The sequence below is a fragment of the Chiroxiphia lanceolata genome, chromosome 1 (genome assembly GCF_009829145.1).
Source record: "Chiroxiphia lanceolata isolate bChiLan1 chromosome 1, bChiLan1.pri, whole genome shotgun sequence".
In the NCBI taxonomy this organism is placed as follows: Eukaryota; Metazoa; Chordata; class Aves; order Passeriformes; family Pipridae; genus Chiroxiphia; species Chiroxiphia lanceolata.
The window spans coordinates 70,208,998-70,281,086 of record NC_045637.1 but is presented as its reverse complement, the minus strand read 5'-3'; the positions used below and the strand labels follow the sequence as shown (position 1 = coordinate 70,281,086).

At 36.3% G+C, this 72,089-nt stretch overlaps 1 protein-coding gene across 4 annotated transcripts; it reads left to right on the top strand.

Annotated features, from left to right (window-relative positions):
- Window positions 1-22,862: 22,862 nt before the first annotated feature.
- Window positions 22,863-50,054, top strand: VSTM2A (V-set and transmembrane domain containing 2A). Of its 4 annotated transcripts, none has more exons than XM_032694256.1 (5): window positions 22,863-23,514; window positions 25,821-25,987; window positions 26,890-26,940; window positions 30,318-30,654; window positions 47,206-50,054. In XM_032694256.1, the coding sequence occupies exons 1-5, from the start codon at window positions 23,436-23,438 to the stop codon at window positions 47,280-47,282; spliced, it is 711 nt and encodes a 236-aa protein (XP_032550147.1). In that variant the 5' UTR covers window positions 22,863-23,435; the 3' UTR covers window positions 47,283-50,054. The 4 variants fall into 4 exon arrangements, with proteins under 4 accessions (XP_032550147.1, XP_032550136.1, XP_032550157.1 ...); XM_032694245.1 differs by having other exon boundaries at window positions 22,867-23,514; window positions 47,328-50,054; XM_032694266.1 differs by lacking the exon at window positions 47,206-50,054 and adding an exon at window positions 47,068-47,199 and having other exon boundaries at window positions 22,871-23,514.
- The last annotated feature ends 22,035 nt before the right edge of the window (window positions 50,055-72,089 follow it).

Genomic DNA, 72,089 nt, shown 5'->3' with positions numbered 1-72,089 from the left:
TATTAGCAACAGCAAAATCATATTTACTGCACTGCAAGTTTATAAATTCTTCTAACACAAAACCAAAATTTAGTTATAGGGAGATCATTTCAACAAATTTTCTTGGGCATTATTCAGGTCATGTTAGAAAGAAACACTATTGATAGAGTTATAAAGTCTAACTTTCCAGTAACAAAAAGAAGATCTGTGCATGAATAAGAAAGAGCACAAGGACAGGTCAATAGTCTAAGTAAACTCCCACTGATTAAATAGTTGGGCTTGTATTAGACAGGATGGAAAAACATGAAGTCATAGACATAGGAACTGTCACTTTCTGCTGATGAAGAGGATGGGGTAAATGCTTTCTTCATGCCACCAGGCACAGAACAAAATATAACAGGGCTCATTCAAAGAAAGGAAGTTAGATTAGAATATATATATGTATGTTATCACATACAATTTTTAATGAAAGATGGAAAGCAGAATAAATTGCCTGAGAGGGTTGCACAATCCAACCATTCTGGATACAGAAGCAGTCCAGCGTAAGCTGGAGAAACATAATTAGATACAACACATCACTATATTCCTTGGAGATAATTGCTGGAGTTAGCAGTCTTTATGAATCTTTCTAGTTTTTCTCTCAATAATTCCTTGGTGAGATGGACCCAAAAAATCAAGTACAACGACATAATAAAGAATTCTGGACATTAAAAAAAAAGAAAGAAAAAAAAAGTATGTAGGAAGCTGTAGTACAGTCTAAGTGCCTTGGATTCAGGAAAGAAAATGATAATTTGCTGGTGTCTATGAACACTCAGTGTTCCACTGTAAAAGACTACAAAGACTTTGGTTAGTATTGCACATTTTCCTTGGATATATTGACCTAAAAGAGTGATGATTGTTGCTGTATTCAGAGTCATGAAGGGTTTCAGTAGTGACAACACAAAAGTACTGTACTCTTTGTATACTATATATACACTGTAGCTCTGCATAATCACCATATGCCCAGTTCTTATTTCACCAGTGCATCAGTGCTAGTAAGAGGATTGATTCCAATGTATATATTCTTGGCAGTCTGTAAGCAGATCCTATGATTTTGAGTTTACATAAAGATTCAGTCACCTCTGAAATAAAACTCACACTGTTTTTTTATTATTAAAATACGCTGTTGCAAATTTTACAAAGATGAGAGCTTCATCCATAAACATGTATGAACTGAACGTTTAGTGGACAGACACCTAAAGGGCTTGTGCTCTTGATGAATTCTTGAAAATAGGTTGAGTGGAATGACATTTTTCAGAGGATTATTACATTAGGAACATCATGGCTAGGCTTCACGAATGAAGATTTGGGAAGGGCTCTACCCACTTTTGCTACAGGTGCACTGGCGGCTAAAGAGGCCAATGAGAGATAGATGAGTCTGGTTGCAAACGGCACAGCAGAAAGACTACTTGAACGGTATCAGCAGGGTACGATTCTTTCTGCGTTTTCTCTTCAATGGTGATCCTGCATGAGTTCTCAAAGGAAGCAGCAGCATTGTGGATTGTGTGTCTCCAGACCTCCCGATTGGAGGCCAGGGTAGACCAGCAATGAAGATCATCAATATGACCAAGGCTGAGATGTTGTTTCAAGGAGTCCTTATATCTCCTCTTCGGGGCTCCTCTCTTGCGGCACCCAGTGGTAAGTTCACCATAGAGTACGATCTTGGGGAGGCAGTGGTCCTTCATCCTGGAGATGTGCCCGCCCAACACAGCTGTGTGCTCAGCAACATGGCCTCAATACTCGTAACTGCTACCTGTTCTAGAACAGATGTGTTAGTCACATAATCTGACCAGTGGATGTTTAGGATTGTGCGGAGACAGCGTTGATGGAAGTGTTCTAGGAGTCGCAGGTGGTGGTGGTAGATGACCCATGATTTGGACCCATATAAGAGACTAGACAGCACTATGGCTCCGTAAACACTGATCTTTGTACTTCAGGTGTTTATTTCGCCGGACTCTTTTATGGAGTCTTCCTAAAACACTATATGCCTTTGCTAACCTGTTGTCTATCTTTCTGTCAATCTTACCATCTGAGGAGATGAGGCTACCTAGGTAATTTAACTGCTGGACTGATTTAAGCTCTGATTGGCCAATGGTGATATGGGGATGATGGAAGACTTCCTGAGGTGCAGGCTGATAGAAAACTTCTGTCTTCTTCAAGCTGACTTCCAGCCCAAAGAGCTCAGCAGCGTCTCCAAAGCAGGATATTAAACGCTGCAGAGCTACTTCTGTGTGAGTGACAAGTGTGGCATCAGCAGCGTAAAGCAGCTCATGGCCAAGATGATTTAAGGTCTCAGTATGGACCTTCAGTCGCCTAAAGTTGAATAGGCTTCCAACGGTATGATATCGAATGTAGATATCATCTTCTTCATCGAGATCTGTCATGGTACTTTGGAGCATCATGCTGAAAAAGACTGTGAATAGGGTTGGTGCAAGAACGCAGCCTTGTTTCACACCATTGGTTATTAGAAAGGGCTCAGAAAGTGCATTGCCATATCTGACTTGGTCGTGCTAATCCTCATGGAGTGAGATGATCATTTTGAGGAACTTGGGGGGACAACCTAAACGTTCCAAAATCTGCCAGAGACCTTTTCTGCTCACAGTATCAAAAGCCTTGGTGAGATCAGCAAAGGTTACATAGAGACCTTTATTCTGTTCCCTACACTTCTCTTGCAGTTGTCTGAGAAAAATACTGTGTCTGTGGTACTCCTGTTGGCTCTGAAACCACATTGACTTCCAGGTAGAAGTTCTTCTGTTATAGCGGGTATCAGTCTATTCAAAAGTATTCTTGCCAGGATCTTGCCAGCAATGGAGAGCAGAGTAACACCGTGGTAGTTTGAGTAGTCTGATTGATCTCCCTTCTTCTCATACAAGGTGATGATGACTGCATCACGAAGGTCTGAATGTAGTTCGCCTAGTTCCCAATAGCGCACCACAAACTCGTGAAATTTAGCATGGAATGCTTGGCCCCCGTGCTTCCAGACTTCGGGTGGAATTCCATCAACCCCAGCTGTCTTGCTGATTTTCACCTACTGTGTTAAGAGTTTCTTTCATAGTAGGGGCAGTATCCAATTCATTCTTCAGCAGTTGTTGTGTAATGTAGCGTGGTCCAGCATGCCCGGTGTCCAGCGCAGCACGGTCAGCGGCAGCGATTAGAAACATAATTAAGATACAAATGCATACAAGGCTCATTTTTTTTCTAAGCAAATTGATACTAACATAACTATCACACATAAATACACACATGAACATCTGCTTATGCCAGGAAGAAACAAATATTTACTCTTCACTTTGAAAAATCAATGTAGAAAATCTAAGGCTCAAAATAATGAGTTAAAGCATGTCAAGTTACGTATAGTGTTATGGTAAAACATGCTAAATCTTGGTATGCTTCTGAAATTTCAGAGTGCTTTTCTTTTTATGTATGTCACAAAATTACAGTGTCAAATTTATACTCTAAATATAATTACAAGAGCACTATTAATATGCAAAACTGTCCTTTTGTAACCAATTTCTTTCTTAAGAAGATAAGCTGAAATTCAGTGGCTAGAAATGCTTACCCTAGGTGGAGGGTGGGTCAGTGGTTATCTGCTGACGATGTTTGTTGGAGCACTTACTTTATTACTTCAGGGTTTGAGTGTGATCCTTTCCTTGATGGCAAGGCTGGGTGTGTTAATACACCCTGTAGCGATGTTAAAAGGTTTAAAGTGGATGCTGTCAAACTAGCTGTGTCACCACATTCAAAGCTTTAAAGTGCAGTTACAGCTTGAAAAATTATTATAAAAATTCTGTATCCTTACCCAGCCAGTCTATTCCCCATATGCACTTGATGTGTATCTGCTTACTTTACTGAATAAAACAAAGGTTTTGTAATGTTAACACTGCAAAACCAAGACAGATCTGAAAGATTGCACAAGATTTCACTCTAGCTCATATATCACCATCAAACTTGACAGATGAATTCCAGCTGCAGAATATTTATTACTGATGATGATGTAACAGAAAAGAAGAGTAGACTCCTGGTTGAATTTGCAGAGTAGGCAGTTAAAAAAAATTAATCTTTTGACTCACACACATACACCACACACACACAAACACACAAACACTCCAAACAAATCAAAACAAACAAGAACCCTAAAGAAACCAAAAAAGCAATAAGGCAATCACTACAAGACAATGCAGAAAATTCACCCCAGTAATTTTTGTCTTGAATGTCAGAGTTATTCGGAAGACTAAAAGTGGGGACATAAAATCCTCTGTCAGTCAATGACAAAAGCTGTTTCTCTCTGAGAAACAAGGAATGTGTATGTTTTATAACTGTGAGATTTCAAGTTTAGATATTCATAACAACCTAAAATGAATTATGTCAATTTATAGCAACATCACTCTCCATCACTTCAACAGCCTTTTTCTGAAGGATCCACACCATTATGAACGTACACAGGTGAAATTTCTTAAGCATACCTTCTTTACCAGGAAGATTGACACTTTTCCTGTGTACTTAATGACATCAGTTTCTGAAGCTTTTTTTTAGCAGTAGCACACGTTATTTCAATAACTAGCTATCTACTTACCTACCCAACTGCAATTTGCAATTCCTTCTTGGAACATCCATCAGGCAAAAATACATTGCCATAATAATTTTATTGGTGTTAAGACTGTTTACAACTGTTCCCTGCTTATTCCTTCATGGTTAACACAATGACCAGCTAAAGGGGGATAAAGGATATGGATGCTGTGTATACCAGTTGCAACTCTTTCTGGAACTTCTTTCACTGTTTGTGCAATGCAAGTCTCCATACATGTTTGTGTGTGTTCCTCAATCTGTGGCTTCAGTGTACTGCACACTGGCTTTTGTTTGTTTTGAATTGAAAGCCCAGACTTGATAGTTCTATGCCCTAAAAGAACCTCAACGTACTTCATTATCAGGAATTATGGCAAATCAGTAGCTCACTGCAGAAAAAATCCTGAGATATCTGTATAAGTCTGCTTCCAAACTGTTCCTAATGTGAAAAAGTGCACCATTTTTTTCTTGGATTGATGCAATCCACAGCTGAGATCTGAGGACTTTGTTCTTCCAGTACTGCTCACTAAATGTAATATGAAATGAGATTAGATAAGAAAGCTACATAAGGCAATGACTCTTTTTAGTCAGAAAAGAGATGCACTTGCTCAATGTAAGTATGAGCTTCAGTCTTAAGAACTTACATGTCAAATTTCAAGCACAGAAGAAATAAAGAACACAAAAAAAAAGGGCATAGGCAGCTGAAAAGAAACCTTAGGAAGAAATGAATCTGCATCCTTAATCAGCATCAGTTACACTACTTTTGTGAATGTGTAATTCCAGCATCTGGAATTCAGACTGTTTTCAGTTGAAGACAAATCTACTGGTCTTGAGAGGACTCTATGAGATCATATCTAACTCCCAGACATCAGTTCTCACAGTGACCACAAGATCTCACCAATAATGTCTTCTCAGTAGAACCAAAAAATTTGCTGTCCTGCAGGAGGAAGTTGTGAATATGGAACAAAAAATTTTCGCAGGTGCTTGGTTGAGAAATGACCCTCTATTGCTTTCAGCACTAAATACAAAATTCATTTCATTCTACTGAGCTTTCTTCTATCAATTCTTCACACATGTAAATCAAATAACTCCTACCCCTTATCTCCAAAAAAATCAATCTGTTGCTCCCAAAGGATGTAAAATAAAATGGATTGTTCATTTCTGTTTTAAAATATTAGGAAGCTTTTACAGGGATCAGGACTTAAAAAGCATGAAGACTAAAAAAAAAAAAAAAAAGGCACAGAAGCTAAAATCACCCCCAAAATTTAGATGAAACTATACGTTTCACCATGTATAGCAGAAACAAACACATGGCTGATGACTATTCAATGATTTTTAGTCCTTCCTTTCCTTCTTCTTTTTTTAGCGGAGATCTTACTTTGTTACTCCCATTTTTTAGATAAACATGATACACAAGGGAAATTGAGTGATATATCTGTGGAAACCTGTTAGCTCATACTAGACCAAAAGTCCAATAAAATTTTAAATATAATTTTAAAAACCAACTTCCAAAAAAGATTTTCTTGCTCTTCTAATTGGCTCTCTATTTCAGGGCAACACAGAAGCGTCTATGTTCAAATACGTGCTAGACACATGAAAAAAAATCACGAATAGTGTTCATACAATTCAACTTGGGAAGAAAATGTTCTCAGCAAGCTGACATACCTGACAAAATTGTTCTAAACCCTGTCTACAAACTACATCACACCTTTCTCTCTGAGGTCTCTTTCCCTGTTTCTGATTCATCTGCCTGAAGTATCCATTTTTGCATGGCACCATTCTTTTGATGCCAAGGTATAATTGTTTTTCTATGAGTATCCTACTTTCTCTTTTGAAATACATCCTGAGGCTACAGAAGAGCTTATCTAAAAACATCAGGCAATCTATAGAAAATATCAGGAGAACGTTCCCCTATCTTTGTTAGTGGCTCTGAAACTAATGGAATGTATCCCTCAAAAATCTTTGACAGATGTTGGGTGACACCAAGTGAGTCTGGGGTTCTGACTCTGGCAGCCACCATATAACTTGTTGCAGCTAAAAACAGTTATTAGGAGCTTGTTCCTCAAATTAAAAATTATCCTGTCTTTGGATGGAACCAGTAAAAAAAAAAAAAAAAAGTAAGGTCAGTGATTTTTTCTTAAGTTATTGTGAATTTTATGAACACAGTTAACCTCATTTTCATAATAGCTTGTATGCATGTTGCAGACACATGCCACCTTAAAAAATACCGTCAGTGCCAGAAAATAAAAGCAAATGACAGACATGCAGAAAAAGTCACCTCTGCAGTGTTAATTTAGTCTTGTGTTTTTATTACTTGGTCAGTACTTACACATGACCCCTGTCTTTCTCAGTACAAGAATGGATTACATTCAGGAAAGTAATGAGGTGTTAAAAAAATTTTTATCTTTTTTTTTTTTTTTTTTTTGTAAAGTATGGCCTTAAGTCTTGTTTGCACAGCATTATTCAAGCACTCCTTTGAAGCCATTTGTTTAGACTTCTCTGTGGTGCCCATGACTATATTTCATGAACAGCAATGCCTTGCTTTTACAACTGCCTATAAAGTATGACTGCAATATTATCCTCATTTTACACAGGGTAGCTAAAGCACCAAGATTAAGAACCATTGATTTGGAGAACTCATTTTCTGCGATGACTCAGACTTGAGTGCTCTGCCTGCTCACCCTGTTCGAATCACACCTGCCAGTAACTAGAGTCTCCACACTAGTCCATCAGTACCAGCTGCCTTTCCATTTGGGGACTTCCTACTACCAAGTATCAAAAGAAGGTCTTAGAGAAATGGGAAAGGTCATTAGACAGCATTCCGACAAATGTATTTTAAGCAGTTTGCCTAACATCAGGCAAAAACTCTGCAGCAGTATCAGGGACAGAAATAGAAATCAGCTTTTCAATGCCCTCACCATGAAGTAACCTTTGTAGCCTTGCCTCGTGCATGGTAGGAGTTCTAGCTTCTGTAAGAGGGAGGCAGGGGGCCCTGAGGAAGCAGCCTCCCTCATGCTCCAAAGCACTTCATTCCCACAGCCCAGTCAGCCTTCTCTGAGGCTGAAGTTGGGTCCTGTGGTATAAAAGAGCACAGAGATGTGTCATTAAGTACACAATGGGATTTATGCTGGAACAGAACAAAGGTCACTCAGTTTCATGTCTAACAATGGTTAGCAGAGGTTACTTAAAGGAAGAGTGTAAGAAACAGCTGAAATATGGACAGACATAACTTTCCACCTTGCAAATACAAGAAGCTTTAGGTTTCTCTCACACACAATTTTTTTTTTTTAAGGCAGAAGTTGCATCCAAGCTAGTGCATTTAACTGTCACCAGTGGACAGTCATGAAATAAAGCTTCCTAATTAATTTCTAAACATTTTTGTTTCCTGCAAAATATCTTACAGCAAGAAGCTTCATAAGTGAGAACTACAACAAATATATTTATCCGAAATAGCTTACAATCCTGTTTAGCACAATATCCTTGCAAGATAGAACTGTGCATTTGAAACCCTTGGGTTTGGAAGAGATATTATCCCGAATCCTGCACGTTCAATGACGAGTGCTTTAACCCAAATGTACCAACCAAGGTGTTGATTGCTGTATGTAACCTAAGACAGTGACTATGTCAGACAAGCTTTTTGAATGTATAGACTCTTCTGGCACTCCAACTCACATCCATCTCCCATTACATGTAGCAGTTCCTCTGATATAAGATGTCTACAATAATAACCCTTGAATAATATCTTTTACAGTTCCTAGCTAACACAAACACAAGGTATTCACATATAGTCAAGGGGAAGTTTATACTTGGAAGTACATGGTATTGAGAAAGCTTTGCTGACATTGCTCAATACACCTGAATGTCCACTACAAATGATGTTACCTACTTTCTCTCCATGTGTAAATATACACATCTACACACAGAAATTATGTGGTCATTTTAATCTCTGAAAGAAAACTTGAAGAAAATTCTTTAAAAATAATATATATATTTTTTTAAAATCTCCTCTGGACGTACACCAGCTATCATTCCACCATATGATGAAATGTTGAGCATTTCACCCTAAATTCCTTTCATGAATTCCACAGAGGTTGCTAAAATACTAAACTCTAAATGGCTTAGGAATATAGAGCTCATATGATTAGAGAGGTTCTGCTATGTAACCTTGAAACAATTATGTCTTGCCAGTAGATCAGACTAGCAGCCATGCACCAAAACCATACAGGTAGATATCAGTTAAATGAACCACAATTCAAGGAAATTATAAAAATTATAAATGACTGACCCTTATCAGGTCATCGTAAAAAGAAAGAGCAACTATACATCACCCCCAAAAGCTTTCTTTTAAAATCTCAGACACTATTGAACCCACTATAATTATCCTAACTTATAAGTAGTAAAATGTTTAGTGGGACAACTTATGGAAACAGGATCTATGAGAGAAACTATGCAGTCAATGGGGAATTGCTCAAGTTGTAATCTACTAGATACTGTTGCAGATTCCTTGTGTCAGTTTGCAATAAATGGAAGTGTTACTAAATTAATTTATGCTGGTCAATTAACTCCTAGATAATAACTAATTATACTTTTATGCAACACAAAGCTAATATTTTAAGCCAAACATCTGAGGTTAGACACCCAAAATCTCACAACTGCTATACCAATCCTTAGCCTGAGCATGGACTTACATGGCTGAAAGCTGGCAACCACATTTGAATATTGCTTTATCACAATGCTGTGGTGTTGATTCAACAATTATTACAATTTGTTACTTCTTTCTGATTGGCCCCTGCATATCTGAGACATTCGCTAAAATATTTGCTCCCTGAAAAATGAAAGTAAGGATGAAAAAATGAAAACTGGCCTTTATGCAAGTTATTATAAACACTGCCCAAGAGTACAGAGGACTACAGTGTGCAGCTATTTATTTGAGTGGCACGTATTTACTTAGGAACGCTGGACTTTCTTCAATAATGCATATCACCTCAAGCTAGAAAAATGTGACTAGCTAAAGGCAGGGATGCAAATATTGCTGTGTAAGCCTTTTCTTCCTTTCTTCAGTCCTTTTTTAGCAGTGGAGAGGGAGACAGAGGGAGATGAAGGGAAGGAATTCATAAGAAAAGACTTGCTGTCTGAACTTGCTCCTGCTCTTTACTTTTAAAGAGGTCTTACATGGCTGTTGCTCTAAGAATAAACAAATAAAAATAAGTGAAAAAAGACACATTTTCAAAGAATTTGTTTTGTGAAAAGCCTTGACATATTTTTATAACTAACTATGGAGAAGTAGCAGGAGAAAAAGTCACACCTGCACACTAGATTTAAAAAGAATCCAAACGAAGGTATACTTAAGATTATCTTTGCCTTTTTTTTTTTTTTAGTCCATTTTCCTGTTCATTATCCTTCCAAAGTATGGAAGAGAAAAAGCCCAGATAAAATAATTTTTTTAAAAAATCCTGCAGATAATTGTCTGTCTCTGCATTTTTAATACTAAGAATCTACAAGATACAAAATATAGCAACTCACTGAAGCTATCAAGACTAAGGATTTGACTTAAGGGTTTTTTACGTTCCTCTGGCATATACCACTCCCAGGAAGGGCAGTACTATGCCAGAAAAGCTCAGTCAGGCCCAGACATTTCAATATCACCCTCAGACCAACTGGGTATACAAAGTAATGACACTGTGCTACAGCAAGTGGGCAGTTTTAGCGAGTTATCACTGACAAGTTAAACTTAGGACCAACACATTAGCTTTCATCTGTGAATTGCAGAGCTCTTCGGACAAAGTTATCATCCTTAATTTAAACCTGAATGAAGGACTTCTAATTATATGCAGTTTTCCCAAGGAAGCAGAGGACGTTGATGCCAGAATAAGGATCAGAGCTGAGCTCCTCTAAATGCATGCCTAATTGGCTGAACTTTGATTTTTTTATCCAAACATTATAAAACTGCATTTTGACATGTAGATAGCTCACTGAGGGGAAGAAATTCATACTGTGGTTTGCTGTTTTACAATATCTCATGGGTGTTTCAGGTCAGTTTCTGTATCACACTGGAGGGGAGGCTGGCCTTTTGTTTGTTGGCCAGAGCTAATGAGCATAACCAGAGTATGGTTTGGGACAGTGAGAGACAGAGAAATCAACACGATTTCAAAAAAGCCCTCAGTAGTTATGGTATGAAAGTCACCCTGCTCTCTACCCTGCACCCTTCCTGTTGTCTGCTGGTGGAAGGCATTTCTCTGCAAGCATCACTTTGTGGTTTTCCAGGCCAAGGATGGAGACAGCCTTTTTTACTAAGTGCAAGGGTAGTTGCTGCTGCTGGACAACTTTTAATTTCCTTATTGCTCTTCACAGAACCTGCAGGAATGAGACCAATGTGTTCAGAAGAAAAGTCCATCTTTCTCTACTTTGTGCTTTCACAGACCTTTGAAATTTACTAAATGCTTCCCAGGAGTCAACTTGTGTAGCAGTGCTGTGCATTATGTGGTAACTACCATCACAGTACTTACATCAGCACTGAAGAGAATTGCACCTGAAACACTCACTTTGGTTTTATAGTGCAGAGCAGTGCCCTCTGCAATGCTACAGTACAAAGAACTAGAATGACTGACTGTCCTACTTCAGATTCAAGACAAGACAGACTTTTGCCTTGCTATTTGGGAAAAAAAATAATTAAACCAAAAGCTTTCAAGCATCTCCTGTTCCAGCTGTAAAGATGTGGCAGGCAATGTAAATTGAACATTCTTGGCAGGTAGCTTCTTCCTAATGTTTATGGGTCAGGTTGTCAGACATGAACAGCAGGGTCAGCCAACTTCTTTTCTACAATAAGTGACATACATTTTTTCTTGTAGACATCTAAGTGATTTTGTGCTCTGTTCACCTTATCCCTGTCTTTGTCTTCCAAGCAAAATTTTAAAGGAACTTTTGAATTGTATTTTATATTATCTTCAATCAACTAGGTGTCTAGATGAAAAAGACATTTTGGGTTATTTCTTTGTCCTTCAGGTACTGTGCTAATAATTCAGATTTTCTTAGCATTATTTTGAAATAGCACAAACCAGACACCATTGAATGCATTTATGGTTTGTGTATATAATTGAAAACAATTAAAACAATTAAAAGCCTTCTGCTTTTAATGGGAGTTTCCAGTTGTTGAAGGAGCTTGTACAGAAGTGTGAAATCAAAGTACAATTTTTTTTTTTCCCTGACTCGAAATTGTTTCTTCAACTGTTTAGAGAATACTGATTTGAAATCATAGAATAAGATTATTAGGAGTGCAAGAAACCACTGGAATTTATGGTGCAACACCAACGATTTGCCATCTCTCCTGGCACCAAGAGGTGAAGTTTTATAAAGTTTAAAGAGATAACTTTTTCTACCAAAACCTTACAAAATTTTCCTGAGGAAAATATTTAACTTTTTTTAATCTAAAAGAAACAGAAAGAATTCCTTGATCTCAGTAACAGAAGAATCATTTTCCCAAAGCTTTCTTCTATTACTAGAGCTTGATATCACCATTTTCTGAAAATGTTATTACCACCAGGATTTATTTTGATTTTTCATAGATTTCTATATCTATATTCCATCTTATGATTTTTCATTCCATTATGTGATTATATGAGTATGGATAAATGTTAATGTCTTTCTCTCGGTCTCTTATTTTATGGAAGAATAGATAGAACCATGGAAATCTTATGAGAGCATCGACTGATTAAGCGTAGGAACCTCGTGCCTAAATGGCACCTTAGGATATCCTGACTCATCTCTAGCTGCACTCTCAAACAGATGTAGGATCACTCTAAGCTCTGTTGTTTATCTGCCAACCCCATGCCTGAGATACTCTAGGAAACCTAATAATACCAGTAGACAGCTTTAGCATTAGCAGTTGAATTGCTCCCTGTTATGACCCGTCCCAGAAGGAGAGGGTAACCCAAGTTCTTATTATAAATACCTTGGGGTTGATTAGAGTGAAATGACACTGAATAATTGGTGTTTGTAAACATATATATGTAGGCTTTATTTTAGAACAATTTTGTTTCAAAGGTAAACAGGTATGTTGCCATTTTGAGTGTTATCATCAATAGCAATACAGCAATATTAAAGTATCTATAGCAATATAGCAACATTAAAGCATAACAATATTAAAGTGTAAAGATAAGACTTAAGGAAGTGCATAAGTGAGAAAAAGGGGAAGAAAGGATAAAGGTGGAAAGATGTATATAGTCACTGCATACTGGATCCAGTGATGAAACTTGGAAGTTGCAGCTTCCATGCCTATTAGTGGAAGTGGTGGTCTTGCTCTGTTGGGGCTGGGGGAAGCCCCCCACAAAACTCAAAGATGTCATGAGTAATTATACAGTCTAGACTCAGGTGGGAGAGCCTTGAACCTCCCCAGGGCAGGGAGTTTAACCATGGATCATGTCATGGGACGCTTCATAAGCCTCTGACATCCCCTAAGACAGTTGCAGCTGCCTATTGTGTCAGCATCAATCACAGTCCATCACGGTCCGACATTTGAGATGCATAGCCCAGGCTGGATGCGCAGATTTATCATGTATAGGGAGGACATTGGCATAATAAGAGGGATTCCCCCACCTTGAAGGATTTGCCTCTTCTTAGTCTTTTCCCTTATCTTGAAATTCAGATGTAGCTTCAGGTACGAATCTGCACCCAGGATAGTTGGACAATGGCTCCCACTTATATAATCTGAAGGTCCTTTGGCAGTATTCAGGGAGGAGTGGGCCTTGCTGGGTGAGTAGCTGCCTCTTTTCAGTTTGCAAAAGTCTTTTAGTGATCTTAAAATGCGTGAGTCATTAACTTTTTCAGTTTCTGACACTCTCCTATTTTGGAAAAATGTTAAACATCCAACTCCTGCCAGCAAAACGTGGCTTAGAGTTGTTACTTTCATGACCTTTATCTACAGTGCAATGGTAGCAACAAGAATGAAGTTCAAGACACCTTCTGGTTCTCCTTTTAAAATACATCTCACGTAGTCAGAGGAAAGCCCACTGTAACTCAAGCTAGGTCCCACAATTAGAGAATTATCTTGGACAGACACTTTTCACTCTTCTAAATGTTGTATTAATTAAATTCTCTTGTAATCTTCTGGAGTGGCAGCAAAAAGCTGCTGTTGTGGTAGCCCTAGAGCTGTCCCTCATGAACAGGTTCATGGAAAAATATTGAGTTTACAATAGCTTCTTCTGAATAGCTCCGAAAAACTTGGCCTTAACTGCTATTGCACTTTTCAGAATAATTGTAATGTTTTATTTGTATGACTAAAGAGAAAAATATAAATATTTCAACAGAGGGATGGAGGTAGTTTCCATTTAGAGAAAATGGATATTCTCAGGTTTTTCTTCTGAAATTATATCAAGCCTTTAATAAATAAAATTTTATTTTACTTAAATAAAATATGGAATGGTACTATTCTATAGAATGCAAAAATAGTCTTTTTTTGTTGAAATGACTGCATCTGCAGGTTTCTTCTGTTTCCAACAGACATATTAGCGTCACATTTCAATTTTGTACTTAATGTCAAAATAGGATATTAAAACCCCCATCCCTGGTTCCTCATTATACTGAGCTGTACTTGCATAATTATTCTTTAGGCTTCACTTAATTATATGCCCCACCATGTGTTACTTTTCAACATCATAAGTGGTACCACCTTACTGCTAGGAATATTAAACAATGAAAGGCAACATTCTTTTGTTTGGTTATACAGCATGCTGTGTCTGAATTCAGTCTCCTCTCATAGATCTCCCCTTCCAGCTTCTGAATTATATCCTTTACAAGTGTTTCAAAGAACGGCACTTACAATCATGCATGCTCTACAATGTTAGGGTTGGTGTGTGGCTTTTTGTATTTCCTGTATCCCACATATTACCCTGTTATTCAGAAAGAAATTTAAAAAGAAAAAATAATGAAAGAAAAGAATGAAGGGAAAAGCTGAACGAAACTACAAAGATTCAGAAGTTTTATTTCAGGTCATTTTTTTCTCACCCTGTCAAAATCACAAACTAGTAATCAAGATGACAAATGAAGCATTGGAAAACCTACCCATCTAAAAATAGTATTTCTTAGATATCTAACATTGTGTAAACCTAAAAGGACAGGAATGCTTAAGTGAAGAAAAACAGATAGTGATTAAAAAGATACTGAAGTTGTTGATCCAGTTCAATGGAATAACAGAATCACAGAATCGACTAGGTTGGAAAAGACCTCTGAGATCATTGAATCCAACCTTTGAACTAACATCAGCTTGTCAACTAGACCATGGCACTAAGGGCTACATCCAACCTTTTCTTAAACACCTCCAGGGATGGTGACTCCACCACCTCCCTGGGTAGTTCATTCCAGTCCATTCAATGTTGGATATGAGTTCTGATCAAGCCTTAAACATCCCAAAAGCTTTTTCATTATAATCCAAAAATACGAGACCTCCTGACCACACAGGTGTTAAACATTGGCAGTTTGACTAACCAACTCAGAAATGCTATTTTTAAATAAGAATGTTTTTTCTAAGAATAATTCTAAAGAGTTTAACTTTAAGAAACACACTGACAATGTCCAAGTGAGTGAGACAGATGGAATTATTATAGTCAACACTATTCTATATTATCCAGAGAAATTGTGAACTCTAGGCCACCGAAGTCAAATAAAAGACTCCCATTAGCTAAAACAGCTTTTACATCAAACTGAAAATGAGGAGGTATTAGGAACGTCCCAAATAGAGGAAGATGTTTTAATAGTTTAGCCCAATTAAAGTTCATTTTACTTTATTTTATGGTTTACTTTGTTTAACAATATTCCAAATCATAGTCATAAAAAAACTCTCAAAAAAACCCAAACCAAAGCAAAAAAACCCAGACTAAAACAAAAAGAAAAAAACCAAAACAATCCCAAGCAAACAGAGAAAAAAAAAAAAAGTCAAATTAAATCTTCCTGATAAATCATCCTGAAAAACAAAGTAACCTATCAATCATTTCCAATCAAAAAATCCTAACATTTAATCACAAGCATATTCACACTTCAACATGGATCCACTTCTGTCTTTAAGCTTCCAATTAATAATTGTGTTGTCAAAATGCAGAATCATGAATAGTCCTTAAGGTTTTTCCTGTACAGAAGATGATGAATACTTGTACTTAGACAATCAAAAGTTTATTTAGTTGTTAAAGAATATGCCTCCTTAAAGTAGAATCATTGAATTACAGAATAATTTAGGTTGGAAAAAACCCTTCAAGATCATTGAGTCCAACCTTTAACCCAACACTGCCAAGTCCACCACTAAACCATGTCCCCAAGTAAGTTCAAAGAATCAAAATTACAGGCTTTTTGCCACTTTTAATCCAATTTTAAATGTTAAAGAAAGTGAATATCTAATAAATGATTACTGAAAAAGGCACTTCTCTCTAGGCTGTGGACTGCTGGTCTATGGATGTTATCTACTATGATGGATTTATTATACCAAAGTAGGTACTATGGAGTAAATTATATCATCCTTACTCATACATCATATCAAGGATGTAATTTTCTTTACAGAATGTGGATGTATGAAAAATCAGTAGAACGCATTCTTGCTGATTCATTGGATAAGGAAGATTTAATAAAATGCAAAAAAAAAAAAAAGGAAAGGTGAGATAAAAATCAGATTTTTTCTAAGGTAAGTATGTCAAAGATTGGATAGTTTCTTTCTGACAAAATTCAGATGAAAACTAGTCTCTGATGAGTTTCTGCTTACCAGCTACTTTTGTAATAAAAACTTTCCTATTTGCAATGATCTCTGAGGCCTCCTGTCCCTCTTGGCTTCATGGTCCTGCATCGTGAAGATAACCTCACAGTTATTGCGCTTACTTGAAAGCTATTGTCTCATAGGCAGGCAAATGCAGTAAAATAGTGCCCAAAGACAAATGCTGACAATTTTGCTTTTTTCTCTCTGAAGAAAATAATTCCTTTCTCAGGCTGAATCTGCTATGGTAGTTGTTTCCCTGAACTACATAAAAACTAAACCAAAAGAAATACTTGTAGTTAAAATGATGAAGGTTGATTTATTTACAGAAAAAAAATGAATAACTTTATATGCAAAGAGCTGAAGTTATGCCAATGTTTTTCATCATATCCTCCATGAAGCTTTCCAATATGTTGAAAGGGCATTATAGTAGGCATTTTGCAATGTCACTGGCTTACCTCAAAGGGATATGCAATATCCATTGTTGACACAAACAGCCTACTATATTTTGAAATTTATATTTGCTCCCATCAGAAGCATAATGAAAGATTCTAGTTTTATGAAATCATAGAGCTCTTCCTTTGCAAACTAGGTGTACTTCACTGCATGGGTTTATGAAGTATGCTTTTCTTTGGTTCCTTCATTGTTTTTAAAATTACAAAAAAACCCAAACCAAACCAAAACAAACTAACAAACAAAAAACCTATAAATGCATTTTGGGAATAGCTGAAAGGAATTGAATTCTTCAACCGAAAAGCTTTGCAAGTGCCTCATGCTTTTCTGGATAAATAATCACAAGTAGTGATCTTGTCCTAGCTAACCACAGACAGACAATGACCGAATGGTACTTTCCACAGTCTATCTTGTTTGCAAATTGCACAGACTCTTCCAGCTTCCAGTTCTCCAGCTTGCTGGAAAAGGTTGCAAACAACTGTTCTTATCCTCAGCTGTCTCCTTCCCTAAAGAACTGTCCACAAGAGGGCTAGGCTTAGCATAGATTAAAAACAAACCAAAAATCTTTAAAAATTTAATGTAGTCAGCAATGTCATAATTTAATTTTGATACGGACTGGGATTTTTCTGAAATGCAACTGTTAAAGTAGGTAGAAATTCATAAGACTGTAATACAGTTAAATTTGTACAACTTGTTGACATTTGTAAGGCTTAACTGACAAATTTAACTGCAAATTACAACATAACAAAAATTACCACAGAGCAATGTTGTGTATAAAGACTTATTTGAATAAGATTTTGCTTCAAAAACAAACTAACAAATAACATCTACCATGAAACAACAGAAAAAAGTATTTTTAAGTGCTAAATAAAAAACTTGTCTTGCAAGAAAATAGTTTTTCCCTAAAGCTACTCTCTACCTTCAGGATTCATTGTAAAACTACAAACTAAAAAAAAAACAAACAAACAAAAAACCCCCATGTAACACATATTCTGCTTTCTTTGCTGCTATTTCAGTGTGCAGTTACTCCCAAAACGCCTGTTCTACTGAAGACAGGGAAAAAGGAGAAACTAACTAAGTGAAAAAATACTAATTCACCAGGAAGTATCCTGTTGTCACTCCTTTAAGATAATTAAGTCTGCTTTTTTATCACTGTGAGAACACTTTTCCTTCACCAAACTGACAAATCTTAAGGAATCAAGCAAATTTTGGGGCCAACTCCACATTAAAAAAAAAAGTATTTCTTTCACAGACAGTATTATTTGCCTTCAAAGAAAGGAATGAAGTTTTCTGTCTGACCAGCTTGACAGTTGTCTCCAGTCTTCCCCATTCTTTTGAACATGGTGAGCACGCCCCTCAGTAACAGCACACTGAATAACATGGAGAAAACAGTCCAGTCACTATGTGACCTTCAGTATGCCTTTCTTCCAAGAAACCACCTCAGCTATTGTTGTATTTGGGCGTAACACTCTCAAGGATACCAAGAGGAAAAAAGGGGAAATCAAACTGGGATTTCAGTGAAGACTGAATTCAGAAAAGCTGCAGTCAATACCCATAATTCAGGCAGTATAAAATCCTACAATAGCATTTCTACATCTATTTTTTTTGTTTGATCTGCTAAAAAGATCTGACCACATGATACTAAGGAACTAAGGAACTCCAGTTTTTAAAAACTTGCTTAAATCAGAATGAATTTATCATACTATAAAGATACTTCTACATTATTCTGGTTATGAACCAACTGGGAAAAAAAAAAGGACAAGAAAAAGGAGGAGGTTCGTAAGAAAAGTAATGCACTATCAAGGTTTTCTGCATAGTATGTTTAACTTTGCCTGTTTTCCATAAACCTAGGGTACAGACTGTGCTTAAAACAGCTTTTTTTTTTCTTTTCTCTATTTAAAGTAAAGAGAAAACTAGGAAAAAGCATTTGGATTGATGCCTAAAGTCTCATTTTAAGGTTCTGTGGCCTTTTCTCCCAGCTACCTAATGGTAGAGAGAGACAATGGTAGAGCCATAAAATGTTCTGCTGTAAGTAAAAAGAACTGAATGTACTGAAAGAACATTTTTAAAGTTGCAAAATCAAGTACTCAAAAGACAGCAAAGCAAGTCTTAAACTACCTCCCTTCATATGTAAAATCATGTAGTCTTTAAACATACCATGACATAGGGATTTTTTCTAGATCTTAGCCCACCTCATTAAGAGTATGTAAAGAATGGAATTCAATTAATGAACATTTTGTTTATTTTTATTGTCCAGTGTGTGTCCTAGGCCTCACCCATGCACACCACTCAAATCTTGAGCTGAAGGCAGAATTATGCGTTTTCCTCTGGGCGTCCCTATGATGCTCATCATGCAAATCTTTGAGAGCTTTCTGAAAGTTAATTTGTCTTAACAAGACCTCTCTGAAATGACACAGTAATATATTCCACTTTACAGACAGACAACAGAGACACATAGACAACGATCAATGCTAAGGTACCCAGGGTCCAGATTGTGGGGTTTTGTCACGTTTTACAATAATCTGCACCTTCAATCACAGCACCCGTTCACTTTAATTGCAGCTGTGACTGCTCAGTGCTTCTTCTTCTCAACCATCAGGATTCTGAGGCAGGCATTCAGAAATGAGAAGCACACTTTTATAGAGCCTCTGTGATGTAAGGGACTGTGAAGCATCCCCCAGGACCTCTGGCAGTCAGAGAGAGGTTCTGCTTCTCCAAACCAGAACTTAGCTGCCCTGAGATGAAGACATCCATTCTCTTTCAATACTTGTAAAGCATAAGTACTATATATTACAGTATCCTTTATTTTCTGGGCCTGAGTAAGAAGCCATTCTTATACCAGGAGAATTTTGACTGCTGAGTGAAGCATGAACCAAAGTCAAGATTAAGAGAGATTCACCTAAAATGCATCATAATTGCTTGTAAATGAAAAGAATGAATTAAGCTGATGGACAAACTTCATTTTGACATTTTCTAACTTTCAACCCCTTAGCTGGTGCCTCATCTCCTTGTCAAATCTTTCTTTTTTTCTTGCTTTTCTTCTGTTTCCCCAGATTCTAATTGCAGGGGGAGTTGCAAGAGGCAACAGTGACATCCTGAGAGAGGCTCAAATGAGCACTTGGGTTAACAAAACCAAAGAGCAACCCTCAATAAAGAGAATCAACCTCCTTTTTAACTCCTAAAAATTACAAATTTCATCAGACAATACAAATTTTCCCTTTTAATAGTAAAGAAATATTTGAAATAATCACCAAAAAGAAAGCTGAAAATATCAGTCAAAATATTAAAGTAACTTTTTTTGTTTTAATTTTTAACTGAGCTTGTTGGATGGCAACACTCAGCCATTGTTTCAGTCATCAGCTGATCAGCTTCTTGCAGTGCTAGGCAGCCCATACTGGTCCATGGCTTTATGGGACCAAAGCACTCCAACCTTATTGCTGACTAGCAGCACAATAGCTTTCATTTCTAAACTTTATTGAGCTTGGAATCATAATCTCCATAACCATTTTTTCCTTAATAGTTAAAACAGATGCATAGATCCAGGATCTGCAAGCTGGGCAGAATGGTGAGCATGCATGGGCATTTAAGATTTTGAAGGAGTATATAATCTGAAACACGTACTGAAGTAGTAGTAAGATACAAGGAGATCTACATAATTCAGCTCCACAGCATCATAAATGAGTCTTCTATTATTATTACATTTCATTGGCATATTTGAAAATATTCCCCCATGCATGAATCTTCTGGCTATGACCTGAGAGAATGTCCAGTGATGACTCATCTATTAGAGTCATTGAGAGTGAGAAAAAATGCATCAGAAAACTCACATATACCATATCACTCCTCTCATAAAGCATGCTTAAGTTAGGCTACATCAAAACTTTCTACAGCACAAAAGGCAGAGATTTCACACTAAGTAACTAGACTCATTCACTGCCTAGATTAATACAGAATGGTTGATTGTGGAGGATTCACATCCATCAGGGTGAAATTTAACATTGACAGCATGAGGTGGGTTATTTCTGCTTTCTACTTAAAGTATTTGACAGAATCATATGGCTTGCTGCAGCACATAAATAAAATAAAAATAATAACTATGTAAGCAAGTTTTAAGATTCTTTCCATTAAATTTATTTTCTAATACATTCTCAATTCTGATATATTAATAACCACATACATAATCTTGTATGTCCCTGTGACAGCAATATAATTTTAATTAGTTCCATTGACTACAGGGTATTTGGGAGAAATATTCTTCTTTCTAAATTACAAACTGATAAAATTAAATTTACCTATCAAGTGTCTTGAATTGAAATAGGTAAATAAAAGAGAAAAAAGTGATCTACTTTTATTTTCTGCTTTCCCTCTAAAACAGGAGATACTGCTTAGATTCTTTTTCCTTCTGTCTAATTTACATTTAACTTGACTGGTGATATTATGTCTCTAATTTGTAATTTCAACTGATTACTGATGACGTACATGGGTTTGAAGTGAATCCTATAATCAGCCTTCATTTTCAGGAGTGACTTAGGATTTTGGCTACCAGTCTGAAAAGGAACTGATTTCTTTTATAGAAATTATTGGAACATTCACCATCTGAACCTGTAAAGACCTTTGCAGTGTATGTTTAATCCCTGAATCACTGACAATTCTTGGCTATTTCAGATAATTCAGGTCCACCACCTTTAAAGACTAGTGCTTTTCTTTTGTTTTACAGGCTTTCTTTGGTTTTGAACATATCCATCATGACCTCCTTTAAAGTAATTAAAACTCCGTGGTAATAAGAAATTTTTCAGGTAACATAATTGTTTTCCTATTTGATTTATGATAGTTGATTTATTTTACTAGTTTTTGACTCAGAATTATTGCTATGCTTTATATATGACAACAGTGGAATAGGCTATTACCATGGGGAAATGGTTCCCTTATTTTCATAAATAAAGATGGAAACTCATGCAATTATTAGAAAAAAAAATTAAAATGTAGACAAAAAGGTTGTTTTCCAGTCAGTTAGAATTAGTCCTGTGAAGGAGATCTCTGCAGCTATGTCAGATGTCTTGTATGCATACAATAATTTGGCTGGTGCAGTGAGTAAGGTGAAAGTTGCATCTTGTACCATTGTGGAACTGCTGCACTTCTATTGCCACGAATGATAGAACTTGTTCTTTTGCAGAAAAGCATATTGCCCATGCAGACAAAATTCTCTTAATTCGGTATGGTTTGTAGCTTTTTTCAGTTTGTGATTAGTTACATGCAGCTATTTGGCAGTCTGAGAGATTATCAGGTGCTCTTTTCAGTTTCTATTTAGTCTTTGTCTCAGCCTTAAGAAGGTATTTGGTGATTGCTTCGTGCAACAAGCACTTTCTAGATGTCTTCTTACTACAAGCAGCAGGACGACTTCAGTCAGAGAACTTCTCTCAGTGCAGATGTGTTTCAAGGTGTTTTGATCACCTAATACAGTCAAGGTTACCCTCTTGTCTAAACAGTATTAATATACATAGGCAGAAAACAGGAAACAGGGAAGAAAACATTCACTGCAGGAGGAAACAGTCTTTAATATGCTGTAAACACCTTCTCTGGTATACATAAATATATATACATATTACTGTGAATAATCTGTAACATATCAAAATCCATTTTTATCTAGTTAAATATTTTTTCTGCAGAAATCTGTATAATGCCACCTAAACACACTCTAAGTATCCTCCTCTTTATCTGTCTTTGAAGACAAAATGAAGAACATTTTAGTGTAATTTGCTAGAAGCATAGTTATTTGGAGCAGGCAGTAGTGAGTGCGACAGGATTACTGAGTAACTATTTTCCCCTCAGACCCTGTAAAAGGGAGAGGAAAAGGAGAAAACAGAAACAGCTTAACTCACCAAATATCAACCCACTGCATTGCCCTCTTAGCCACTGAGTGTTTTGGGATGTAAGACCGAAGATTACATCAGTACAGTAAAGGTTCCCTTCTCTCTCTACGATCATAAACTGTACGCTATTGGGAAAAAAAAAAAAAAAAAAAAAAAAAAAAAAAAAAAAGGCGACAAAAACCCCGCAGCTTTACCCCAGCATCAGAGCCAGCAGAAGTCAGAACAGGTAGAGAGGTGTAGAGACTGGGGAGGGAGAGGGAAGGGTTAAAGACATTATCGCAGCCATTAGAGGGAAAAGTTGAAGCAATGCAAGCACGGTAGACTTCTCTTTCCTCCCCTCCCCCCCCCCCCCTTTCTTTCCCCTACTCCTCTCTTCCCAAACTGGATCAGTGTGTAGGGAGGGCAGTCATCACGACATCCTGAGCAGCAAGAGCTGACGCTGGGCGAAGCTGCCAGGTAGCTGAAAAAAGGCGCAGAAAGCAGCTGATACCCACTTTTCAACGGTTTGTGTTTTTTTAGTCTGAGTCTGGACTTCAAGCAACACAGCGCCTGAGACAGCTCATCTGAACCACACTGTGTTGCAATACTCGCTCTTCTCAAGGAAAAAGACTCCATCGAGTAGCAGAATGCTGCCAGTGTCGCAGCTAGGGCTACAATACAGAGTCTTTTTGTAACATTAGAAATTTCTTTTTGTTCATACATTTAGAGATACGTACATACACTCATACATCAGTTCTTTCTTTTTTTTTGAGGGCACCTTTGGCTTTTTTTTTTTTACCCTGATGTGACTTCTTCATCTTGGAATGATGGGGATCTTTCTAGCTTATGTTGGATTCATTTTCTTTTCAGTTATGTATATTCAACAAGGACTTTCTACCCAAGGTAAGATCCCTTATTGTCAAATACGTGTGTGTGGTTTTCTGTGCTAAAATAGACTGAGAACTGGATTGGGGGGGGGGGGGGGGGGGGGGGGGAAGAGAAAAGAAAGGAAGAAAGGTGAAAGAAGAAAAAAAAACTAAAGTGGATAAGAGATGAGGACAACAAGAATCAGGTTTACATTTAGTTCAAAAACTTGTCTGTAAATAGGAAAAGAAGGGAGAAGTTTCCCCAAAGTAGAAGTATAACAGGCTTCCTTTACTTGACTGCAAAGAGGGAAATAACAGGCATCTTGCAGAAGAGTAAAGGGGTTTTGGGGAATGGACATGCATGTGTTTGAGTTCTGACCGCTTGTATATAGGCATGCATGCGTACAAGAAACACCTCCCAGTGCATGCATAATTATTGCATTTAGACCAAATACTGGATGGCTAAATCTACTGCTTCCCTTAAGATGTTGCAGTCTCCTTTCGTGCTGCGTTCCCTTTCCTCTCTTATTATCCTGCAACCCTCAGAGTCAGACCTTCATTTCGATTCTGTGACTGTGTATTTCTACCATTCCCCACCCCCATCAAAAATGGGAGAAAAAGACAAAATCGACTTCTTTGAATACCTCCCCCCACCCCCGCCGCCTTCCTCCCCCCCTCTCCACCGAAATGCGCGCCTTGCATTTCAAGCAGCCCCGGCGCTGCAGGAGCCGGTTGTTCGGGACCCCGAGGCTGCGGCGACGCTGTCAGCACCATGGACAGATCGCTCCTGGCCGCCCCCTGCGCCCGCTGCCCGCTGACTCGCCCTGTGCCTCAGTCTCATGCCCGCTCCTACCGCCCCCAGCCCGCCGTCCCTTGCTCCCTGTCCGCCTTTCCCTGCCGGCAGCTCCCCGCCGGCTTTGCGCTTGGCGGTGCGACTGGGAAGGATGGCGTCTGTATTCCCCTCCGTGTGCCCCCACACCGCTCACGCGCACTGAGCAGGAGGGGGACAGAACAAACAAACAAACAAGAAAAAATCCCCCCCAAACAAACTTACTAGCCCCGGACACGCATAATGCACAGTCCATTTGGCAGCTTAACTCGGTGACTAGCAATCGCTGACTGGTGGGGGTGGGAGTCAGAAGAGGGGACACTGTGAAATATGAAGACAGCAGCTTTGAAAGTATGTGTTCCCAGGCACAAATAAAAGGGGAAGGAGAAATAACACTGGTTACCAAATTATCCCACCAATTCCAGGTTGGCTAGGAAGATTGGATAGAGAGGAAGAGGGGAGGAGACAAAGAGCAATATTTCCTTCACATCGCATTTCCTTCGCATCATAATATGCTCTAGTCAATCTGTTAACAATGCATAACAGAAAGCGACATTGCAGTGTCTTTCCAAATTTCCTCTTCTTGAAACACAGCATGTATTTATTACATTGTTTGTCTGTAGTCCCCCTCACTTGACTATCACGACTCATTGTGTTGCACAATTTTAAAGTGAGTTATAGGAAAGGATGAGAAGGAAGTAAAGACTGAGACTTAAACAATTAATGATGCCCTGGACTACTTCTATCAGGATTAGCTTTTAAACCTAGTAGTGGTACACTGAAATGGGCAGATTCGGTTTGCTAAAGGGCTGGGATACAAATGTGAAGGTTAATTCTAGAAAGCGTCTGCTAAGGACAGAGAAACAGAAGATGAATTGATTTTTGGCTTATTTATACATAACCTTGCAAGCAGAGGTTCTCAGAAACAGAAACTAATTCAGACAAAGCCTTTAAAATGGACATTTGATGAGTGATTGTAACACGCACTCAGAAGAGTGTCCAGAGTTGCCCCTGCCAACAGCTGCTTCAGCTGGCTGCGGAAGGTTTAACAACTTACAGGTTTCCAGTTCAGCTCTCCAAAATACAAAAAATCAGTCCGAATTTTTGTTTCTCTCTTAAATTGGTCTTGCACAAAATCCCTCAGTGAATCTGGTGAAATACTGCATTCTGCCCAAGGGTATTTGGACCTAATTATGTGAAACTTCACTAGCCCATGGGTGCAAGCAGGGGGGTCTAGAGCATTTCCTGTGAGCAGAACTGAGAGTGTAAAGAGAACGGATTTGTGCCTAAGGGAGTAAAAACCTATCTAGGTGTGAGAGAAACCAGGAAAGATAATGTGTGGGAAACTGGAAAAAAAATAAATGAAGTAGAAAAGAGGGAGAACGAGAAAAATAAACAGTGACATTAAAAAGAGAAGGGGAAGGAGAAACAATAAAAAAGGCAACACAAAAAGCAGAGCATAAACAATCAGTAGGTAGCAAGAGATCCCAACATATTATGCATTTGTTTTGCAGCAAAATTCACAGAGTTTCCCCGAAATGTCACAGCCACAGAAGGGCAGAACGTGGAGATGTCTTGTGCTTTCCAAAGTGGCTCCACTTCGGTGTACCTCGAAATCCAGTGGTGGTTTCTGCGGGCAGCTGAGGACCAAGAGGCTGGAGCTGAGGTGACAGGCACTCAGGTACTAATCCTCTGCCATGGATTCCTCAAACCACCTGGAGAATACCACAGAAGAGAGGAAAGGGGGGAAGGAAAGAAAGGGAGGCCAGAAGGAAGGACCAAAAAGAGGTTCTGTATCTCTCCAGGGACTTAGTTTTGGCCATGAAATAACGATGCAGGAACCTGCAGACAAAAATATCTACCTCAAGGGATGGTGTCTTTGGTGCCTGTCGCTCCCAGAATGCAGCTAGGGATGCTCACAAAACCACACAGATTTTTCAAAGTCTAATTTTTTTATTATTTTCCCCTCTGTTTCTTTTTTTTTTTTTTCCTCTCTCAGATTTTCCCTTTGGAAAGCAGTTGTTCAAAGACTGCTCCTTGTGGGAATTTTTTATTTCCCAAGTGGCAAGATCCTACACATGCCCTCCAATTTACAGCTAACACAGTCGAGTTGGCAGCCGTAGATAGCTGCCACAGGAGGGCACACGCTTGGCAGGGGTGGGGAATGCAGGAGGGAACAAATGCCCCAGAAGAAGCAAAAACCCCAAAATAACACAACTGTGCAATTTCATCCTTCCGAGCGGGACAGGAGGGGTCATGTCCACTTACACTGCCATCTGGGGCGCTCTTCCCCGCTTTCACCTTCGCTGCCCGCTCCTCACCGGTCTCGGCGTTCAGCTGCCCCGGAAAGACTCCCACGCCAGCCGGGATGGAGGTGGGTCCGCGGGGCAGCACCCCTCGGCCACGCATCCCGGCTGTCCCGGCTGTCCCCGCTGTCCCGGGCTGTGCCCGGCGCGGCCCGCAGGTGGCAGGCGCGGCGCGCCGCTGCACGGGCTCCGCGGCGGGTTGGGAGAGGGGCGCGGAGTGGGGTGCGGAGCGGGGCGGGGGCCGGAGAGACCCACGGAGGCGCTCCTTTCCCTGCAGGTGGAGCTCCTGCCCGAGCGGGACCTGGACAGCGACGGCACGAAGATCAGCGTAAGTGTCGCCGCAGGGTGCGGGCAGCCCCCCGCGCCGCCGACCGAGGTCCCTTCCCCAGTCAGAGCCCATCCTTCGGAGGGCCGAGTCTGTTCCTGCCCCGCATCTCCTCCCCGTTCGCACCGCAGGCTGCAGGAGGCTGGCAGTCTGCAGCTCAGCGATTGACTCGGCGATCTTAGAGGTCTTTTCCAACCTAAATAATTGATTCTGTGATTCTATGACTTCCTTGCCGGCCCAGGCAAGGTGCCAGGGCATCCCTGCCCCATGCGGCCCCCCACACTCCTGGGCATGGAGGCATTGGCCAGAATGGCACAGTCAGTAGACCATTGACAGACTCTGTACTCTGTGAAGCAACGCACCAATCCTTCCTTGTACCTCTTGTTTTCATTTACCCTGGGTAACTGCTGAGCCTGCCTTAGCACTCCAAAGCTGGTTCTAAGGCTGAAATTTGTCTGTGAAGCTCCACTTCCTTTAGTGGGCTGTACAGCTGTTTAAACGGGTGCTTTCCCAGGGCCATGCCCTCTGGCAGAAAGAAAGCTCAGAAAGACTTTGGTCAAGACCTCCCTCTTGGGAGTAATTTCCACTCTTGGTCCCTGGGACTCTGAGAAAGTAAGATTCTGGCACCAGAGTTACCAGTCTGCTGTTTGGAGATTAAACCAGAATGTTATCTCAACAGAATTATGAGTAGCGTTGCTCCAGCCCTTGTCCAGGGAAAGGATCTCTTCCTCAGCAGCCCCATGTCCTGAGTCAGGCACAGCCACAGGGTTGTTTCTGACCTCAGAATAGTTCAGACCCTCCTTCCTTAGCATCCCAAGAAATGTATAGTGGTGGGGTCATGGTGTGGTGCTCACTGCAGTGGAAAAACACAGATACTTAGCAGATACTGCAGCATGAGTGTTCTCTATGAGCCCAGAGGGGTTTTCCCTTTCTCTGGCAAAATCCCTTCGGAAGTGCCTTATAGCTACAACCAAGGTTGTAAGTACCAGCAAAACTTAAACCAGCAACAAATAGAGGTAAATAATTTCTGTTAAATCTTTTACTCTGCTGCTTTTTACGCCTACAAATAACTAACCAAATAATTACATCAGGTCAAAGTGCAGCAAGGTATAGCTGAAGGGCATTTATAAATGAGAATTGAGATACACTATGTTCAAAACAATACTTATTCTAGCCATACTTACGTTTCCTATGATACTTCTCACCATACACTACAAAAAATTTGTGTCATGGACTGTATATTCAGTTACATTTGCAGACTATCTTACAAATGAGGTCCACATGTAGTCTTTGGATACTATTCCACTAGACATGGGCCTAGCAGACAATTCATTACCTATCAATACTCTCTCCTTTAAAATCTCTGTAGTAATCCGTAAGAACTGAAACACAATATAGGCTTTGAAGCTTGTCTCATCTCTGAAGTAACAAATCTCTTTCATTGTTTATGATAATAATTCATAATGGGGTATTTATAGTGTTTCTATAAGCTTGCATAAAACATTTATTTTACATTTGTAATAAAAAGAAAGTCAATGTTTCATAGATGTCTAAAATCACTTTTTACAAATGTAGCTGTTTTTTCTTTTTTTTTCTGAAGACATACTCAGTCTCCATGAGTATTACTGTAAATTATCATCATGAAAAGAACAAAAAAAGTTTTAAGTGCATTTAATAATCCTTAAAGAAATGCTAAAATATACTGAATGTTTGCTAAAATACACCTCTTTATCAGTTTTAAATGATAATCAGGGACAAATTGAAAACATACATACGTGCTGCCGGCAACAATTTCTAAATTTCAAATGCAAAAGCCAAAACTAATCCTGTTTTTCACCAGCGTTATGCAACACTGTTAACTTTGTGGCTATTGTATGGAAGCAAATGAAGGCAAAATATGACCTATGCATCCTCTTTCCATTCATATGAAACTTCTTTAATGCTTTTGCTGAACATGAACTGTTCAGTAGAGATTTATTATTATTGAATATGGTTTAAATAACTATCCAGTACTTTCTGTGTAATTAATATTGCACATATTATGTTTGTAAGTGTGCAATCCATACTTTCAACTCAGTTTGCCAAGTATAAATTCAGAGCTGGGTACAACACAACAGACTATAAAGTCCATCCAGCACCTTAAAGCAATAACATATTCACAAGTGTTGCTCTTCAATTTATCAAGCAGGCAGAATAGGTACTTTGCCAACACTGGTAACTACAGTATGCCAAGCTATTAGAAACAATGTTTTCTACAATCACCAATACCATGTGCTAATTTCAATCTAACAGTTCTCCACTTTTGTTAACTACCATGAATTCATCATCCTGATGTTTCCTTATCACCTGTTATTGATATGACACAAAGCAACCTTTACGTCCATGTTTATGTAACAGTGAAAGTAGACCAGGTTCAGAAGTTCTTCAAAGCTGAAGTTTTAAAGGCCACTGAACATGTTTTACCTGGCTTCTGGTAGGGAAACAGATATTAATTCAGATAGAGAGTAAGAGAACATTAATGAAATATAAATTCTCTAAAGTGATGAATATACAGAAAGGAACCTGTGTTAACTTTTCCCAATGCATTTTAATACCTATCACATATTTCTGAATGTATAACTTATTCATGTGTTTTAATTATCTGAAACAAAAATATGCTATGTTGCCTTCAAATATTAAAACCAGTTAAAAATAAAACAGAAGTCTTTTTTCAGCTGACAACACTTAAATCGATCTTGAATATGTACTGATATATAACTTTCAATAAGTAGGTACTTATATAAACGAGACGAAAGGGACTACCTGACACAAAATGTCTTGTTACCATTAACAGACAAAAAATACCAAGGCTTTGGATACACTTTAAGGAGATAAACTGAATGTCAAATATACAGTTTCAATGTAGTAAAGAGTACAAACTAATCTAATAATTAGTTATTAATGTAGTTTAAATCTTGGAAAACATCTCCAGCAAAATTGTTAATGCACTAGTTCAAAAACTGAATTATTCAATTAAGTCAACTAACTGGAAAGGTTTAACCAAGGAAGTGCACAGGCACCAGGTTTACATGAGAAAGCTCATTAAGAATATTCATAATCTTAAGTAATTAATTGAAATGAGCATGGTAGTTTTGGTTATTTGTCTGAGGCTAATTATATTTCAGAGGAAACCATCTAAGCAGATTTGGAAAGAAAATGTCAGGCATCCTCATAGACACAATTAGCCATACTCATCCTTGATGTAACCTCCCTGCAGAAAGCACAATCACACCATTGATTAATTTGGCACTATGACAGTAGAGTCAGTAGAGTTTGCAGAGAAAGAAAAATTCCTGACAACATATTTGTTTCTTTGTTTTCTTTTCCTGGCAAATTTGCAGACAGTGAAAGTACAAGGGAATGACATCTCCCACAAGCTGCAGATTTCAAAAGTGAGGAAAAAGGATGAAGGCTTGTATGAGTGCAGGGTGACCGATGCCAACTATGGAGACCTTCAGGAATACAAGGCCCAGGCATTTCTCAAGGTCAATGCTAACAGCCACTCTCGACGAATGCAAGCCTTTGAGGCATCCCCAATGTGGTTGCAAGACATGAAACCTCGTAAAAACATCTCAGCAGCTGTTCCAAGTAGCATCCACAATTCTGCCAATCAGCGTGTGCGTGCCACCTCCAGCCCCGAAGCAGCAGCCAAAATCCCCAAACAAAGTCCACAATCAGGTATGGTAAAGCATTTTGAGCTTTCATTTGATTGCTTACCAGCATGCAAAAGGAGGCTAAATCAACAAGGTAACCAGGAATTGTGACTAGGAAGAGTGTGGTGCTCAGTTATTCCTCCTTCTTTCTGGTTCTATTCTTCTTGATATCTGCTTACTTCCTAAAATCTGAAGAATGAATTTCTGAGCAGAAGAAGAAGTAAAAAACCTTAAGCTTCTGTATGTGGATTTTATCTCTACTGGTTTTATCCACCTAGGGCTAATCGAAGCTTAGCTTTCCCTGTAGTGTGTGTGGAGAGAGAGGGCCATGTCAGTGAATGACTCATTTCATTTTAAGATGGCTGTGCATGATAAATTAAATAAAACACTCACCCAGATGTGTTTCTTCCAAAGTTATTTTGCACCAGTCACCTAATTTTTGTATTTCCAACATTTGGTGAAATTAATTTACTTTTAGTATCAATCCTATTTTCATAAGGAACTTGTCTTTCAAATCTAAGCAAACCTTAGATACACCACATAGTTTCTCTGTTGTGTAGGATTTAGAAAGACCATGGGTTTGTTAGAAAATATGTTGTTGTCATCTGCAAGTGCTTGACCATCAGCTTTAAAACAAGGGTTAAAATGGAAATGCCACCATTCTCTGTCATGTAGAAATGAACATACTACACATTTTGTTTGGAGGATTTTGTTCAGCACTGTATAAATAACCTATTTTCAATATCAGTCTGCATTTTCTACATTGATACAGTAAAATGCACAGTTATGCAAAGGCTTATGAATATACAGGAGGTGCAGCACTATATGATGGCAATAGAGAGATGGACAGGATAAAAAATTGAGACATTGAAAATTATCAAATATCCTCTGGAAAACAAACTGTGTAAGTTGAAGGGTTTTTGGGTTACTTCTATTTACACTGAGGGCCCAATGTAAGGCAGGAAATCACAACATACCTTAAAATATATAATGGAAAATAATTAGCTCTGATACATCATTTTTCTGCTAGTGTGTTATTAAATAAAAAACTGTGAATACCAGAAATTTAATAGCACATCTACTGTGAAATCACTTTCATCTTACAGGCATACTATTAGAAAAACTTTTTTATAGGGAAAATACATTTCATTACAGATTGGAACAATATGATTATTCATATGAAAATTCTTATATTTGTATTGCTCCTAGAAAAGCTGGTGTATGTACTACCACTATTTTATCTCTGTATACATTTTTTAAGCTTTTTTAAAAGTTACATTCAGTTCTCCTTCCCTGAAATTGAGCCACTTTTATTCTTTAGCTCTTCCAAAAAACATCTAAGCTGTTAAAAGAAAACAAATATTTCAGTTTATATTAAACCATCATTTTATCATTGCTTTGCTCTCAGATAAATGTATATACTGCTTATTTTCCATTGGACTCATACATTTCAAAGCAGCAGACTTTTCTATAAATGGAAAACTCTGGTTTCTATTCAGTCTAGGTGAAATTAATTAAAAGAGTTAGAGGTTTATGAAATATGTAGCAACAGACTACACTGCATTGCAGCCAAAGTATGTAAAAAAACAGCTAATCCACTAAATCATTTTTGATATATAATTGAATCTATAGTATTGTTTATGTCTTTAGTCCAAGCAATATCTTGACTGATTACTGGACATTGGCAATTTGAGAGCAGTAGATTATTACATGGAAAGGTCCCTGTAAAAAGAAAAAAACAATACAAAAAAATTAACCCGTTATTTTTTGCTTGAGCAAAGATTACTGCAGATCAAGTGCAGACAATCACAATCATAAATAATTTAAAAATTAAACTGATAAAAATATAATTTATGTTATAAATTCATTTTTTAATGAAAAAACGCAGGCAAACTCTGCATTCATCAGAGGTGTAGTTTATGTACTGAAGAAACAGAGTGTACCAAAAATCACTATTAGGTCTAATTTCAATTTAATAGTCACTTGCTACACTAATTATTTGTGATATTTTTGATGAACATCAGTTTAACTCAGGAGAACCAAGATTTACTTTCTTTTGCTTCAGAAAATCTTGACCTCACTTTTCCAGCTATGGTGAGATTTAGATTTTCACTTCATTTTACAGTCATTCTACACTAACAGAAATACCCATGGGAACAAAAGGCAGGGAGGGGGTTTAACTTTGAGGAACAACTTCAGCTGAGGAAAGGGAGATGTCAGTTGTGAGACCTCAAAAAAGCAAAAAGAAGTTGTCGTAGACATTAATAGTCTTCTTTTTATGATGCAGAATCAACACAGTCGCCTTGTTTAATGAAATGAGAAACTCTTCCCTTCTTCATCATCATACTAACTATACATATGCATGCACAGACAGCTGTGTGATTGCGCTATATGTAAGCAGTGTATCCATCCAGCCTAGAACACACAATCATGTTTGAATACAAACGTATCATTATTAACTACATGTTTTGAAAGACATACAGGTTGATTATGATGTGTTTGTTAATGTTGAGTCATACTGCTTGAAGGGAGAAATATTAGTAACCATAGGCAATTGTATCAAATATTCTCCAATATCAGGGAGCTGGTGCATAGTTATTGGCAAGCAATAACTTTTACTGCCATGATCACAGATTATTGTAAAATACATTTACAGCAATGGGAAACATGACACTCTGAAATTATTGGGAATTCTCTATTCAGCCATTTCTGAAAAGGTCAGCTACTAATATATGAAAAATTTATTCTGATTTTATTAATATTTTGTCCCCAAAATTTATTTTTGAAAGGTAGATAGCACTCTACTAGACTTCTTCTATCCTGAAGCACACTGCAGAATTTCATTTATTTCTTAACAATAGATATTTAATATGTAGCTCCAGAAAAGCAGTTTACAGTCACCACCATTTTAAAACATCATAATTTCCCAACTGAATAGATATTTCTGCTATTCTCCTTTACGCAAAAGTAAAAATATCTGTGATAACTGTGAGGGAGCTCACTAGCCAGGGCTGACAAATTAAAGTGGTATGAGGTCCATTCAGTATTTTGCACTGCTCTGAAAGCACTATGCAAGTGTAAAAAAAAGATATTTATTATTGTTAGTGTAATGGAGATTCAGCATAGGATGAAATAGCTAATGAGAACAGACACTCCCACAGAGTCTTCATACAATATACTAAGAAGCCCTAAACGACTAACTCAAAAGTCAAAATAGTCAGGAAAGAAAAAAGTCAAAGCTAACATATCTTGACCCTTTCATTTCATAATTATGGACTGCAGTAAATGAAGTAACCCATCACAGCGTAGCAGGAATCTGAGTAATTTGACAGGGTAATCTGCGTATATCCAGAAATTGTCCTATGTAGGTGGAGTGACAGACTTTTTTTCCTGCATAACTCATAACAACCTATCTTATTCCAAAGGCAAGAGCACAGAGTTATGACAAATCCTTGTAACTCTAAACAATGCTGCAATTAAATGGAGTCCAAGAGCTAAAATGACTTCAGGTGAAAGGAAGCTAAATAGTCTCCAGGCTGCACCAAATGTCACTGTTTCATGGATACAAATCTAGACAAACTTTGCTGCCTGAATTCAAGTGATTCAACATTTATGACAACAAAAAGAGTTGAAGAATTTGTTGTACTGGCAATGTGTCTATCCCATTTGTTGTGCTGGAAATGTGTATATTCTCCAAACTCTTCCTGTTCTGCCAATGCTCTGTTAAAGCACTCAAAACCATTAGTTGCTTTTCAGACTCTAGAAGATCAGTCTCAGAGAACTCAAAAGGGAACAACTACAAATGAAGAAGTGACAATAAGGTTCATTTTCTGACTGCTTACATATGGATTCTTCACATTTCTAGCAACTTTTTGTTATTTCATGAAGTAACAAATTCAACTATTAACCTAACTACATGCCAAAACTTCCTGTTGATGATAGCAGTTGCAATGAGTGACTTGAAAAGGAGAAGGTGGTCCTTACCTAAGACAGAATGGTCTGGATTCTTGGCATCATAAATCACACTGAGAAGCTGATCATCATGAATGCAAAAGAAGAGGATTAAAACGTTTCATCTGTCTGTTGATACTCATAAACCGATGACATACCTTCCTGTCTCCGTTTTTATCTATGGAATCTAGGAATCTTTTATTATTAATCTATTTTAAGCAAAAAAATTATGTCCAATTTGAAATCTTCTGAGATATAAACCAACTTCTGTGTTGTTGTTTTTTTTTTCTTTTTTATTTATGTTCCATCTCCTCTTAAAGCAAAGGAACAAATGTCTGCTCTAGCCTCCATCAAGGTGATGGCCAAGATTACTGTTTTCTTCACTAAGAGAGTCTTTAGGTTACTCTTTTAGAAACTATGAATATCCATAAGGTTGGGAGGCACCAACCATTATTGTGATTGTGGCACAACAAAAAGTCAAGTCTCTGTTTTCTTAAGACTTCATTAAAGCAAAAGCCAAGTGACAGTTCTATTGTTATTCAGCTGTTCTCAGAAATTCTTGCAAGATGATGATGCAATGACTACCCCATTTTAAACCTGTATACTCTGCTTCTACTTGAAATTTACACTTTCATTCCCTCTTCCTGAAAAGAAGCTGCTCCACCTTTTTTAGATTCTCTGAAATAATGGAATAAATTCAAACCATGTTAGTTGATGTAGCCCTAATAACTGTTGACTGTTGACCTTGGAACTGTAAACATCTTTTGAGAAGTGCTAATCTTCTCTAAATAGCTTAGATGGCAAAGCAAGGTCTTTATAGCAGCTGACCTTTTTTTTTTTTAGGCCAGGTCTTCCAATACGGAATGAACTCACTAATGTCTTATGTTTCTTTCAAAAACCCCACATCTTAATTCCTTATTTTTGCATAATTATTGATCAAACATAATGCATACAAATACTTAAACTCCCATTCCTAGTGCGTAGTTCATCTAAACACTGTAACAAACAAACTCTTCTCAGTTTATCTGCAGTTCTAAGTCCTGTCACAAGCAAAATGGTATCTACTTTTTGTAACCATCCCTCACTGCAGTTGCCAATCACAGATACTGCATTACTGTCAATTTCTATTCCTGTTATAAAAATACAGGTTCAGGAACTAAGGAGAGAAATCACTCACAACCAGTATGTGTTCATTTTTCTTGTTCTACAAGTTTGAAGAGTTATTAGATCCCATATGTCCATACCAGACTGAGTACTTGGGTATGCTTAGTTATAAACATATCCTCTGTGAAATCTGAGACATTATTTTCAACCTTAGTTATGCCCATAATTAAGCAATAAAAATAAATCACAAGAGAAAATAGGTTTTCTGAGATTTCCTGAGATAATAATGGAATTTGTCATTAAATACATGGCAGCTCCACTGTAACTTGTATTTCTGTAAAAGTGATGGTGTTTGGATGCACTTTTGTGTCCTATGATGCCCATCAAGAAACAGTGAGAACAGACACAGAGGAAACTAAATGTACAAAATACAAGAAATTAATTTTGTCCTTCTCCATCTACAATGTAATTTTTATATGCACATGTATACTGAGATCTTTCCTAATCTTTTAGTAACATTAGCAGTGTGTTTCACTGCCCATCTGTCATTGCTACATACGCACTTAATCATATCTCTTCCTTTCTTTTAGCTATGTAAAAATGAACCTTTCAGACTAACCTCACCTTTGGAACACCTTTGGAGCAAAAGTCAAAACCCACAGGAGTTCTCTCAGTAGCAAAATTGCAGTAATTCTGCTCTACATGCCTGATATAACTTTATTTGGTAAATAACCACTAGGTTGCCCACACATGCAGTAAACAAAGAGAAAAACATAAAGGAAGAAGAGAGAAAATGGGGAAGGGGGAGAAGCTGTGTATGATTTGTTTGTCAGTTCACTCAAATTGCTTTTTATTGCTTCACAATCAGACAGCTTGCACTGGGTCATCAGAGATTGCAGCATATGTGACAGGGCCTGCTCTTGAAATAACTGATGGGATTTCCTTGCTTCAGAACACAACCCATTTGTTACTTGACAGATATACAGCAAAGCAGAGAATATTTTTGCTTCAGATGAGAAACAGGAAGTTTCCCCTCTGTGGTGCCCTACTTCATTATGAAAATCCTTTACATCACATAAAATGAAAAAGAATGGGTGCAATTGTCTGCTGACTGGAAGGGATACAACTCTGCTGAAGTTTAAAAAACATCATTCATCTACAGTAGCAAAAAATTTGGCTCAATGAAGATGAAGATGACTTTTCTTCTACTCATAGAGTGAATTATAAGAAAAATCTAAACTTTGCTCAGCATGTACTAAACACCTGAAGATGTTTAGTACAGTGAAGGTTTCTAGGAACAGAATGAAGGGAAGGAAAACATCTAAAAACTGCTGTTTTCATCTCATTCAGATTCAGGGAGAGAGGGCATTCTTGGTGGTAGGTTTTGTTGCATCAGAGTTTTTTTGTGTTTTTTCTTCAACTTTGATTAATCTTTTTCTAGTGCTTCTCTTTGCAACCTTAGGTCAGACTAGCTCGAAAGCTCAACACTTTTAATATTTTCTTATTCTCTGGAGAGGGAGTTTACATTTGATTAATTCAAAAGCTTCAAAGATATTCCAGACATATTACCATCTTTACAGCTACAATAACAATCCTTCTTTGTTGATGACAAAGCTGGATGGCATTTGAAGAGCAACTAATGATGTTTCTGTCAGCCTTGAGAAGACTCTTCTCCAAACTCTCCATTTTACCCTGTAATAAGGAAGTTGCAATCATAGTGTCTGGCAGAGCAACTTGCTATTCTGTCTGTGTGTGGGTGTTCTAGTCAGATCCACCTCACTGAAGTTTGTTCCCCCATCTATTTTCAAATGCTACTGTCTTGGAACAAAGCTGCTGTAAAAATGTGAAAGTTAGATGCACAGCCACATTTGCAGTGCTTCAAACATTCAATCTGTGTGTTCATCAACCAACAGAAATACAAAGAGCAAATCTGAATGCTACTTCTGCTACCAGTCCTGTTTCTACTGCCGTTATTATCTCAACTGTTGTTGTTGTCTGTGACACTGACTGAGGATTTTGGCCATCAAATCAAAGACATGGGGCTATAAGGATTATAAAAGTGACTTCTACAAGACTACAGAAGATGGTGTATCCCTCTCCAGTTCCTTCTGTGTAACTGAAAAAAAGAAGAGTTCAAAAGTCAAGATGTTTTGTCAAGGAGCAATAACAAATCAATCATGAAGCCAAGAACTAGCAGTAGGTCTCACAGAGAGTCATACATTCAAATGGTGCAAAGACCTTTACTAGAATAATACTGTTAGATATTATGACTACACAGGATTGTGTCTGTCTGAAACACTGCCAAAATAACAGGTCAATTACTTATTTTGAAGTCAATTGAACTATTTCCACACATACAATATCTACTAATCAGGGACCATCTTTTACCTGAAGAGACTTTGAATATCGATGAATGATATTATGATTGATCCCACATCTCAGAACTCTAATGAGAAAGGTTGAGAAAATCTGAAATAAAAGCAGAAAAATTCAATAATCTAGAATATGAATAAGATAAAATTAATACAATATTTGGCACAAATACTTAAGCTTCATTTTCACAATACACCACTTTTAAACTAGTGTACTGTGGTTGTAGGCACGATACCCCTTTTTTATTTTATTTTACTTGTAACACAGCAATAGCAAGGGTAAAGGCTTTGGATTGTGAACACTGATTTAGCTCTTACAGTTTAAAGTGTTGCCACCCAAAGTATTTTTCTTGCTCCAATAGAAGTTATTGCCCCAAATCTGGGTGGCAGAAGGAAATAGGTGTCTTCTCAGCTTTCACAGTTCAGAGTGTTAAGCCTCTATATTGTCATAAATGCATAATTTATAAGCCTCTATGACAGCTGATAAACTAAAACACAGAGCTGTTAAATTGAGATAAATGAAGAGATGGCATGGTGTTTGTTTGTATCACTCATACTATTGGGGGTTTAATTTCCATAAGAGGGGGAGTCAGAGAGATGGAGGCACTGTCATCTTAACTGCTCCAGCTAAACCCATTAAGAGCTTGTGAGTCACAGCTCTTAGACAGAGGTACCTTCTGTTAATCAGAGCCATTGTTCTAATCTCTTAACACAGCTGCATCATCCACCAGGCAGACAAAGGATCAAAGGAATGGTCCGTGCCTCAAAACATCATCTAGGAATCAGACAGAAGAAACCAGATTCATCCAGTGAGAGTTTAGCCGGGTTCCATGAAAATAGCTCTTATATAAAAGATATAAACAGAAGGAGATCAGGTTGACTGTACATCAATTATGAGCCTAAGTGTCAGGTGTGAAAAATGAGAAAAGGGATTAGATATCACATGTTGAAATATTCACAAAATATTTAAATTTTCCTTCCATCTGTGTCATAATAACCCTCTTTATATTTTTTTAATTACAGTGCTGTTGAAGTTAATATAGTAATATTAATTATCACCCACTTAAATTTTCTTTCCAAGAGATGAAAGAATTAACAGGGTGCAAAAAGCAGAGGAGCAAAAAGACAAGTCCAATTTTAGTTTTCTTCAAATAAAACTCTTGCTTTTATTGTATCTTTCAGAAATGGCTCCATTAAGAGTTTAATTACTAAGTGGCATATATCAAATATACACACACATATATATACATTACTAAAATGCTGAGCAATTTGTGTTGGAGTCATGTTTCGTTACAACAGCAGAATTCAGTTGCTAAAAGAGTCAGTTCAATAGTTTTTGTTAACAGCCTAAATTCGACCTTCATTCAGGATAGGGCATAACTGTATGCAAGTATACGATAGAGATGGGTTACCATAGGACAGTCAGAAAAAATTGCATTTCCTTTAGAATCAGCCATTTCATACAGATGAATACAAATGCAGCAGTTTTTATTTTTTCTGCCACACATTAAAAAAATTCTAGGACATTTTTTGTCCATGGTGTTCAGGGATACAATAAGAGAGAAAGGTGCCCAGTGCTGACAAGAGCAGTCAAAAAGCATGCCACCAGTTGTTCTGAAACAATACCAGTCATCCAACTGGGGGCTTGCATTTGCTTGAGCTTGCACCCCTTCCCCTCATCTTTGAAGTTGTTGCAGTGGGCACTGCATACTGGCCTGCTTTTCAGTTTTGTATAAATAGCTAACTCTGGTATTTCACAAACTATTTGCAAACACCTCTTTTAGCAACCTTTTCTCCAAAAAGTACTCTCTCATTTAAACACCTGAAGTCAATGCATTGCATTACTTATACACGTGAAGAGATTTGAAAACTTTGCAAGCTAAAAACACCAATTAAAGGAAGGAAAAAAATTAGAATATCTGCTACAAATGATTGATGCTTGGACATTTCTCACTCTGAGACCAAAGTAGGCAGAATCTCTTTGTCCTAAGAAAGTCAGGCAGGGAAGTTTGAGTATTAAGGTTAAAAAGCTTCCATAATATAGTAAATATATAATGATGGAAATACTCATAGTTTTGCATACACTGAACAGTTCAGAGACATCAAGACCTCACTATATCTTTGGATGATCACATGAAATTTGAAGAAGTTGAGCATGTGCACAAAAATCTTTCTAGCTGCTAGAAGGAAATATAGACTTTTAAAGCTGAAAGCTGTGTCCCTTAGCTTCAAAAATCATTATGACTTTGACACGCCTTACCCCACATATCGCCTGCACAGACAATTCATCAACACTTCATTTCACCAAATAAGAATCTAACTACTTGCAGTGTTACTACTCTAAATTTGTTTAGGAGAATATCATATGAAAATGCTAAGGAAATTAAAATTTCAGAAGCTGAATTTTAGTGGGACAATCTGCCCACATACCTAGACCACTTTTAGACCAAAACAGCCTAAAAAATTTTCTAAAGAAGCATAAGCATTAGAATAAAACTTAGAATAACTGCTACAAAAATGAATGACACTCATGAAGCCAGTAGAACTGTATCAGGATTTCCTAATCATATTCATATATAAATTACTATTTAGTACTGAACTTCTTAAGAATAGAACTTAAACAAAGCTATATATGAAAACAGAAGGAAATGCACTGATGAGAATGGAAGTTGTGCATTACAGGATAAAGGACGTAAGAGAGACCAAAAATTACACCCGAAATGGATTAAGTACACTATCCAGTTCATCTTTCTGAAAAACTGAGTTCAAATTCAACAGTTATTTTTGGCTGGTTTTATCAGAACAGTATGAAAATATATACATGTTGATGAAATTCCCATTTGAATTATGTGTTTAGGGATCTCACCCCTCACTCCTGTCTGTTCAAAGTGAAAGGATGGCAGGGTTGAATCATTTTGATGATCACATTTTCATCTTTGAGAATAACATTAGAGATCCTTTTATCTTATTCATAGTGCATGATTGCCCAATTAGGAAGCCTGGTTCTACTCACTAGGTAAATAATGAGATACAAACAAGAACATTTTTTAAAGAATTAAAAAGTGAATGATGATTCTCAGATATGTTTCAATAGAAGGACAAGAACGATGAGATTTAGTTGTTTCTGTGGGTGGGATTTAATGTAGGGAGTGATGTAGAAACTGGTCTGAATGTAAAATCCCATATTTGTTCACACTGGTATACACTTAATTTTACTTCTGTCCATCTTGGCATCGTGAAAGTGTAGAAGTCATTCAAAGTCCCATTCTTCTTTCTTTTTTTCTCCTTTCATACTGCCATCTGTTCTCCTTTTATAGATTTACTATGGCTTGTTCTGAACCACTGCCTGAAGCCAAGTATCATTTTCCTACATGCTACCTATATATGAAGTCCCCTCAGGTTTTTTCTTCTCCCAAGTATTACCATCTTAAATTTACATTAGAACATGACTTTAGGTGTAGCCGGTAACAATTTAAAGGTTGTGGCCTGCCTTAGTCAAGAAAGAGCTCCAGGAGTTATTGTGGCTCAAGTTTCTGTCAGAATTCTCCCCTCTATTTGGAGTTGGAAAGTTGTCACTTTTTTTGCTCCATGACAAGGTTGAACACATCTGTTCACCTGGGCACCTTACCTAGTGAAAGCTAAGGATTTACCATCCATCTAGAATCCCATCCCTCTTCCTTATCCGCTCTTCTAGATGTTTCTGACAGATAAGGAACAGACATCAGATGAACAGCACTACACACTGAATGTGAAATCTAAGTAGACTTCAGGGAAATTCAAGACATAACCTATTCTAAACTTCAATCAATTTGGAAGCAACTTTCTTCCAAAACGCAAAAAAAGCCACAAAAAAACCCACAAAAGAACCAACTAAAATCAAACCAAACAATCAACCAAAACAAAGAAAAAAAAAACAAACAGCAATTCAGAACTTTTTCCTCTGGTGTATAAGACAAATTCATTTGCTCAAGCAGCAATTAGCACTAGTTTAAGCTGAGTACTGTACAGCCAATGGATAAAGATGGAGGGAAATCTTAAGCAATAGGATCTGCATTGAATCTGATACTTACTGGTCATCTTCTGTTATTCAGTTCCTCAAAATCAAACACAGATGACTGAGCCTTAAAACACACGTGAGAAGTCACTCCTCTGAAGAGGAAGAGGGGTATACATATCTCAGCAGTATAAGAGACATATATACAACAATGATTTTATGCAATTCAGAGGAACAAGGATGATAGCAATTGATAGGCCAGAGAGAAAAAATCTATTTATTAAAAACCTGTGTGAGACATATTCAAATAAAACTTCAAATAAAATCAACCATACTTGATTTTATTTATCTTTATGTATATAATACAGCAAATGTCCTCCAAGAAATCTTATAGTTAATTTATGTCCCCAGTAAAATTAAGGCAAGTATCTCATGAACTTTTACTTACTTTACATGGAAATAACGCAAAATTATGATTTCACGTGTTTTCAACTGGGGCTGACAAGAAGGTTATGTAAAATCTAACACTATAAAGCAAAGCTAAGTGTTGCAAAACAGCAGACCAGGCACTTAAAGACGGAAAACATCAGCACAAATTCCTGAAAAATGAAACTTCCAAGATTTCAAAAATTAGTAGAACAGCAAAATTAATTCATATTCAGCACAACCCCATATATATGTAAGGACATTTTGGTATAATGTAATACATACTGAGAATCAAGGATGGATTTTTGTGTCACTGGCTGTATTTCTCCTGTACTGGTCAGCACAAAACCAGGACACTGCTCAGGCATTGATCAGTGGGTTACTATTTAAAGGAAATTCAAGGATACCCTAACTAAACTTATATGTTTAATAAAATAGTAAAGAAGTGCTGTTGAATTTGCAGATTCCTTCTGTTATTTATATGAGAATACACTCTTCATGGTATGCCTAATTGTAAGAAGGTAATTTTCAGAGTCTCTGACATGTATGAGGCTCAGAATGCAGGAAGCTGTTACGTCCCAAATCTTAGAAAGTGCAGATGGAAACTGCTTAAGACCCAAGGTGGTTAACCGTGCAAGGTACTCCTACAAATAGGAGCTGCTAAAATTGTAGTGCCCGAGGCAGCTGCTTAGTTTACAATTCAGTGTTTCATCCAGTTGTGAGAAAATGAACGGGCAAAATTATTCAACCAGTATTTACTTTTCTCTACTTGTCTCCCAAAATCCCGTGTATCTTTACATAAATTTTATCTGATCAATATCTTAGTGAAAGCCAGGGACTGTAGTCATTCAGGCATGGGATGAGTAACTACTTTTTTGATCAGTTAGGGTTCACTAGAATTTATAACTTCTGATGGCTTTATTTTATACTTAGATGCTCTAAAACTGATTTCATTAACAGAACAAAATTGATGTTTACCTGTGTGGTCCATACACTATGAGCCACAAAATATGTTTCAGCATTTCTGGCAGAGATGTTTTTATTATTTTAAACATTAAGGTCACAATCATTTATCAGAATTTTTTCTCTCTGTATTCCTAACATTTAAGAAAACCATGAATTTGAATAAAATACAGTTTCAAACACCTTAATGGCATGAACTACTCTTTCATGCCGTGGCACAAGAACTTATTTCATAATCACATGCCTTTGGCAGTATGGTATTTGTTTACAGGAGAAAGCTAAGTATTTCATGGACATTTGCTCTTTTGGATGTGTGTTAGTAGCAGGAAGTAAAAGAAAAATAATAAGTATTTACATTTCACAGGAAGAATTTAACTGGATCCCAGTGTCTGATAGGTGAAACTCTGAGAATATCTGACACACACATCAAGTAGAGTTTAATTAATAATGTAGAAACAAAATACTCATACATTATACTACACTGTTTCTTCTGAGTTACTGTTTTTGAGGGTTACATAATTGCAGTCCAGCTTTACCCAGTGTTGTTGACGTGCAATAAAATTTATTTTAGCTGTCCTTATGTTATTAGAAAATAATACTTGAAATGGATACATAATGAGTAATCAATTTATCAAATCCACAGCCAGATAGACAGGTTTTAACTTGCATTTCTTTGTTCACAGTTCCAATGATTCAAGTACACTAAAAACACATCTGCATGAAAAGTCTGAATCTGGATACTCTGAATTTTCAAGATATTTGAATTTTCAAGATATTTTAATTTGGATTTTGATGTGTACCTTGCCTTTGACATAAGTTTAAAATGGTGGAACTGAGTCTCTGATTTAAGCACCCTATGACTTTCAGATTTGAAGTCAAAATGGAAATTTCTGAATATTTTTGATTACATCTTCTTTGAAGAGGAAAAACAAAGTAATATAATATGAGCAAATAGAACAGAAAAAGAAAAAAAGTCTAAAAAAGCTGCTTTCAGTTTTGCTATGTCCTCATTCTTCATTGGCAGCTTTCACTCTTTCAAAAGCTTAAGAAACACTTGAGTTCATGAAAAAACAATTATTTTTCACATCTCTGGGGAAAAAAAACAACCTGAATATACTTAAACTGCAATTTTATTTCATAAAGCATCACTGAAAAGATGAGAGCACACCTGATAGCCATACATGTCACTGTATGTTGTAATTTTATTTGGGCTGATATATTACTGAAAATTTATCCACTTGGGTTAGACGGCATTTTGGAAATTATTAAACCAGATTAGGATATCCTAACTGGTTCCCAAAACCTCACAGAGGACACTGTCTATGACAATTTTTTCCAACAAACCTAATAGCCTCTTTCTTCACATTGAAGCTGAAATTGTTTTAGTTGTTATTTTCCCTAGATCTTTTCTCATGTGTTCCAAATTGCTTTAGCCTGCATTTAGTGCTTATACTCTAACCTAAATCCCCCACAAGATAAAGAAAAACAGACTTGCTCTTTAGAGAAGAACATGTATGTAGAACAACTGGAGGGAGGTCATAGTTTATGCAGAAACTGAACACTATAAATTAAAAGATTATCATGAGTTTGTATCATATATTACCCCCTAATTTGGGGATCTACAGATTGTCATATTGAAAAAGCAAAAAAACCCCGAAATCAAAGAAACTTTTCCCTGCAAATATTTCCCACTGTGAAATATTTTATCAAACTTATTTTATATCATACTGTTTCTCCTCCACACATTACAACTTTTGAATTCAAAAATTGCAACACTATTAATTGTTAAAAAAGCTCTATTAAAAAATATCCATGAGATTCTTCTGAGTTGTATTATACATATTTTGTGCAAAGGAAATGTATCTCCAAAGACCTCTTGAGCCATGTATTTCCCTAGTTCAATCAAAAAAACCCTCATTTCAATGGAATAAAACAAGTGAAAATAATTGAATACATCAGGAAATGATCTAACATTAACAAAGGTTGTAACTAAATTCTGCTAACCTTATTAGGGAAAGAAAACCCTTTATAATAATCTGTCAAATTACAAATTTTACACATTATATAAAGAGAGAACAAATCCATGCTGTAACAAAACCAAAAATGACCTCAACCCTGGAGTTCAAGTTCGTAAATACTACCTGTGTGAGAACAAGCCCCAGAAAGAAGTCACAGTCAATTTGCTTGTGTGTTTGCTTGTTCCTAATACAGAGCAAGTGTTTTGAGATGCTCAGAAGAATGCTGCAGTGTACTTGAATATTGCTCAAGTAATAATGCAGGTAGCATTATCAGATGGGCAAGAGATAAGTAGGCTTCCCATACTGTGTTCTTTCAGTAGGAACTAAGCTCGGAATTCCGTTGGACTTCTTTGAAACATCTCAGTAATGTCTTTGAGATGTTTCCATTTAAAAGTTAATATTCATTTAGAAATTCAGTTCACATGTGGGTAATTGAAATATCACTGTTACTTAGAAGGTTTTGTATATGTCACAGAGGACTAAGAGCGCTTCATGGCAACTGCTATGTATGCAACATCTCACATCACGTATTTACTAAAGTAAGCAGTGTTCATTTAAAATCTGGAATTTAGTTTAATTCCCATTTTTGAAGGGAAAAATTTACTAAAGACAGGAACAGAAACACTTATTGCTACACTTATAATCATAGCTAGCAGATATAAAGAAACTGTGTTACTGATAAATATCTGCAAGGTTTAAAAAATGCACTTTCCTGGAGTTCTTTTTGCTTTCATTGTGTATAGTCTTGATGAGGAGACAAATGTGCTTTTTGGGGCTGCAGTGAAATTCATCATCCTACTTAGTAATACATTTTTTACAAAAATAGCTTATACGTGATCAATAGATTTATTTAAAATAACTATTTATTACAAGTCCAAGACTGCTTATAACAGCATTTTTACTTCGTTGTAGAACTGATGCCTGTAACTATCAATAACATTAATACTTTCCAAATATACAACACAGATATAAAATCTATTGATCATGCATTAATCTGTTATAATTGGAACTCCTATTTATAGTGCAACTAAATTAAATTTATAGTTTTCACCTCATGTAATATGTTTCAAATTTGGAATGTGATATAGGAAGTTATCAAGCCCTGAGACTTGGTATGTAAGACATCTAAATACTTATACTCTTGGTGTGCGGACGTTTCAGTTTAATTAGTCTAGCCCTGAATGTTTTTTTTCTGCTAACATGCTTAAATATAAAGTCACGTGTTTAGAAATAATGATATGTACCATTGTTTTCATAGCTTTATTTAAAAAAAAAACCTGGGAAAATCTAGTTTCTCAAAAAAAATAATCTAAACACTTTGGCAATCTGTTTCCCCCTTGTAAATAGCACAGCCATTTGCCAGGATCTCCTCCAGTTTACAAGAAAACATTCTTTAGCCACTAGATGATTTTGTTGTAAGTAATCAATGATGTGATGTTGGAAATTATTTTGTAAAGAACACTCTGAAATGGAAGGTGTTTGGGTTTGTCCCTGTTAGTATATGGTTTCACTGGGTAACATTGTTTAAAAAGACAGATGAGAAAGAAAAGCAAAGCAAAACAAAAACCCTCCCTGGGACTGAAATACTCTGTATGTGTTGTTATTTGCAGTGCATGCCAAGACATTCATGGGCACCAGAGCCAACCTGGCGAGCTAATTAAATATATAAATGTATGTGTTTAAAACAGCCTTATAAGGAGCATTGGAAATCTGCAAGATGAGCGAATATCTTATAACTTCTTCCGCAGGTGCGAGGATAGCTACAAGCCATGGACTTTCTGTCCTGCTTCTTGTTTGTGGCTTTGTGAAGGGTGCTTTGCTTTAATCTAAAAGTGCTGACTTTTTCCAATATCACTTTCTCTTCTTAAAGCAAAGAGCAAATCGCCTGTAAAATCCACGGAGCGGACAGCAAAGTTGACCCTAACCTCCAACCACCACTCTGCACCCAATGTACTCTAAATCTCTACACAAGGAGCACCTTCTTCAGGAAGTACAAACAAAATTACTAAATAAAATAAATAAAATAAAATAAAATAAATATTATAAAAAAAAGAAGAGGATACCACATGTTTTCTTGATATATCTTATTTTCTTTGGCGTATCACTGATATTTTATTTGAAGAGAACTGGTGTGATGTAATCAAACGTTTTGTAACAGCAAGACCTAGTTTCCTTTTCTTTCGGCAAGGAGAAGCCTCATCCTTGACTTCTCAGGGGTTGGCCTGCGAGTCATCAGTATTACAGAATTAACCATGGATGACATTTGGTTTCCTACACTGAAAGAACCATTCCAGCCTGGAAGCAAAAAGAGGCCAAATAATGAAACAAACCATAGTGATTTAACATCGACCCAAATAAAATACATGCAAACTTTTTCAAAAAGCCTTTTTTTTTCCTTTTTTTTTTTTTTTGTCATGAGAAATAGGGAGGAGAAAATTAATTCCACAAAGCAGCTCAGCAGACTAGAGGATATTGTTTCTGGAAAACAAATGAGGGTATTTTTCTTTTGAGTTTTTTTTCCTCTTTTTCTTTTTTCTCTTTTTAATATATTATTCTTTTTCCCCTGTGAGGTTTTTTTCCTATATTTTTGTTTGCTTCTTGTTCAATGGTGGCAATTACAGACTTAGGCCAACCCCTGATGATTGTATGGAGGTTTATATATATACATCTTTTTTTTGTGTGCGTGCGTTCTATATTTCAGTGTGTTTTCTCTAATTTTGCAACTCCTGTATATGCAAAACTAACTTAAATTCTGTAAATTGCTTACAGTCTGTGTGATATAACTTCAGAGTAGACATACTTTGGTCCTCATGCAAGCCAGTTTTTAATATTATCTATATGTCGTGCCACCGAGAGACATTTTAATTTCTTTTTTTGACAAAACATCACTTTTACTTTGTAATTCAGTAATGTGTGGATTTTGTAATACATATTCTTCACTTTGACTGGTTTGACTCCCTTCAGCCCTCTGTTTACTCTGTAAATGCACATTAAAATTTGTTATGGTCTCTAGACAACAAATTATTTTAGTTTGTATGTTGTGTTGGAGTTCAGATGCTGAAAGCTCTTTTAACTTGTGATGTTTATAGAAGATGAAGTGATTCAATTACTAGAGATTGTAAAATGCAGGTTTGCAGTCAAATACTGCATGTAAAGGAACGTTAGAAACAGAAAACAGTCAAATAAACCAGAACATGACTTTAAGGAGGTTCTTTTGGTAAAGAGTTATAGGAAAGTGAATTTATTACACTGATAAACTATATTCTCATCATGGTTCCTCTACATGGCCAAAGAAGCATTTTTCTTTGCTTTTTCTGGAAGTGGATTTTCATTACTCATTGATATTCTTAATTAAAATATTTTTTGTCTGTGAAATGAACATGAGAATTTTGCTGTTGAATGATGTAATATGCGTTACATGAATTACATTCATTAATGCAGGAAGGAAAAATTGCTACCATTTGCAGCTGCAATCAGGAAGGTTTTTTTCTTGTTCCCTCTTTCCACTGATGCTGAAAAATTCACACCCTTTCATTTATCAGCACAGACAATCACATATACCACATGCTTATTATGATCTATTTACAGCAGCATTAAGTAGTTGCAGTGTGGTCAGATGTGTGATTTCTCCTCACTTTGTAAGCAATGTAGAAGGAAGCAAAAAACTATGTTTAATATCTCACCAGTCTGTGGTCAACAAGCCTAGCATTTTATCTCAAAACTCTCATAAGTCTGAAGTCTTCCTCCATTACTTTCAAGGGATAAATACCAATTAGGGGCATAGAATCAACACTTTGGAACACTGATGGTTTGAAAAAGGATAATGTATTTGTGCAGATCTAATTTCCCATACATTCTGTACTATAAGCTTAATTGGGAATAGTCAGTCTTTCTTTGATTTTAGTCTAAGCAGTAATAAAGAGAGAAGACATTTGGTGTAATACAGACAAATCAGGAATAACTGTCAGAGAAAAAGGAAAAAAATTCTTCTATATTCACGTAAAATTTATGACCCACTTGGAATATTGCGTATTGAAAAAGTTTTTCTCCATAGCAATAACAGCCTACTGATAGAAAGATTAAAAACAGTCCCCATTTAAATGTTCTTAATCAAAACCAATATTGTGGATCAGAGAGGATGTAAAGGAAAGAGTCAAGAGTCAGATCTTTTTGAAGTCTCACTTTCTGAACACACCTATGGAACCAAACTTTCAGAACTCTGGAGAGAAATCTACATTTTCACCATGAAATGGATGTCTGTGACTGGATGATATGAGAACCTCCTGCCTGGAGCTAGGAAACTTCAGTTTCCATTGGTCTTAACTGGAACCAAATGCTTAATGTCATGTTTTTTTTGTTGGTTTACTGTATCCATATAACTTGTATGACTATTCCATGTGTGCACAGTCATATAAACTACCCACAGTGACATATGGCATTTTGCAGAGCACTTTAGCCTCACAATGTTAAAAGTTGTTACTATGTTAAATTGATATTGTGTTTTGCTTTATGCTGTTAGCTGCTTGGATATAAATCACCATGTACTAGGAATTCAGATTAAAGAACTAGCTGAAATTAAAAGTAGAATTCTAGACCACTTGGCCTAGTGTGATGCAAGTCAGGAGTCATTATCAAAAAAAGTACCATATTGTGATCTGCTATTGTTCAACAGTATCAGCAGAAAAAGGCCAAAAAAAATCTGTAGGACTTTTGAAAAACCTTTAAATCTTGCATGAGATGTGAAGGGGATACAATAACTGTCCTCTTTCCTCCCTCCACAGGATAACATGCCCAAATTCTTCAGATGAGGCTGATCCAGCCTTTCTGGTTGCAGATCTAGAGTACAACTTTAGAGTTTCTGCCAATCTGTGTGGATGCAGAAGCAACATCTCCTAACAGGAGAAAGTATTGCATTTCTAAATTCTATATTTTGTCTTAACATCTTAACAGCCATTCTTCAGATTGAGAATCTTCCTGAAGCTCCTAGAAATTCTCATAATGGAAGTTAAGCTTCAATAGTCCCCCTTTGTTCTAAGAATTGAGTTATGAATAATATTTGGTATAGAAATGCAACTATTGCCAGTTTCTGTCTGGTGCAGTTCTAGTTTGGCTTTAACACCAGTAGATAAAAAAAATTAGCTTAATTATATCCTTTAAAGCTCCTTATTGAGTTAGGTATCTAAAAGGTCAATTTACATCTAGAAGTGGTAAAATCTTTCAACCCTTCTACAAAAACAGTCCAGTTTTGAGATGGTCATTTACATGACTCATGCTTCTCACTTTGTGTCCCAAAGGCCTCATTGTATATGTGACTTTCTTCGAATCATTCCAACAATTTCTGTTTTTAATGAAAGAATAAGCATGGGTAAGTATGAAACACTTTTGTCTTTCAAGGTATATGCCATCTACATTCACGCACTTTGAGATCTGGCATATCATCAGGCTAAAAGAAACATATTCCAGTCCCATTAAATGTCAATGACAGTTTTTGTATTAAATGAAAAAAAGATCTGTGGCATTTTTATACTACTACTCAATGATTAGTACTGCAATAGAGCCTGTCTAAAAAAGTCTCCTTTTCTATGGTTACCCATATTCCTTTAAGCTCTAGAATTTCATGCATACAAGTTGTTGTGTAACATGTTTGAACTTTCCTTTCTTAGTTGCCTTTTGTAGGTTCTTCAAATTTGTGGAGCATGAGGGATGCTTAGACCATAGATTTAAAAATCTTGGAAGACTAATTTAAGATTATCTGATCCTCAGAGCTCCTATTAAGAAAGGTACTAGAAAATATGCATGGTAAATGCTGAATCTATCATGAGTTATTGTTATTTCTTTTTCATTCTCAACATTGAAAATTTATATTACAGCAATACCTGAAGGCAAAGATCAGAAGGAGGTATAAACATATGAGACATCATGGCAAATGCAATAGGACTGCTGGAGGTTCATACTTATGCACATAATTCAGTGCTGCTGTGATTTAGGATCAGAACACACTCTAGAACCAGCTTTTCTCACATTCATTCTTTAAAGTATTTTTGCTTCATTCAAATAAAATGGGAAAACAGTGGCCACTGCAAAAATCTGAATGTTTGCCTAATATTTTTCAGTGTTAAACATTTAACTTCTAATGATTTTTACAGTAATGTATCATTCATAATTTAATTCATTGTTTAAAAAAAAAAAAAAGAAAAAACTGCACTGCTGTCAATCTTTGGTTCCTTCCTCAAACAAAAAAAAAAGAGGAAGAGAGAACAATTCAAACCTTTGTCATTTGCAGGGTATGGGAATATTTGTCCATAATATTATTATTGGTAAATGTCAGATGTTGTTTACAGAGATAAAAGCATTAAGAACCAAGAATGGGATCATCATACTTTGCAATATAAATTTTTTAAAGGTTAATGTTCATGATTAGCTCAGCTATACAATGCTAAGCACACAGCAAATTGCTTAATGCAGCTCACCATAAATGCCTTCAGTCTTTTGTTCTGAGCTTCCTAAATATTTACTTATTTGATTTCACAGTCATAAAATTTGCAGATATGTTGACATAGTTGAAAGATTATACATATTTTTCTAGTGCTCTTCATCCTCTCAATAAAAGGAGAAAGTTAAATCAATCTGTAACAATGAATCACAATCAATTGTTAGGCATATTTGCAAAGAAACAGAACTACACTTTCTTGAGAGTCAAGTTTAATTGCAATCTTATTTCATTTTCTCCTTTTTCTACTATTCTTTTTTTGCCAAAATTTCAATCTAAACCCCAGAAAATACTGTATATCTTACTACTTCTTACAAGGTGACACAGGACAAAATAATGTCACGTTTGTTATGAAAGAATGTAGGGAGGGAAAAGGAGGGGAAAAGAATCTTTTCATTTAACAATAGTCTAAATATCTGCAGTGCCCATCACCTAAAAATATCTTGATATATATGTATAATTTGAATTCCAACTGTATTCTGACAGTAGAGATGGTCTTCAGTTGGGAGCAAATGAATTCACTCATTGAAATGATCCTTTACATTAACAATACAGCAGAGAAAGAGGTCTTAACTGTATATGAGAGTATTTACTGAAAGCTCATAAGGAAGCCAAAATGTACATAATAGACTATTAATTCCTTTCTTCTTTTTATATGCCATGAACTTGAAGAATGAGAGATTGGGTCTGACAACTAGCTGCTTAAAATAAACTATTTCATTTAAAACTCTGAAGAAGCAAATTCATTATTAAAATGATTTGTATGACTATAACCTTTTAGATTATATGGGGTTTAGATTTTTAAGCAAAGTTATATATATTATATATAATATCCTTGTATATTCAACTGAGAAGGAAGGAGACAATGACTTCTTTTGCTACTTCTGATTGAAGATTATGTTTATTGCTGCTGATTGTTTTCAATATCAAATGACTTAACAGACCCTTTAAATCACTTCTTAAAAAAATCGGGTGTCAGTTTTTCTATCACCTATGATACCCTTCAGTTTTTGATTGTTAACCAACACTGGTTCAGATTTTTAAAATGTTGCTTTTTCCTCATAATAGAAAAGAAGGAATCCACCCTTTATTAAAAATAAATGTCAACATGTTTACTAAACCACCTTAATGTCTTTTTCTTTGGTGATTTGGGCACAAGATATATTATTTTTGTTCATATATTTTTTCCACTCAATGGGGCTAAGCACTGAAAAAAAGACAGGGAAAAGTGGATCTTAGTTGTTCCACCTACTAAATGAAATCCTGTGTGAGAGAGAGAAAACAGAAGGTATGATTCTTCTGTTTGCCTACAACAGCCAAAAGGAAGAACCTTCTCAGGGACTAACAAACTAAATCACAGCCATAAAAGATGATTTTGATATTTCAACTTTGTAACAAGGTGAAACACTCAATAAAATTGAAAGAAATTTCTCTAGCAAAATGCAAAAAGCTTTTCTTCCAAAACTACGATTCTTCCAACTGATTAGGGCTTTGAATAGGGGAAGGTTTTGTCCACCTTTTGCAACTGCACAGTGGCTATCCCAAAGAGCCTGTCAGATGTTTCCATCCCACCAGCACTGCCCCACACTTGATTATTAATGATGACGGCACCCAGGAGTTTAATATATATTTCAGAACAATAATTTTCTATACCTAAGTGGGTTTTTTTTACTATTTTTAGCTTTTCAATAGAAAAAATCCTCTTGCATCCCTTAGGTAGTTTTCTTTTAAGAAGTGAGGCAATGTTTCCATAATTCATAAGTGTTGTAGATAGTTTGGGAGCTAAGTTGTTGGTTTGGTTTTTTTTAATAGTTCTTAGCACTTAACAGAATGGGCTTAAAAAGTCACCCAATAGTATTCTAAAGCTGTCTTTGTGCAAGAACTACTTGCATTAATGGAAAAACAAACAAACAAACAAAAAACTCCCACAAAAATCTCCTGTCCTGGAGTTCATTCTAAAGAGGAATGCAAAATGCTGGGGAAAGGAGGTGAGGAGGAGAAAGCTCCTGGAGTGATTTTGGTGATGGTGGTCTGATCTTTGTCTTTAACCTTTCCAGTATACTTCTTGGACTCAGCAAAGGAATAAATTCTGAAAGAACTTATTATGCACATGAAGCAGCAGAAATAAAACATGCAATACTGCTGCCAATCTTGTGCAAACCACAAGACCTACTGAGTTTGCACAACAGTACTGTGCACAAGGGCAGAATATCTGGCATTGTCTGGATTCTAAAAAAGCTGAATGCCTGGAGCTGCTAGATATAGGCTGCTCCCACCTCTGGACAGGATTTGTATAACTAGAAAAGTTGCTGCCCTTGTGAAGCTCCTAACCCATGGGACAAATAAAATAGAGAATACTGAAAAATAAAGAATATTGAACAAAATTCCTCAGGAGTCTCCTTTACTTCCTGTGTTTGTGACTAACACTTCTAATATAAAAATTCAAGAAATCTGCTCTCCTCAGCATTAACCTTCACAGATGGACTTGGAGAATACTATTTGACCTGAATTTTACATCCCAACTTTATTTCTTTCACTTTTGCAAGGTATGTCAACATTGAAATAAAACACAAGCAAAAAAAAAAAAGCCAAAATGAAGTACTGTGCCAAAATCCTCACTCAAAACAATATTAAATGTGAATTATCAAGTATATCTAACACTAAACCAAACTCTTTTATTAGGCACTTTAAAGAGTCATTGATTTATAATCATGAAATTTAAGCAGAGATCTGCGGCTTATGCTCTATTATGCATTTGTTTCAAAAAATAGTAACCTTAGAGCTGCTTGTAATTTGGTAAATTAAACGCTATTTAGTATGGTTATCTATAAAGGTAAACAATACAGGTATTTAAGACATTTGTCATGAAAATATAAACAGAACACACAGAAATTTAGAGACAGACCTGCTTATGGTAACAGTTTCTTTTCTCAGCAGATGGATGAAGCAGATGGAAGACCTGTGTTTTCTTCACACTTTTCCTACGATCACTAGTTACAGCAGTAATATCAATTCTACCCTGGAGATATATATGAAGCAATTTTTCATCCTATTCAGTTTTTCTTTTTAATCAGATTAGGCTTTTGGTAGTCCTCAGAAATATGTAACACAGAAAAAAACACAGGCAGCTGTATGGAAGTATGAGGGCCTTCAAGTATATTCACTCAACAAATAAAAGCAAGCTTTCCTTAGGAAAAGAAATACAACATATTATACTGTATGATGAGTTTGTTATATACAAGTTGTATTTGTTTGTTATATACAAGTTATATTTGACACTCTGTTCAGAAAGATTTGCCATCACTTATGGCGAAAAGGAGGCTCTACTAGAAACATTTGTGTTGCAAAATTCTAAAATATCCTATTTGTCCTCATTTTATTCTGAATTTCTCAATTGTGTTCTGTGTTTTGTTTCAACAATTTGAGATATTAAACCATACAACATCACTGAAGTGGATAAGAAGCACTTGTGCAATCTGTTTCACCAGGTCATCTTTGAAGGCTCTGACTTCCTAGCTGTAGGGTGGTTACAAGGAAGTAGAGTGGCAGAAATGTTTTAAAACAATCACAGCTGTATCTGGTCATCCAAAAAAATCTCCAGCCATCTTGTGGGGGAGAATTTCAAGGGAACACCATTCAGGAAGCTGACATAAGATCTGCCAATGAACCAGTATACAAGTACCTAGTGTAAGTGAGCTGAACCTAACACTAGAATAATTTGTTTCTATACTAACTGCAGACATTCCAGAGGAAGAGGAATGTACTCAATGTGTCAGAATCAATGAAAACACCATTGTAGTGGTTAATGGGCAGACAAGCAGAAAATTAATATTATGACATATATGAAACAAGCTACATAATAAACTCTGAAAATAATAAAATGACATGACACATGTTTCTGCTGTATGTTGCTGAGGAAAACTAGGTGTAGGTTTAGACTCATTATCTCTGACAACACCAATACCAGCATGAGGCAATGAGATAAAGCCCTAACTCAAAATGAAGCTGGATGACAGAAACCACTGTATCCCAAGAAGTAACTATATGAGCGCTGAAGATAGATAGTAAAATTCTGAGTGAAACTGGACATTTGTAGGAACAATAACAAAAACTACAGATCCAGTAGAAGGGTTTCTTTAAAAGGCTCATGTGGGTGTGTAGCAAGCAGGACTGAGGAACTGTTCATCCTCCTCTACTTGGCACTGGTAGGGCTGAACCTCAAATCCTTGTGTTCAGTTTTGGGTCCCTCACTACAAGACACTGAGGTGCTGGAACATGTCCAGAGAAGGGCAACAGAGCTCGTGAACACAGGTCTTATGAGAAGCAGCTGAGAGAGCTGGGGTTGTTTAGCCTGGAGAAGAGGAGGTTTAGGGAAAACCTTATCACTGTCTACAACCACCTGAAAAGAGGCTGTAGCCAGGTGAGTGTCAGCCTGTTCTCCCAAGCAACAAGAAACAGGATGCGAGGAAATTACTTAAATTTCTGTCAGGAGAAGCTTAGAATGGATATTATGAAAAATTACTTTGCCAAAAGGGTTGTCAAGCACTGGAACAGGCTGTCCAGAAAAGTGGTTGAGTAACCATCCCCGGAGGTATTTAAAAGACATTTAAATGTGGCACTTAGGAACATGATTTAGTGGTGGACTTGACTTGTTAGGTTAATGGTTGGACTCAATGATCTTAAAGGTCCTTTCCAAACTAAATTATTCTATGATTCTGTGAATATAAATCTTCATGTTTCCAAACTGAAAGTAAAAAACATCTACTGCTGGTGAGGAATAAAATAACCTTTAAACATATAGTTCCATGAGCAAATTATTCCAGGAGAATATTTCTGCTTATCTCTGAGGAGCATATGGATATGACTATTACTGAACACAAAATACTGAAGTAGGGGGTCCCCTTTCAGATATGGACAGTGCAGAGATTTCAGAGATTTTTCTGACTGGGAACACAGATAGGACCATTGTTAAACCAATTGTTTAGACTGTCATACTGTATTATGACCTTTTAGACTTCCTTCTAGTAAAGTCTTGTTTCAAGATTTTCAATATTTTTTACACTATAAATCCTATTTCCTTTTTTGCCTGTGAAAAACAATTATTTTTTCCTAGCCTTCTCTGTAGAAGCTTTTTAAGGTCCAAAAGGAAGATTGGTGGTTTACGCACAATTTACCACCAGCAATTCTTAGTGGGAAGAAAGGTAGATGTGGTGGTTACTTCAATACACCACAAGTAGAACATTAGCACTAGCACTTTAAGGCAGCATAACTGAGACTTTTGATTTTAAAATTCATAAGATGTTGTAATGAAGTTGATTAACAATATTATTTTGCTCTGGTTGGAAGTACAAGCAGATAATTGTCACACACCAAGAAAACGTGGAAGTGTCAACTCAGCCGAAGATATAGGGTCATCCTTCTGGCTACATAGTACCCTATCTAGGAGAAGCATACCTCGTATTGACTTTTAAACTGACTTCTATCCTCATTAAACAGCATATATTTTAGCAGAAACAAGCAGTATAGTGTTAATCCTAATGCAGTTACAAAAATGTTTCTACTGATTCATTTGAGCAAGAGAGAATGGGACATATATGAAAATGAAAGAATGTGGAAAGTAATACATAAAGATTAAACACATGTAGATTGGCAGAAAAGTTAACATCACTACCAGCTCATGTCTTTCTGGCAGGATCTACCATAGAAGCATATTTTTGCCTTTTCCTCCCCACCCCCTTAATTTTCTGTTTTCTTCTCATGCGTCTATTGTAAAGGAATGTATAAATATGATGTGCTCAATTATTAATCATGTATCATTCAAGCCTGGCAAGCAGCTTCAGAAATAAAAATGCAGAGAAGACTTAAAATTATATCCCACTTCAGGAGTTTTACCTAAAAATAGCTGGTTCCTGTATCAGCCACATCCTGTTGACTTTTATCACAGAAGTACTGGGCTGGAATTCTAAGTATTCACATACTGCAAGACATTTTCACTTAAAAAAAAAAAAGTTGAATAAGTGAAGCTAACTCAACATGAACTCAGGTGGTTTTCTCTGCTGCACTGGTACAAAGAACATCCTGTCATTTGAAACTGCATGTAAAACCATATGATTTGTTTGCCCAGATTACAAAAAAAATGACATTAAGAAGAAAACAACGCAAAGCTTTAAATCATAGTCTACTTTCTGTTAGCTAGCTTCAAGAGGTCTGATTAGAATTTACTAAAACATATTTCTGCATTTTAAAATATCAGATTATTTAAGACATCACCAACATAGCAACTACTAAAACTAAGAACAAATGATCTCCATTTACTTTTGAAAATAAGGATCAATTCTGAGAGAGGTAGGAAGGCGGAAATTTGAGAACAGGAATTGCTGCTAATAATAATAAGGGCAAAGTAGAACAGAGAGTTATTGGTGTTAAAATATGAAAGATTAAATGGTATAATGGAGGTTGGTTAACAGATTGATCACCTATGAAACTCAGCCTTCATAAGTAAAATGACAGAAGCAAACCAACAGTGTTTGTCCAGAAGACCTTGCCATGTACTGGGTTGACTACCTCAAACAAATTATTGTTTCCCTGATCACTGCCTGTCATTGACCACTGATAAGCATAACGGTTCTTTTCAGTTTACTTTTCTGTATTGCTTTCCTTCAGGGTAATTTGTTGCTAGATCCTCTGAGTGTTTATTTGTTCATGCATTTTAATTTTCACTGCAGTTCTTTATGTCTTTGTAAGAAGGAAGAAAAGGAAAAAGGAAGAAAAAGATTTGATGTGTCTCTTTGACTAGAAATATTTGTCCTTAGATAGAAATGAGTAAGATTGTTTGTATGGGTAGCTGGGGTGAGAAGACAGACAGTGTCAGGTCGTAGAGAGAAATTAAAGCTATTTTTCTTTAAAACACGGCCTTTTAAAAATGAAAAAGTAACAGAACTAAAGCTTCCTAGAAGCCTCTCAAGGACTAAGATTTGGGAGCTTCAAAGCCAGCTAAAGATGGGAGATTTTTATCAATGAGGAAATCTTTTCAACATAAAACAATCCCTTCATTAGTTTTTATGAGAAGAGGAAAGATATGAGGAAGAAGAATGATATTTCAAGTCTTTCAAATAATGCAGTGACCAAATTAAATAGTTACTAAACCCCCAAAATATCACTAGTCAAGACAAGGCATTTAGAAGAAATAGGGAATTGAATACGTTTAGAATTTGGTCTTGAAACATAAATTCTGATGTCTTTGAATGACTATATACTTGGGGCACAGTTTTTCCTTGGTTAGGTAAGAAACTCCATCTATGATAAGAGAATTTTTTAGCTGGTAGGAGGTTTTTGAGGTTCACATACTTCTCTTAGAATCTGTTCTGAAGCTGATTTTGTAGTGACAAATGGCAGGCATTGTAAAATGCCTCCCATACTGCTATAACAGAATGTTCAACTTTTCTTTGGTGTCATTCTGAGCAGTGATAATAGTGGCCTTAAATAGTATGGGAGAAATCGCTAAAACAGCCTCAAACTGACAAGGGTGAAAAGAAAGGACTTCAGACTGTGTGACATAGGGGAAAAAAAAAAAAGACTGGTAGTTCTGTAGTGAAGGGACAAAAAGCAGAAGATACGAAAAACATAACAACAAACTTATTACAATTGGTTTGGAAGAGAAGAAAAACGAAACACAAAATATTCTGATTTATGTGATGAGAAAGTTGATTAACTTAGCAATCAAGTGCCTCTGTACTTAACCCAGATCTAGTTAAGTTAAACTATGTAGCACTAGTTAAACTATGTAACACCAAAGAAAAAAACAGAGATAAAGAGAAAGCACTCTTCATCACTTGCTCAATTCTTCATGGCAAAAGGAACAGAAATTATCACATAAAACTTTACATACAACCAATGAAATCATAAGTACATGGCTAAATCTCCATGAACATGTCACATCTCGCTCCAGTTATTTTGGTGCATTCCAAATTGATAATCACACCATACAATTAATTGTACTTCAAGTTTTCCCACACATTAGAAAACTTTGACACTTTCTAAATATGTTTTTATTTCATTAGAAAATGTCTCTTATTTATGATTTCTGCATACTTACCTATGAAGCCATTTGTCACTTTTTCTTGTGGAAAGGAAAAAAACTAAAAGGAGAAATGACAGAGGAAAATAAAACTAGAAGTGGCATAAAGTAAGACTGACAGAAATTTTTCATTCTGTTTTCCGGTGAATGAAACAAGAGTAGGAACATGTTTCAAGACAAACAAAAGTAGGTGAAAAAGACAACCAAAACTAATGTGGATGCAAGAAGTTCATATAAGTTGGTTGATTGGAAGACTGAAAAGGTTTATGGAAGTGAAATTTGTGGTGGGTTGCACATTAATAGAACCACATAGGGTTAGGAGATTTCTACAGTGAAAACAGCAGGAGCATGAAATTAGCATTAGACAGAAGTGTTGTATTATAACCTTGTCCCGCTCTTTGTTTTTTCAAGCCATTCACTTGTGGACGCTGTTGGATACAATACATAACTCGGCCTTTGGCATGACTCTCTAACTGCCATCACTCACTGATGCCTCCAAGTGAAACTCTAAACGTGTCTTCAAAGCTGTTCTTCTCTATGAATGTCATATAGTCCAAATAACTACTCCATGAATTCTCAAAACTTTTTGGATAACCTGCAACCTTTACTTCTATTCCTTCTGATTTCATAAGGGAGTTTTTTTTTTATTTATCTATCACATTTTGTGTGTATTATCCAAACCCTCTATTTTGACCATATTTTCTTCCCCTGTTCTCTTCTAACAAAATTTTCCACTTCTATTATTCTTACCAATTTCCACTTCTAAGAGTTTCTGTTCTTTATGCGTTGGGGTTTACTATTGTGTTGAAATAATATTCTGTTCTGTTTGGTTTTTTTTCTTCTGCCTGCAAACTGAAAATTGGCAATACTTTTCCAGTCAACTTTCGTTTGTGAGCAGTTTTTCTTGGATTTAATTTGGTTTTCGACCCTTTCACCTTCATTATTTAGAATAAGTTTTAGATAGGTTACTGAGAGGAGAAACTTGTCAGTCTCTACAAAGATATCACAAAGTAGAGAAATATTCTGAAGATTGATGACCCCTGAAAAATTCTGAAGGTAAAATTTTAAATATAAAATAAAGTTTTGTCTCAATTTTAAAACAAAAGTTTTATTTCCATAGTTTTATTACCAAACAGTGACCAGTCTGTTGTACATGGCTTGGTTAGAGCATATTTCCTTTGTCAACACTTAACCTCTTGCTGACCATATACATCAGCTACCTATCTTACCAGTCCTTTCTCTTTTGCAGTCCTAAGATACTTTATAAACTAAACATCAGGATCACTTTATCCTACACCGAATTTTATTCACATCTCAGTTGAAACAGAACTGTCTTGTAACATTCTGCAACACCTTCACAGTTGTTTAAAACAAAAGAGGTCAACACATTAAGGTAAAAATGCAAGTATAAGTTTTCAAACAAAACCAAACTTAGTAGCTAGATTAGTGTAATGGTCAGTACACTACCTTTACGTTTAAAGAGAGCACCAAGGAAAATTTATTAATCTATAATAAGCAGAAACCTTAATTTAATTTGACATTTTAGTTTTATGACTTAACATTTAATAAATGGATCAATTTTTAAGAGAAAATATTTACCATACATTTATAAGATATCATACTTATTTCCTCCTTTAATGTTAGAAAATTATTATGGCATTTAAGTACTGCTTTATGGTAACTTTGAAAATACTGACTCATTCTGATAGCGATGATACAGCACCAGTTCCAAAGCAAACTCAGTTTTCAACATTAAGCATTGGAGTGGTAGACATGACTTTTTTCTATGAGTGTCTCCCTAATTTTAAGGTCAGAATAAGGAGATTTTCTTTAATATTAAATTAATATCTATAACCTTAGGTCATACAGTGCCATATAAAGCTACATCATCTTCACTGACAGCACCCTATTGTATATATTATGGAAACTCTGAGTTGTTTACTTGTTTCTAAATGGTGAAGAATCCAAATCAGTTGAAATACCAACATACTATTAATAAAAATCTGCACTCACCATGTAAAAAACAGCTATAACAATTTGCTCTTCCATCTTAAAAACAGACGAACTTTTACATAAAATAAACATAAAATATTGGCGTATTTATTAAAATTATTTAGTATGTCAAACTCTAAGAGAAAAAAATCTTACTTCAAAAACCATCATCCAGAAAAATTGCAATCAACACAATTTATTTCTACTTTCTATACTGCGCAACACTGTGGCTTAATAACGTATATCCACTGACTGCTTTAAATGTATCTTTTCTTTCTGTATCTATCCACACCTACATGAGAATAGAAATGGTTCAGTGAACAGTGTGTGCACTACGTGGTGAAGGTTTCTCCAAGTAATTATTTAACTGTACAAGTTGGATAGGTCAAAGCCTCTGTTCCATAGTGTTCTTTTTGTTTAGCACTGATTTACTGAATGTGACCAGAGAGTTTCTTTCATTAGAGGCTTTAAGAAACAGATTAAAAAAACAGTTATCAGAAAGTTTGTTATACAATTCATCCTGTATGGGAGCAGTGGAATGAACTGATCTCTTCATCCTATGTGTTAGACTTTTGCAAAATTTAGAAAGAAAGTCAAATGTGAGAGATCACTTTGACAATTTTGAGCATGAACCAATGCCTTCTCATATCAATGATAGCTTTTTCAATTAATTCAAAACCATATAGGATTAAGGAACACAAAATTGGTGATTCTAATCCATGTTTTTACAGTCTATCTTTTATCATTAGAGCGTAAATTGTCAAAGATACGATTATATTAGGTATTGCAAATACATTTGAGAACGTATTTGGACACATGCATACATTATGAATATCAGACAGTGATGTGCAATTTAAGTTGTCAAATGTGTTTTGAACACTATGTTTATAGCCCAGAGAGCTGCTCTGTGGTTTGTAGAAGGGCAGACATCTGGATCATTATAGTATCTGTACCATCAAAAAATAGAGAGTTGATTTCACAGCCATTTTTGACCTCTCTGAATAATTTCAATCTGACTATGCAAAAACTCTTCCCCCAGCAGACAACAGCATTGTACCCATGTCAATTATTGTAGGCAGTCAATGTATGGATGCTGAATAAGTGATTCAGTCCTTATGGAATTGGTATTTAGATCTGGCATCTGTTTTTCTTGGCTTGTTTCTCTGCTGACTTTGCCAGCTTCTTAATCTGTGTCCCTTGCTTTCTCTTACATGCATAGACATTTTTCCATTGCCTCTCAATTTCTGCAGCAAGCAACATGTTGACCTGTTTTCTTTTCTGTGATCCTGGTTTTTTTTCAGTCACAGTGCTCAACTCATTCTTTAATTCTATTGAGTATGTTTCAAATTTTAGCATGTTGTTTGACTTTGATTTTCCCCTCCATTACTTCATATGCAAAGGACTGTGAGACAAAACGAAGAAAGCTCTGAATTCACCAGAAAAGGTAGAATACTTGAGGTAACAATAGGAATTTTTCCTCCCAAGTACATATTCCTTAAACATGTCATAAGAAAAGTGTTAGGACACCATAGGCATCCAAAATCTATAGTTTCAAAACTGGAAACGCTGCAGAGGCATCAAAAGTCTTGCTGATGGCAGGGTTTTCAAAGCTATTCCATCCCTTCCTTCTCTTTACTTTAGAGGAAGTAAAGGCCATTTCATCTATATGTATCCTGAGAATCTAAACAGTTCTCAAACACAGGCCCACTGGCTGCCGAAACATTTACAGACAATTTCAAATCTAGCCATGGTACAGAACAATATGAGGCAACACGTATCAATACAGTGTAATACTGCTAAAACTGCCCAGAAATCCCAGCTTCAGGTGTAGTTTAAAATGCAAACACATTGATAGTGGTCAAGGTTGGAGACAAAATGCAGGACTAAAAGTATCGCAGCTATCACCCTGAAGGGAAGTTCTAAGGTTAATCCAGAAATCTGAATAGGCATCCTGACCAAAAAAATAACACTTAAAAAACCAGTTAAGGTCACTAAATTGAATAGATTCCAGCTACCATGTAGAACAACTCTAATCATATGGAGTTGTATCCACTGTTCACTTTAGTATTACCAATTAAAATACTTGCATGTAGTGTAAACAGAAAGAGAAGACAGTGCACAATTAAGTCCTTGGAAATGAAAAACAGAAGAACAATTGGTGATGACAACCGATATGACCAACATGACCAACATTTCCTACACAGATGTACATGCAGGTGGCTCGCAGACATGAGTAGATGAGCTTAAGCCACATTTTTGGGAGGGCTTTTGAAGATGGTTGAAGGACTGCTTCCCATGATAAATAGAAAATAATTTCTGAAGGTATCTGTTTTGCAGGAATCTTGTGTGATGATTATTTCAATGCAATGGGGCTCTTGTTCTCACAACCAGCAGCAACAAAAAGGTACTTGGAGAAGAATAAAGTCTTAAGAGAATAAGGGAAGTGATTCTAAAGATTTATTGTATTGCTACTTATTTGGCATTGATTCAAGAAAGGTCACAAAATGCCTGAAAATATGCTTAAGATTCTGTGAACCTTTCAACAATGTCAGGGCAAAAATAAAAGTAAGCCTTGACCTCTCTGATTCTGACAGAGACTTCAGAAAATTATTGTCTCCTCATTTCAGTCTATTCCTGCCTCCTGGACTTTTATTCACACACAGAAAAAAAAAAGTCAACAAAATGGTAATGACCAGTGATATAAAGATTATACTTTCTTATTTTTCTTGTAGTATTGATAAACTCCACCTAATCAGTCACTTACCCGTATGATTTTCAAAAGTCCCTTCCAATTTATAGCATATTATTGAATCCTGAAGTACAAGGGCCTGTTGAGCCAACTACAATATCTTCTACTGGGATGCTCAATTAAACACCACTATTTTCCATGTGCAAATAAAGGGATTTTTTTTCCCTTGTTTCAACACTTTCTAATTTTGTGTTTCTCTTATTTAAAGAAGTTGATCTCCATTAGTTTACAAACTTGATGACATTTGAAATGCCACACCATTCACTTTAAGATCTGAAAGCAAGTTGACTTTAGGAATTCTATCAAAATCCAATAATCCTTGAATTCTGTGTGAGCTCTGCTACTCAACACATGAAGGAAGATAGCCTCTGCAGATGTCTACTTCACGCAACCACATGTAGTAAAGGTATGGTTTCCACCTCCTCTCCTTCCCCAGGAGATGGAACTTGCATTTTTTACCCAGGAACAGAGCTTCCCCCTGTGTGACCAGTACCCCTTGCTCCTGACCCCTTGTAACATCCTACCAAGGATCCCCAAGAGAATCTGCCTGTCCCTGTTGTGTGTCTCTCTGTTACACCTCATCTTTGATCACTGCTGGCCATTAATTCCAACATTTTATAGAACAATTTATAATTATTGACATGCTTTTAGAGAAAAGTGGAACAACAGAAGAGGTTGGTAAGAGAGGAAAAGCAAATAGGTACATAGGTCATTTGACTCACCAGACTTAAGAATTTTCTTCAGGCTGCCAAGACAGCAGTTAAAAGCAATAAAGTTAATTTCTGACAGCATATCTCAACAAGATTTTAGATGGCTTTCACATTCCCTTTAATAAAAATATTTTAAGAGGCATGCCATTGTTTCTTAATCTCCAAAGGAATTATTTACTGACCTTTTCTGACTATGAGCATCCTAGTAACACTTCGAATGCTATTAGGATAATTATTTTATTATCCAGCACTATCTATTCCTATTTTTCTACAGGATATCACCTTAAAGAAAATTAAACAGGTAAAAACAATAAACAGAGAATTGTTTTTGAGAAATGAAATCATATTCAGATTACTGAATCTAAGAGAAATAGCTTTGAATTGAAGGGACAATTATTATTCTCTTCAAATCTTTCTGTTCTCTCTTATGTATACTCCTGCTACTCTTGCAATTCCATAAATTTTGTACTGAAATTGTATTAGCCTTTCATAGACAGTATACTGATGAGAAAGAGAGAAGGATCATCGTTCTCTTGCTGTTTCAATGCTGTGATTTCTTTGTGACAAATTCTGTAACTCCATCACCAGTACTATTCATTAAATAACAAGATTAATTAATGAGAAGACCAATCTGTTTCACTTTGACTAACACGCATAGACTAATGTAGTTCTTCTGATGTTTATGAAACTTTCATAGTAAAAATATAATTCCATTTAAAGAACTCAGATTTCCACAAATATGTAAAGTCTGCTCTGCCAAGTCTCCATCTTTAATTAAAATTAGTTAAACAGTGCACACTCAAAGAAAAGTTGTTTTCTTATAACTGATTAGTAGCTTCTACATGTGACAGAAACGAATTGAATTATTTTTACGTGTAAAAATATTCTACATTCTACTCTATAATATGTTTGTAGTACTTCACATTATTTTTTTCCTGTGGTTTACACAGGAACAGTTTGTCAAACTGATATTATGGTCTGTAAGTCCAAGTCTAGGCCTCAGCTATAAGCCAGAGCACCTCTGAATCTATTCGAACAACAGTAAATTGCAACCTCAAGATCTCATTCTCTCCTAATCATTTAGAGTTTAAAGTGATACTGTCACCTTAAAGGCCCAGATTGATTTCAGGCTCTGATTTGCTCCTATCATCTCTGTCTTTTCGTGTACTTGAAAGATTGTGACACTCAGGTGCCCCATTGGAAACATCACTGTAAACAGAGCCTCTTTTAATTTGATTTTATAGTTTGGATTTAGCAGACCCTCAAGATTTTGATAATATTGACTGCATCAACTGGCATTAGCTCAGACAGTTTATGAGCCTACCTATGACCTTTATGAAACACCGACCATGGGGAAGTTTTACTGAGTTGCAGGTGTTTTTAACCTTCCAGATATCCTATCAGGTTCTTTTTTTCAACAATGAGGTATATGTCTCTTTTGTCATGGTACAAATACAGCTATTTGATTTTTTATGATACTAAAGTTATATTATTTATTTTAGGCTACATATCCTAACTCTTATGTCTATATCTTGCATATTCTGCCTCCATATTTATAACATGTCTTCTCCAATCATGTCTTCCTACATCTGACTTTTATCTCTCATCTACTTAATACTCAAAGTTTTGTTTGTTTGTTTTTTTTTTACTTACTTGGATTTGTATATTTTAAGTTTAACTTGATTAATTGAACTGGAATTTTGCTGCTATATCTGAACAATTACAATGAAGCAAGAACGATATTCATTTTTTCCTTGTTGTTCTTGAAGTTCAAGAAGTCCTACTGCAGCAATTAGCTGGTATGTTTCTCTTTCTTCTTTTTGATAATTAGTTAGCATTTCAGGATTTTTACTCAAAACCCAGGCTCTTAAGGCAAAAAGTCCTCTGTGTTTTCACAAAAGCTTTCTACCTTTCTCCTGAAACTGTGAAGAGTTCTTCTGTGCTGTTTTATGAAAAAAGAAGCACCATGAATTTCAGGTAAAATAAAATAATTATTTATTTGAAGCAACTGCCTACAGATATTATACTAGTAGGGTGCCACCACTTCCTTTTTTTTTTGCCTTCTACTTTCTAAGGAAATTGAATGCAAGTGGGTTATGAAAGTCAGTGGGGTGTTTCCTGAACAGAAGCATAATTGGAAAAACCAGGAGATTTGCTTTGCTGTTAGCTGAACTCTAAATTTATTATTTTAACTAGTAATAAGCAGTTCAGGATCCACAGATACGTTTAACTTAAAAGAATATATGTTCCATTGCAATCGAAGAAGCAAAATATTCAACTCATTGCAATACTTTGCTATGGGGAACATCTTCCACAGAAGTGCTTAACCAGATCATGCTTTAAAAAGAAAGGCAGCTTCCATAACCTCTGGCATCTAACAGCATCATTTTGAAGGAGGGCTTGGGAGAAGCAAACAGGCTATTGGTTGAGGACCTACAACCATAGAAAACCTGGAAGTAAGACATAGCTAATGAAATTCAACCTAGTTGCAAGTATTGACTACTTCACATGAGTCTCTGTGGAAGATTTTCCCTTATGGATGGTGAAAAAAAGAAATTAAATTTCATGAAAAAGATAATTTGGTTATTTGACATTGTCATGGGGTTGGCATATGGAAATCAAGTCCTAGACAATATGTGAACTTTGCAACTGGAAAAAAACATCAATTTGCATTCAATCTGTAAAAATTCAGAACTATTTTATAATTTTAACATGCCTATTCTACCCATTCTAACAGAACAGTGAAAAGTATAAAAGGCAGAAAATTGAAGTTTCCTTGGCCAACTGACATAGTGAGGATAAAATGGCGTTTCTGTGATAATTTAGTCTAACTTAAATTTAAAAAAATTTGTTAAATTAATTTTTAATTGAGGCATATATTTTTAAGGAAAAAAAAAAAAAGAAAAGAAGGTGTAATCTTGATAACAAAGTAACTAGTGACAACAGTTTCTGCTAATTTGCCCTAGTCTTCAGTGAAACTGTGATCCATAGTCTAAAACCTCATGAATGAGTAGTGTCTGACTATATCATGTCCAGTACAATCACAGTGAGTATCCAAGGTGCATTCACCTTTATGCAAATCAGAGAATATAGAACAATTCACTAGGTTGCTTTTTCTCTTCCCCAAGGTCTTCATGATCTCAAGGATTTAAAGACATTTAAACACTACAGCCAAAAGTTTAGACATAGAAGAAAAAAGTGTTTTCATAACTGTTTTTTCTAAATGCTTTGCAAGTAATTTATATAAAATTAAAACTACTGGTAATCAGTTGTACTCATATACAATATTTCCTCTTTCTTTCCCGCAAATCATTTGACTATGAGTAACAGCTCTGACACATTCTATTCAGTTTGGCAACATTCTTAATTCTAGAGACAAGAAACTCTAGCAGTGTCCTGATGATCTATTTATAGGAGGTTCACTGTCCTTTTACATTTCTACTGTGAAGCACAATTAGCCCTTTGAATTGGAGTATGACTTTTCAACTACAGGATCTTGCCTTCAATAGTTACGTTCCCCAAACTCTGATTCTTATTCTAGCAATTCTCTTCCTTTGGAAGAATTTGTAATATTTTATAGAAGATGTCCCTAGTCTGTGTGGTTATACTGGTATCTCAGAGGTTTTGCAGGCAGTACCTGCAGTCCACTAAAGGTACTCACGGTCCTTGTCAATACTCTGTTTCTGGTAAGTAGCTAAGTGAGTATCTACTTCTACATTCTTCCCTTGTGTTCATCAACATAACTGACTGGGTCCACTTAATTCTGTAGAACATAAGGAAAAATTTCTCTTATGGTTGACAATTTTGCCTGTTTTTTTTGGGAGAAAACTCCATGTTGATGTTCCACTAACAGTTGCAATATGAAATGAAAATGTTTCTAAAAAATATTATTACTATTCAGGTTTTTCTTTCTTGTCTTACAGGCTTCCCTTTAAGAATAACAACATAATTTGGTGGTAACAGCTACCTGAGTATGAATCACAAACACTAACCCGATGAAAAGGTTGTGTAACATTTAGCTGAACCAGCTTTTAGATGGTGATTAGTGAACACCTTTTGCACCGATACAGGGTAAATCACAATGCAGCTCCAATGACTCAGGACCCTTCATGATGGTTCACTTTCCCATTCAGAAATTGTATAATAACCAATAGTCATTACATATGTGCAAGGTGGAAAGAACCCACAACTTTATTCGAGTTCTGCAATTCCAGAAGCTAGTGTTCAAATCAGTATAAGTAGGAACTGCTATACTTATTATGTCAACCCAAATTTTAATTAATATGCTGCATTTTTCTTGAGAGTTCAACATACTTACTCAAGGTAGGCAGATCTAAAATGTTCTCCAAAGCTTCTCTGACCGCCTAATTATTGTCCCACAACTACCCTGTCTACCAGTTCCACGATCTGACCAACATATGACCTATCAGTAAAAACTAGTTTGCAGGCTTTCAAGATTACTGTGTCTAAAATATGTATATTATACATTATGTATACAAGGTATACACTATATATTGTATATATAAGGTAAAATCACTTCAACTTTGAAGATTGATGTGATCTCTTGCATTTTATCTGAAAAAACTTCCCAGTTTCATACCACAGAGCACAGAAAACTTATGTTATTACTCTGTAGTTGGCAGATCCTTACCATGGCAATCAGTATAGGAAGGCTTGTGTACAGATGACAGTACATATCTCTGTATTTATAGGAATGAAACAACACGTAGGGGTTCATTCATAAATTGAGCATCAGGTAACAAGCAAGTATAGCCTATTGTGTCAATATAGTGTTATTGATATTGAGAAGGAGTACAACTCTCGCAACAGTGAGAGTGAATCAAGTCAGCAGAACCAGTTGTGGATCGAAACAGCATACAAAACAAATGTGGGGATCTAATAAGTTATAGAAAAAAAATATAAAGGGTTTTTACATCAGAAATGAAGGTTTTAGAGTATTATACAATTCTTACTAAAATATGCTACCACATCCAAGTACCCTGAATAAAAATTAAGAAAATCTCCCTTATGAGCTTTCAGTGACATCATTCAAAGCAATTTTCACTTAGAATAAGTCAGAAGATAAGCAGGATACTGTCTTGGTCAGCAATCACAACTGCCACAGAATGCCAAGGAATGGAAGGTCATTGGGCAAGTTCCCCAATGTGCAACATATGCTGCAGTCATGAAAGCTTAAACCTTATGACCTGCTATGAATGCAAGCTGTTCCCAACTAGTGTTCAATAATTTGCTGTTGTCTCTACTATACATATTAAAACCACCAACACAGTATGAAATCAAGTTTTCACCTGCTTTCTAAGATGTATTTGTATATTTGCTAATAGAACAGGTATTAGCAAAGAATCAGTCTATAATCAGATTTTATTGAGAAATTCTGGGAGCAGTTAAGCTTGAGAATTAACATAGAATTTAAAGCTTAAGAAATATGTTTTGTTGGAAGTGCTAGTCAGCTTTTTCTATAAAAAATTTACTTCACTCATATAAATCAATGGGACATTTGTCATTGTCACTAAAAGAAGTAAAATCACACCCCACTTTAACAACCTTTTACTTATTAGACCATAGGGATTAAACATTACTTTTCTCCTCATGCATAAAATCTTCAGTAGGCTATAAAACACTCTTTTACTGTATACTGTAGCTTTTTGACATAAATAACTGTGTTTCAGAAGCAGAAATTCCACCAGTTTGGATCAAACTACATGCCTTCTGATGCTTCTAATTTGTTCCTGACAGTACTATCTCTTAACCAAGTATCTCTCTAGTGATCCTGACCGGAAAACCATTGTGTGTCAATGACCATTTGAATGACCAAAAAAGAAGATATTCAGCCACAGACAAGATCTACAGAGCATGCAATGGAAAAACCCATCTGGGATAAATCCAATGTTACATGAAAGCAGGAGTCCCAGCATCTGGAGGGATACAAGATTTACTCTCTATCTGTATTTTTCTTTTTATTCTGTCTTATTAAAACAGCTGGTTTATTGAGCCATTTGTTGTCCGACCTTTCTTATTGAGATCCAGAAAGAACTCTACACCATCTCCCTCTTTCACATACCCTTCTCCTTGAGCTGGCTCATCTGACTTTTATATTTTGCTTTTCTTCAAACAAAAATGGATTTGCAGAATGCTATGAGACTGATTATCCCTTTCCCCCAAGAAAACAGCTAAAATTGCTGTAGCTGCAGACCTTTAGTTAATTTACTAATTAGTTAATTAGTTAATTTAGTAATTTACTCTCAGAGCCAATAATTTGAAAGCTTTTTTAAATTTTGGGGAAAATAAAGTCTTTTACTACGCTATTGATGAGGGGCAAGTACATATTATAACCTAACCAGGTTCACTGAGAGTCTTCAAAGACAACCTGGTTGAGAAAATGCTCAGTTCAGCCAGAGAAAGACTCGACAACCTAGAATGTTACACTCCTGCAATAGTCAGTGAGCAAATGACAATGACGAGGCGATATAATGAAATTCAGCTTTCAAAAATAAACCATTAACTGGGTGTTTAGTTCCTACAGAGCTCACTTTGACCAGAAGAAAGAAAGTTTAAGTGTCCAGCTTCTGATTTCACCTGAATTTACCCACTGT

What these genes read in the sequence shown, in the direction of transcription:
- VSTM2A (XM_032694245.1), top strand. Translation starts at nt 23,436, where the DNA reads ATGATGGGGATCTTTCTAGCTTATGTTGGATTCATTTTCTTTTCAGTT. An exon ending in ACAAGGACTTTCTACCCAAG is followed by an intron (nt 23,515 to 25,820) that starts GTAAGATCCCTT and finishes TTTGTTTTGCAG; the next exon opens with CAAAATTCACAGAGTTTCCC. An exon ending in CAAACAAAGTCCACAATCAG is followed by an intron (nt 30,655 to 47,327) that starts GTATGGTAAAGC and finishes CTCTTCTTAAAG; the next exon opens with CAAAGAGCAAATCGCCTGTA.